The sequence below is a fragment of the Oryctolagus cuniculus genome, chromosome 13 (genome assembly GCF_964237555.1).
Source record: "Oryctolagus cuniculus chromosome 13, mOryCun1.1, whole genome shotgun sequence".
NCBI lineage: Eukaryota > Metazoa > Chordata > Mammalia > Lagomorpha > Leporidae > Oryctolagus > Oryctolagus cuniculus.
The window spans coordinates 42,028,491-42,100,579 of NC_091444.1; positions in this window are offsets into that span (position 1 = coordinate 42,028,491).

A 72,089-nucleotide genomic window follows, 5' to 3' on the forward strand; every position below is an offset into this window, starting at 1 on the left:
TGAGACAAGTGAAAATGAAAACATAACATTAAAATATGCAGTATGAAATTAAAATAGTATTAAGAGGGAATCTTATAGGAATAGTGCATACATCAAGATAACAGAAAGATTTAACATAAAACGTCTAATAATGCACCTCAAGCACTTAGAAAAGCAACAACAAACCAAACTCCAAAATAGAAGGAAGCAAAAAATATGGATGAGAAGAGAAATAAATAACAATGAAATTAAAAAAAACAACAAAGATGAACAGAATAAATTGCTTGCTTTTTTGAAAAGAAAAATAGAATAGGCAAAACTTTAGCCAGACTAACAAAGGAAAAGGAGAAGATTCAAATAAAACACTCCTATAACTGTTGAAATTGCCCTTTGTAACACTGGATAGCATTACAGATAAAGTTCCTCAACTGGTATTTGGTTTACTGAGGACTTAGAACTGAAGCATAAGCATAGGATATTTGTGCAGAAAAATAAAAAAAATTCTATAAAAATGACAGCATTGGAGCCCACATTGTGGCACAGGGGTTATGCCTCTTTCTGTGAGGCTGGCATCCCATATGGTTCCCAATTTGAGTCCTGGCACTTTGCTTCTCATCCAACTCCCTGCTAATGCACCTGGGAAAGCATCGGAAAACCGCCCAAGTGCTTGGGCCCCTGCCACCCATGTGGGAGGCCAGGATGCAGTTCCAGGTTCCTGACAAAGCCACAGAGAGGGAGAGGCAGAGACCTCTTCGACCTGCTGTTTCATTACCCAGGGCCACAAGGCATCTGTGTCAAGGAAAATCCAGGGACTCAAGCACTTTGGGCCACCATCTGCTGACTTCACATGCACATTATCAGGAAGCTAGATTGTAAGTGGAGCTGCTGGGACTTGACTTGGTGCTCTGATATGGGATGCCAGAGTGGCAAGTGGCAACTTAACCTGCTATTCTACAGTGCCAGCTCCCAAATTACTGTATGTTATCGATAAAGTACTGGAGTACTGACTGAAGAAGCCGACAGGCCACTGGAACAAAATGAAAAATCCCGAAGCACAAAGAACACACCTAAGAACTTAAGTCAGGACAAGGTATCTTCTTCATCTATTCCAAAAGTTGAATCGTTAGGGCAAGTGAACAGCTATTATCAAAAAGTTCTTAAAGTCAAGCATTCTCCAAACAAGTCGTGAATTGATTAAAGATTCAATTGTGAAAAATAACAGCAAAAAAAAAAAAAAAAAGTAGATATAAAGGTAAGGCTGGGCTATAGGGGAGGGGTAGGAGTCATGCAGAAGCGCATTTTCATTTCTTCTGGAAAACGTAGATTGATTTGTTACCTTGTAAGTTTGCTCTTGATGACGCAAATGGTCCATCTCCGCAATCAGGAGAAAACATTTGACGGAGAGGGATAAGGAGATGTAAAGAGAGTCTGTCAGGGAGTATTCTCCAGATGGTCCACTCTGCTCTAGCCCCGGCCGAGTACAAAGACCACTTTCCCACAGAGACGCATCTCCAACCCAGACATGAAGCAACACCGTCGCTCACTCTCTGGAAGTTCGCGTGTCGCGCACGCGCGCTGAGCACCCGTGGCTACCGGGCCTCAGTGCGCCTGCGCAGCGACTCGGCTTTCTGAGGCGCGCGTTTGCCCAGGTGTTGAGCGGCGTCGCCTGGCTAATGTGACCGAGCTTTGAGAAGTTGGGATTGCGGAGCTGCTGGGTTGTGCGCGGTGGCTGGCCACAGTACCCAGCCGGTACTGGGCTCCGGAGCCGCCGGCAGTTTCGGCCGTGAGGAGTTAAACGCCGGGGGCTCTGGCGCTCCTCGGTTGGGTGTGAGAACGGATTTGAGACTCGCACCCGAGACACAGACCTCGGGAAGATCCGCAAAGCTGCCTGTGCGGGGACACGGCCAGGAGGGCAGCGCCTCCTCTTTGTCGAGGAGAAACACGGACAGGTACCAGGGCCCGGGACCGGGGCGAGGGCGGGCGGAGCGGGCTGGGCCCAGGTGCGGGACGCCCTCGCGTCCCGGGCTCTCCTGGCACCGCAGGTGCTCCGCTGGCTTCCTCCGCAACGAAAACAAAAAGCTTCAGCTGGTTTCCGGTCTTCCCCTATCCCCCTGAGCTCTGTGCTGACCTTTGAAAGTGACTTACCTACGGACGACGTTAAATCTACAGCGCACACGTGTTCAAAACCGTATTGGGTCCATTATAGAACAGTGCCCAGTGAGAGATTTCTGGGGTTAAAGATTCTTTGAGTAAAGTCACGTATCGGTGTTCTGTGCCGAGGGGTCGTAGACGTGGGACGGTGGCTCTGTGATCCTGAGTAGGAAGACTAGTTGTGGACTTTTCTAAAAATTGTATTTAAGTTATGCAGGTTTCATGTATTTCATAGATACCGATTTAGGAACATAGTGATAATTCCCTCCTTACTCTCCCGCCCACAGTCCAACCTTTCTTCCTCCGCCTTCTCCCATTCCCACTCTTATTTTTTACAAAGATCTATTTTCAGTTTACTCAATGATGGTACAGTTAACCCTACTCCAAGTGTAGTTGTAAGTGTTCATGGGTTGTGCATGAGCCAGAAAGAGCCAGGCTTTAAACTTTTAAGTTACATATAGTGTCTTTGTTGTGATGGCATTGGTTTGTAAAGCAGTCTGTACAAACTTGCTCTTCTAGATAGGAAAATGTGCTATTAATTTTCACAAATGGATCTGTTACTGACAGTTGGAAGGACAAATTGATGAATGGAACTAGTAGAAAATCCAGAAACATCCCAATATATGTATAGAACTTGATATTGGTTGCATTTCATATTTGTAGGAAAAGATGAATGATTTATAAATGAAATGCCTGTTAATTGGAAGAAACTGACTAGATTTTTATGTCACAAAAATAAATTCCTGATGGAGTTAAAATTAAAAATTTTAAATATATAAAATTGAAAAAGTGACAGAAATGCCCATTATTACATTTTTGTGTCAACAAAAGTCTTTCTAAGAATTAAATTGAAAGCAAATATTCTGAATGTTGATTCAGCAAAGTAAAAATGATAACTCCCTGTATATCAGGAAAAAAGTTAACAAAGTAAGAAACTTAGAATATAGTTAGAACTTAAAAAACTTAGAATATATATTTTTCAGAAGAAAAGTGTATCTTTCATTAACAGAGAATTCTTTGAAATAAACAAGAAAAAACCTGAACTCTAATTTTAAGTTGGGCAAAGTACTTTTTAGCAGGTCTACAAGTGACCTAAGGACATAGAAAAAAAAAACATTTAGTATACCTGGTAAAAGAAGGAATTTGAGTTAAAAGAGGTAATACTGTTTTCATCCACAAAATTTGTGAGGATGAAGAGCAGTGGACGTATACTTTTGCTTGAAGTTTAAATTTCTTATGACTTTTCAAATAGACAATTTAGTGGTGAGTACTATACCACATTAAAAAAAAGTATATGACTCCTACCTTTTAGTGTTACTATACTAAGACATTTCTAGGAAATAGAGATAAAACCAATTTTTTTCAGTTGCTTAAAATACCAATGTGGTAAGAGGAACCTATATAATTAATAAATCATAGAGAATCCACAAGTTACCATAATATGTGGTCATTGAGGGTAGAATAGACACAGATGTATATTGACATGGAAAGATGTATATACTCACGGAATATGGCCTTGGTACAAAATGTACAAAATTTGTTATTTTGGCATTTGAATTATATGTGAAATTTTCTTTTTATTATCTGGAATTTCTACAACGAATATGTAAAAGTTTAATATTAGTGAAATAATCTTTGGGAAGAGGAGAAATGAATCTTAGATATAAATAATTTCTCACTTTCAGTTAATTTGTCTTTTGTGTGGATTGGTGTCTTCTCCCAAGTTTTAGCCTTTAAATTGAATATTTTTATCTGTGCTTGCAGGTTTTATTATCTAAGTCATTTATTATACACACATTATATAAAAATTTATTATATATTCAAACAAAAATTGATCCTTTTATTTTTGTCCTTATGAAGTTAAGACAAATGAAATATAGATGATAATAATGTTGCAAAAAGTATTGTTTTACTTTATAAAAGTTTTCTTTAAAAATATTGAATTCCTGGCCGGCACCGCGGCTCAATAGGCTAATCCTCCGCTTGCGGCACTGGTACACTGGGTTCTAGTCCCAGTCAGGGCGCCGGATTCTGTCCCGGTTGCCCCTTTTCCAGGCCAGCTCTCTGCTGTGGCTCGGGAGTGCAGTGGAGGATGGCCCAACTGCTTGGGCCTGCACCCCATGGGAGACCAGGAGAAGCACCTGGTTCCTGGCTTCAGATCAGTGCGATGTGCTGGCCGCAGCACGCTGGACGCGGCGGCCATTGTGGGGGTGAACCAATGGAAAAAGGAAGACCTTTCTCTCTCTCTCTCTCTCTCACTCTGCCGGTCAAAAATAATAAAAAAAAATTGAATTACCTAACTGTATTTATTCATTCTTTTATTCCATTTGTTTACCAAACACAACCTGAATATCTCCCCCCTCCTTTTTTTTTTAAAGATTTATTTATTTAATTGAAAGGTGGATCAGAAGTGGAGCAGCTGGGAATCCAACCAGTGCCCATCTGGGATGCCAGAGCTATGCCACAGTGGTGGCCCCATCCTTTTTTTCCTTTATTTTTTTTAAGATTTATTTATTTGAAAAGCAGAGTTACAGAGAGAAGAGTGATTGAGAGAGACAGGTATCTTCCATTTGCTGGTTCACCCCCAATCTGGGTCTTCTACAAGGATGACAGGGAGCCAAACACTCAGGCATGCTTTGCTGCTTTCCCAGGTGCATTAGTGGGCAGTTGGATCACAAGTGAAATAGGACTGGAACTGATGCTTATATGGGATGCAGGCATTGAAGGTGGAGGGTTAAATTCGCTGTGCCACAACACTGGCCCCAGCCGTTGAATCTTAAATACTATTGACCTGGCCATTCTAAGCAAGTTGAAAGATTTAAAATTGAAGTAATAGGACTTGATCTCAATGGAAGCTTTTCCTTCCCCCTTTTAAACAAAATTGTTAATGAATGTAGGAGGTAGTAAAAGATAACCTTTTTAATTGACCTGGTAATTGCAAAACAGCACAGGTAAGCAGATTTCCTTTGGAAGTAGGCTTTAGTTTAAAACTCAAAACAGAAGCATGTTACAATAAATAGAAATCTTGCTGCTGTTGAAATTATTTCAAACTAATATATGTAAAAAGGACTTATTTTCAATGGCATAGCTTAAAGAGGGGGAATTGAAAAGGAATGATCAGAAATATACAAACTAGTTTGGAAATTAGGTAGTGGAGGGAAAGATTGTTTTAAAAATTTTTTTGTTTTTGGTACTTGTGTGTTATGAGTAGAAATAAAACTGAATTACTTAGTAAATTCAGTTTATTTAGTAAAAAAACATGAGATTACTTAGGCAAAAAAAATTTTAGGGACAGAACTACCTGAACTATCACTACTGTTAGATAAGAGATTTAAATTAACTGTGTGTGTACTTTATAAGATAAAATCTAAATCTAAAATTTGACATTTTTACATTAGTAATAACCTCTCCCACCCCTACAACTCAATCTCTGATAAACTTTACATAAAACCCATCAACATTATAAATTGATTATGAATTCCCTGAAAGAGTAAGAATCAGCAGAGTTGAATGCATTAGTTATTAGAGGAAGCCATCTTAGTTGAAGGAACTAATCTGAAATAACAGGGATTCTGCCCACAATTTTTTTATTTTTTTTTATTTATTTTATTTTTTTCCCACGAGTTTCAATTCTACAATTTTTATTTTTGTATGTCATTTGAAAGTTTTTCAGTGAACAGTTAAAAGGTATCCATGCAGTGGATTGCATTGTGCAAGCAAGAATAAGAATAAAGTTTAGGAATAGGTAAGAGACCTAAAATAATGCCAAAGATACCTTAAGGAAAGAAGTTGTAGGATGATATGTATTATGGAATCCCAACTGACTAAAAGGAAAGTATGTAGATGGACAGAAATGTTTCTATATGTATAAGCAAACCTAGAAGGATATATATCAAATTTAACTATTGTTCCCTCTGGGAAGTAAGATTGAAGAAGGAGGAAGAACTTTATAGACTTTAATATTAATTTTAAAGAAGGATTTATCATGTATGTAATCAAACCAAAAACCCACTTACTTTATGTATTTTTTTTTAATTTATCTAGTTGATAGACAAAGCACTCCCATCTGCTGGTTCACTCCCCCAATGTCCATAAAAAACAGGAAGCTGGGAACTCAATCTAGGTCTCCCACAAGGAAAGCAGAAACTCAAGTACTTGAACCATCACCACTGCCTCCCAGGGTCTGTCAGCAGGAAGCTGGAGTCAGGAACCAGAGGCAGGTATCCAACCCAGTCACTCCATAAGAGACAGAGGAAGTATGGGTCACACCCTGCATGTTAGCCGCTAGGCTGCATGCCAGTCTTCCACTAAATTTTTTTTATTTAAAAAATGTATCAGGGGCCGGCATCCCATATGGGCGCCGGTTCGAGACCCGGCTGCTCTACTTCCAATCCAGCTTTCTGCTATGGCCTGGGAAAGCAGTGGAGAATGGCCCAGGTCCTTGGGCCCCTGCACCCACGTGGGAGACTTAGAAGAAGCTCCTGGTTCCTGGCTTTAGATCAGCACAGCTCTGGCCATTGTGGCCAATTGGGGAGTGAACCATTAGATGGAAGACCTCTCTCTCTCTCTCTCTCTCTGTCTCTGCGCCTCTCCTCTCTCTGTGTAACTCTTTCAAATAAATAAATAAATATTAAAAAAAATGTAAAAAAAATTTTTTTTGTTTTTCCAAGTTTATATGTTGAGACAGACAGGTGCTCTTCAATTTTAGGGATAATAATTCTTCATTTGATAAGCTAGGTAGTGAGTTGTAAACATGTGTTAAGATCCTTTTCAGTACTCTGAGGAAACCTGATTGGCAGTGAATAGGTGATCAAGTGGTGAACAAGAGGGAAGACCAAATAATTATCTTGCATGTTAGTCTATTCTGGTAGCCACTTGTGTAAGAGTCTAACCTGTGCTCCCAAATGGAGGATGTCTTGATAGGGAAGGTGGGAGAAATGCACTTACAAATAACAAAATCAACTTGGATCTTGAGTATTCTAGCCACTGATTTACCCCCTACCTGTGGAAAATTGAGTTTTCCTTGTGACTGTTTCCTCTGGTCAACCTCCAAAATTGATCCTGTGGGTGAGAGAAGAGCTGGAAGTGATGGTTGTCTACTGCTCTAGTTCTCAGCTGGAATTGTGCATTTCAATGTCCTGGGAAGCTTAAAGAATATTTACAAGTCTAGGCTGTCCCCTGGTCCCCTGAAGCTTTTGATTCAGTAAATCTGATAAAGTCTAGACATTCTCTAAAAATATTTGTTCAATATTCTGATACAACTTCTGGTTAAGAACCACTAAGTAGATGATATATAAATTCTGAGATCTTAAAAACTTAAGGCGAGCTGGAATTTAATAGATGATATTTTCTTCCACTTTGTTTCCTTTCCAACATTATTAATGAAAATTTCATCTCTCTGTGCTTGTGATATTAAAAGATTATTGCTGATAATTATCAACTTATAGAATATCACCCTTTTCCTTGTAATCATCAATCATTCACTGTCATTCAAGGGGTGTTTAGAAATTTGCTTATGATAAATTGATTTAATAAGAGGCTGATCTTTTAAATTGTTTTGTTATTATTCAGAGCCTTAGGTCAACAAATGTTTATTATAAGCAGGGTTTTCATGAGCAAATTATGAGTCTGGTTGAAGCTGTGTGATAAAGTATCTCAGTATGTCTGCTAAGTTCATAGGGCCCTGGGGCATTAGTAAGAGTACAGATGGGAATTATTTTAATAGTTTCAGCAGGTCCTATAAACTAACTATCCATTTTGATTAACAATCTGAGAGAATGAAATACAAATGGACTTTAAGTGTTGATAAAATTCTTGTGGGTGTTTGAGTCTTTTTTGTAAATTTTTTTTTATTTGATAGTTAGAGATTATAAGATTATAAGAGGCCGGCGCCATGGCTCACTAGGCTAATCCTCCGCCTTGCGGCGCTGGTACACCGGGTTCTAGTCCCGGTCAGGGCGCCAGATTCTGTCCCGGTTGCCCCTCTTCCAGGCCAGCTCTCTGCTGTGGCCAGGGAGTGCAGTGGAGGATGGCCCAAGTGCTTGGGCCCTGCACCCCATGGGAGACCAGGAGAAGTACCTGGACCTGCCATTGGATCAGCGCAGTGCGCCAGCCGCGGCGGCCATTGGAGGGTGAACCAACGGCAAAAGGAAGACCCCTTATGGGTTAATATATGTTTTTTTTTAAAATTTATTTAATGAGCATAAATTTCCAAAGTACAGCTTATGGACCACAATAGCCCCCCCCCCCCCCCCCGGTGTCTTCCCTCCCATCCACAACGCTCCCCTCTCCCACTCCTCCCCCTCCCCTTCCCCTTCACATTCACAATTAATTTTCAATTATCTTTATATACAGAAGATCAATTTAGTGTATGTTAAGTAAAGATTACCACATTTTGCTCCCACACAGAAACATAAAGTGTAAAATACTATTTGAGTACTAGTTATAGCATTAATTAAACACCTAAGAGTAATTGTGTATTAATTACAGAGCTCAACCAATAGTTTTAAGTAGAATATAAAATGCATCTTTTGCATTGTTGTGGCTTCCCCCCAGCCTCCCTCCCTCCCGTGGCCCTCCCCTCACCCACTTCCTCTCCCCCCTTCATCACGTTTCATTTTCGGTTACCTTCATATGCTGAAGATCAATTTAGTATATACTAAGCAGGGATTTCAACAGGTTGCGCTCACACAACCGAACCAGGTATAGGGTATTGTTCGACTAGTAGTGTTGTTTTTGAGTTTCATAGATAAACATATTAAGGACAGAGATCCTGCGAGGGGAGCATGAACCCAGTGACTCCCGTTGTTGATTTAACAATTGGCACTCTTATTTATGACGTCAGCAATCACCCGAGACTCTTGCTATGAGCTGTCTAGGCTATGGAAGCCCCTTGAGTTCACCAACTCTGAATTTGTTTAGTCAAGGCCATATCACAGTGGAGGTTCCTTCCTCCCTTCAGAGAAAGGCGCCTCTCTCCTTGATGGCCTGATCCTTCTGCTGGAGTGTTGTTCACCAGGATCCTTCATTTAGATTGTTTTTTGCCACCATGTCATGGCTTTCCATGCCTGCGAGACTCTCATGGACCTTTTAGTCAGATCCGAGTGTCCCAAGGGTTGATTCTGAGGCAGGAGTGCTGTTTTGGGCATTTGCCATTCTATGAGTCTGCTGTGTGACCTGCTTCCCCCGCGGGATCATTCTCAACCCTTTTGATTCTATCTTTCATTATTTGCTTACACTGGTCTTATTTGTGTAATCTCTTCGACACTTACCCTATCTTTTGGATCAGTTGTGTATTTATATTTGTCTCTTTACCAAGTGTGCTGGCATTGGTACCTGCCTCCTTGGTAAGATTGAGTTGAAATCCCCTGGCACATTTCCAGTTCCACCATTGGAGGTAGGTCTGACTGAGTATGTGCCGTCCTATATATCTCCTCCCTCTCTTATTCCCACTCCCATGTTCCACAGAGATCAATTTCCTATTAATTTTTAAACGCTTAATAATGGTTGTGCATTGATTGCAGAGTTCAACCAGTGGTCTTGTGTAGAGCATACCGAGCAACAACAACAACAACAAAAATACTAAAGGAACAAAATAGTAAGTTTTTCCTCAACAGTCTAGACAAGGGCTGCTCATGTCATTGTCTCTCATAGTGTCCATTTCACTTCAATGGGTATCATTTTAGGTGCTCGTTTAGTTGCCATCAATCAGGGAGAACATGTAATATTTATCCCTTTTGGACTGGCTTATTTCACTCAGCATGATGTTTTCCAGCTTCCTCCATTTTGTTGTGAATGCCCGGATTTCGTTGTTTTTTACTGCTGTATAGTGTTCCATAGAGTACATATCCCATAGTTTCTTTATCCAGTCATCCGTTGATGGACATTTAGGTTGATTCCATGTCTTAGCTATTGTGAATTGAGCTGCAACAAATATTGAGGTGCAAATGGCTTTTTTCACCCCTTTAATTCCTTTTGGGTATATTCCAAGGAGTGGGATGGCTGGGTCCTGTGGTAGTGCTATGTTCAGGTTTCTGAGGACTCTCCAGACTGTCTTCCATAGTGGCTTTACCAGCTTGCATTCCCACCAACAGTGGATTAGTGTCCCCTTTTCTCCACATCCTCGCCAGCATCTGTTGTTGGTTGATTTCTGTATGTAAGCCAATCTAACCGGAGTGAGGTGGTATCTCATTGTGGTTTTGATCTGCATTTCCCTGATGGCTAGGGATCCTGAGCATTTTTTCATGTGCCTGTTGGCCATTTGGATTTCCTCTTTTGAAAAATGTCTGTTAAGGTCCTTGGCCCATTTTTTTATTGGGTTGTTTGTTTTGATTCTGTGGTGTTTTTTGATCATTGTGTAGATTCTAGTTGTTAATCCTTTATCTGTTGTGTAGTTTGCGAATAACGTCTCCCATTCTGTTGGTTGCCTCTTCACTCTCCTGACTGTTTCCTTTGCTGTTAAGAAACTCTTCAATTTTAGGTAATCCCATTTGTTTATTTTATCTTTGATTACCCGTGCCTTTGGGGTCTTCTCCAGGAATTCTTCGCCTATTCCGATATCTTGAAGGGTTTCCCTATGCTCTCAATTAGTTTCATGGTGTCGTGGCGCATCTCTAGTTCTTTGATCCATGTTGAGTGGATTTTTGTATAAGGTGTAAGGTAGGGGTCTTGCTTCATACTGCGGCATGTGGACATCCAGTTTTCCCAGCACCATTTGTTGAAGAGGCTGTCCTTGTTCCAGGGGTTGGTTTTAGGTCCTTTGTCAAATATGAGTTGGTTATAGATGTTTGGATTGATCTCCGGTGTTTCTATTCTGTTCCATTGGTCTATCCATCTGTTTTTGTACCAGTACCAGGCTGTTTTGATTATAACTGCCCTGTAGTATGCTTTGAAGTCTGGAATTGTGATGCCTCCAGCCTTGTTTTTATTGTAAAGGATTGCTTTAGCTATTCTGGGTCTCCTGTTTCTCCATATGAATTTCAGCATCATTTTTTCTAGGTCTTTGAAGAATGACTTTGGTATTTTGATTGGTATTGCATTGAACTTGTAAATTGCTTTTAGGAGAATGGACATTTTGATGATATTGATTCTTCCAATCCATGAGCATGGCAGGTTTTTCCATTTTTTTGTGTCATCTTCTATTTCTTTCTTTAGTGTTTTGTAATTTTCATCATAGAGGTCTTTGACCTCCTTGGTTAAATTTATTCCAAGGTACTTTATTGTTTTTGTGGCTATTGTGAATGGGATTGATCTTAGTAGTTCTTCCTCGGCCCTGGCATTGTCTGTGTATACAAAGGCTGTTGATTTCTGAGCGTTGACTTTGTATCCTGCTACTTTACCAAACTCTTCTATGAGTTTCAGTAGCCTCTTATAGGAGTTTATTGGGTCCTCTATATATAGTATCATGTCATCTGCAAACAGGGATAGTTTGACTTCCTCCTTTCCCATTTGTATCCCTTTAATTTCTTTTTCTTGCCTGATGGCTCTGGCTAAGACTTCTAGGACTATATTGAATAGCAATGGTGAGAGTGGGCATCCCTGTCTGGTGCCAGTTTTCAATGGAAATGCCTCCAACTTTTCCCCATTCAATATGATGCTGGCCTTTGGTTTATCATAGATTGCCTTAATTGTGTTGAGGAATGTTCCTTCTAACCCCAATTTGCTTAGGGTTTTCATCATGAAGGGTTGTTGTATTTTGTCAAATGCTTTCTCTGCATCTATTGAGATAACCATATGATTTTTGTTTCTCAATTTGTTAATGTGCTGGATTATGTTGATTGACTTTCGAATATTGAACCATCCCTGCATACCAGGGATAAATCCCACTTGGTCCGGGTGAATGATCTTTCTGATGTGTAGTTGGATTCGGTTTGCCAGAATTTTATTGAGAATTTTTGCATCTATGTTCATCAGGGAGATAGGTCTGTAGTTTTCTTTCTCTGCTGTGTCTTTTCCGGGCTTAGGAATTAAGGTGATATTGGCTTCGTAGAAGGAATTTGGGAGGATTCCCTCTCTTTCAATCGTTTGGAATAATTTGAGAAGAACTGGGGTTAGTTGTTCTCTAAATGCCTGGTAAAATTCGGCAGTGATGCCATCTGGTCCTGGGCTCTTCTTTTTCGGTAGTGCGTTTATTACTGATTCAATTTCTTCCCTGGTTATGGGTCTGTTTAGATTTTCTATATCTTCACTGCTCAGTTTAGGAAGGTTGCATTTGTCCAGGAATCTATCCATTTCTTCCAGGTTCCCCAATTTGTTAGCATACATCTCTTTGTAGTAGTTTCTGATGATTCTTTTTATTTCTATTGTGTCAGTTGTTACATTTCCATTACTATCTTTAATTTTACAGATTTGGGTCTTCTCTCTCCTTTTTTTGGTTAGTTGGGCCAATGGTGTGTCAATTTTGTTTATTTTTTCAAAGAACCAGCTCCTGGTTTTGTTGATCTTTTGTATTGTTTTTTTGGTTTCAATTCTGTTTATTTTTTCTCTGATCTTTAGTATTTCTTTCCTCCTTTTGGATTTGGGCTTGATTTGCTGCTGTTTTTCTAGTTCCTTGAGGTGCATGGAGAGTTCATTTGTTTGGTTCCTTTCCAGCTTCTTGATGTAGGCACTAATTGCTATAAACTTTCCTCTTAGCACTGCTTTTGCTGTGTCCCACAGGTTTTGATAGGTTGTGTTATCATTTTCATTTGTTTCTAGAAATCTTTTGATTTCTCTTTTAATTTCTTCGATGACCCACTGTTCATTTAGGATCATGTTGTCCATTCTCCATATATTTGCATATGGTGTAGAGATTCTTGGGTTGTTGATTTCAAGTTTCACTGCACTATGGTCTGAGAAGCTGCATGGTATAGTTTCAATTTTTTTGAACTTGTTGAGGCTCCCTTTATGGCCTAGTATATGGTCAATCCTAGAGAATGTTCCATGTACTGGGGAGAAAACGTGAACTCTGTGTCTGTGGGGTGGAGGATTCTGAAGATATCTATTAGGTCTATTTGGTCTATGGCGTCAATTAGCTCAGTTGTTTCCTTGTTGAATTTCTGTCTGGTTGATCTGTCCATTGATGAGAGTGGGGTGTTGAAGTCCCCTGTTACTATTGTATTTGAGTCTATATCTCCCTTTAAATCCTTTAGTAATTCTTTCAGGTAGCCAGGCGCCCTGTAATTAGGTGCGTATACATTTATAATAGTAATGTCTTCCTGTGGATAGATCCTTTAATCATTATATAGTGCCCTTCTCTGTCTCTTTTAATAGTTTTTATGTTAAAGTCTATTTTGTCTGATATTAGGATGGCCACACCAGCTCTTTTTTGATTTCCATTAGCTTGGAGTATCTTTTTCCATCCTTTCACTTTCAGTCTGCGTGCATCTTTGCTGATGAGGTGTGTCTCCTGAAGGCAGCATATAGTTGGATCCTCTTGTTTTATCCAATCCGCTAGTCTGTGCCTCTTTGTCGTGGAATTAAGACCATTCACATTCAATGTGATTACTGTTAAGTACTGTCTTTTTCCCTTCATGTTTCCTGAAACAAGCTGTTTATGCATTTTGAACTTTGTTTGTGGGTTACTCTACATTCGCTTTTTTTTGCAGTGAAGTTCTTGTTTTTGTATTTCTGTGTGCAGCACGTCTTTGAGCAAGTGTTGTAGGGTTGGACGCGTGGATACAAATTCTTTCAGTTTCTGTTTGTCGTGGAAGATCTTTATTTCCCCTTCATTCACAAATGATAGCTTTGCAGGATATAGTATTCTCGGTTGGCATTGTTTGTCTTTTAAAACTTGAAATATATCATGCCATTGTCTCCTTGCCTGTAGTGTTTGCGATGAGAAGTCTGGGGTGAGTCTGATTGACTTACCCCTGAATGTGATTTGTTGCTTTTCTCTGGCACATTTTAGGATTTGTTCTTTGTGTGTCACTGAACTGAGTGTTGCCACAATGTGTCGTGGTGAATTTCTCTTCTGGTCTACTCTGTTCGGGGTCCTGGTTATCTGTTGTATTTGTGTGTTGTTATCCAGCTGCCTTTGTTTAAAGTTTTCTGATATTATTTCGTTGAAGACACCGTCTAATCCATTCTCTCTTTCCACCCCCTCAGGGACTCCTATTATCCGAACATTACACCGTTTGATTGAATCTTGTAGGTCTCCGACCGTGTTTTTTAATTTTTTAATTTCTTCTTCCTGCGATTGAACTGACTGTATTATTTCTGGAAGTTTGTCTTCGAATTCTGATATTCGGTCTTCTATTTCATCTGTTCGATTTCCGAGGGATTCCACGGTGTTTTTTATATGGTCAATTGAGTTTTTCAGTTCTAGTATCTCACTCTGGCTTCTCTTTAAGATCTCTAATCCTTGGGCTTGTTTTTCATTCAGCTCTTGACACTGTTTCTCATTATTTCTAAGTATTCTGATTGTTAATTTTCTGAATTCTTTTTCTGGCATGTTTTCAACTTCTTCTTCTTCTGCCTCTGTTATGGTTGGTTTAGCCTGCTCCATTGGCAAATTTATATTATCTTCTATGTTTTTTTTGTTTTTGGTTTTGTTTTTTGGCATTCCGTCTGGGTGATTTTTCGGGTTGATTTCCCTCTACTATAGGCTGCTGTGAGTCTCTACCAATATCCTGTGTAACCAGGCTGCTCTACACAGCCCGCAGGTAAACAGACAGGATGGCTGCTCTCTGCCCACTGCAGCTCTGGATCCTGTGCTTTTTCCCCACCAGGAGGCGCTATTCAGTAACTTGAGTAGTCGGGTCTCAGGGCTTCGGGCTGCCCTCCCTCCAGCACCCTCAGCTCCACCTTTGGGCTCCGCCTCCGAAGGTTAGTGTGGAGGCAAAGATAGTTCTCCTTTAAGCCCGAATGTAAACAAACAAAATGGCTGCTTCCCGCCCGCTGGAGCTCCGGGGAGGTGCCAAGAGATACTGGCTTACTCAGTCTCTCAATTAGTGTCCCTGAATCATGCACTCTCTCCGCTGGCGCCACTCACTCTGTTCCGTTTTCTATTTCCTCCCCCACTCAGTCGTGCATGTCTCAGTGTCCGTCCCAGGATGTGTTGGGGGAGGGGCGGCGGCAGCTGTGCCACGGTGCTAGGCGAGTGCCCCGTCTCACCTCGGCTTCCAGCGCTGGTGCGTACACGCTCCTGCTGGTGTCCTGAGTCTCAGGTGTCCGCGTCCTCCTCGCGTGTCCACCCTAACACCCCAGTTTGAGGAAGGGCTTACAAACTACAAATTTTCATCCCTCTTTGAACCTTCCCTTAGTGGAGCTTCGCTGTGCTCCCTCCCTCTCTATTCCACCATCTTCCTAAATGATCAATATATGTTAACATATATATTAAATGTCTTTTCAAATTATACATTACTCTTTATAATTCTTGTTATCAATTCTTAGCCAAGTAAAAAATTGGTAGAACATTCCTTTTTCTATTTTTCTGTGTAGTAACAGTGTCACAGCCTTCCAGTAGTGGTAGCTGACCAGGTTTATCTACTTGAATGACTTACAGTAACAAAATCTAATGCTGTGTTACAGCAGTATTTACAAAAATAATGTAGAGTAATACAATTCAGTATTATTAGTGATATATTCTGAACAAAAGTCAGTTATATTTCTTCATACATTTTATTGTTGTTAATACTTTTCCTTTATTCCTTGGCTTAAGCTCACACTGACTGAGTCATGTCTCATTTTGTGGTTTCTTTCTTCCTCTGCCTACATGTAAAAAAATCATTCACCCCATCTTACCTTTGCCCTTGCAGAAAACATTTCTTCTGTGCCTGTTCTTTGATTCCATTTCTGTCTCTGTTGTCAGCAACTTCAGTTACAACTTTCTATGTTTTGTAGCAGTGTGTGGCTTTCACTCATCAATCATAGCTCCACAAAGTTTGTGTTTTTTTCCCACTTCTTGGAAGGAGCTGAAGTATATCATTTTCCTTTACCTTTTTAACATATAGGAGAGAAACAACTTATAGTGTTTACAATTGCAATGCATCTAAATAAGCCTCTACTAAAAATTAAACTCTCACATTTTATTCACAGAGGTAATTCATATAAATCTAAACTTACTCAAACTCATTTCAAAATACAATAATTAATTTAAATTTCTTAATGTTAGTTTTTTCAATAATACTCCAAAACCTAGGGTTGAATTTTAACTCTAGGTTATTTTTAATTAAGTAAATAATCTAATAAATATTATAGTTCTTGCATAATAATAAATTAGGAATAAATGGGAGAATATTCACCCCATTAGAAGATGTAAGTTAAACTGGGGTTTGAATCTACATCCAAGTGACTCTTAAAACTTGTGCTCTTTGATTAGATCAAATGGTACTGTTATTTTATCCAGTTTGATCATTGTATTCTTAAAGGTTTATTCTTTGTTTTACTAGAATGTCGTGAAAACAAGTTTTAACAAAGCTGTTGACTGTTTCTGAACACTTTATGATAAGTAGTAAGCCCTTTGAAGATTGCTTATTCTTTTGTTATTCCTTGATTTGAAATTACAGATATTTTTAGGTACTTTTTACTCCCCCCCCCATTTTCTGTAGAAATAAAAAGTAGAATAGAAATAAAGGTAGAAGTAAAAGTAGAAGAAAAACATGACACTTTGAAATCAAAGAATAGGACCTTGTTGGACAACAGTAATTCTGATAGTAAAAAATGGAGATATGGTTAATATGTTTCCTAAAACATCCTTAAAAAGGCAGAGATTTTCTCAGCTGCTTTGCCATCATATGACCCTCTTTCTAAAATATTCCCTTCAAGTCTTTTTTTTAAAAAAAGATCTATTTATTTATTTATTATTTACTTACTTACTTACTTGAGAGACAGAGTTACAGAGAAGCAGAGGCTTTACTCACTCACCAGCTAAGTAATTTTGATATTCATGTGACAAAAATTCAAAATTACCTAATGGTTCATTATAAGGAAGGATGATCTCAATATTTAAAGTTTTCTAATGAACATACTCTTTTTCAGATTGTCAGTTTACCTGCCAACTGTATGCATAATGTCATCTGGAAATGATACTGAAACTCTACCTTTGAGGCCCTTCTGGGCAGATTGCCCTTTTGATCATGGCCTTTCTGTCCAGCCCTTATCTTGTTCCCTGGGAAGAAAAGGAAGTAGATTCCAAGCAAGAAGTTGGAGCTTCTCTGTGACAATTGATTTGCTATTAACTTTTTATTTTTATTTTTATTTTTTTGACAGGCAGAGTTAGACAGTGAAAGAGAGAGAGACAGAGATAAAGGTCTTCCTTCTGTTGGTTCACTCCCCAAATGACCGCCAAAGCTGGGAGCTGCGGCGATCCGAAGCTAGGAGCCAGGTGCTTCCTCCTGGTCTCCCATGTGGGTGCAGGGCCCAAGCACTTGGGCCATCTTCCACTGCCTTCCCGGGCCACAGCAGAGAGCTGGACTGGAAGAGGAGCAACTGGGACAGAATCTGGCGTCCCAACTGGGACTAGAACCCCAGGTGCCAGTGCCGCAGGTGGAGGATCAGCCTAGTGAGCCGCAGTGGCGGCCTGCTATTAACTTTTGATTGGAAAATTCCTTCTATTTCTCTTTTTTTAAATGAATTAATTTTAAAAGATTTATTTGAAAGAGAGGCAGAAGGGGACAGAAAGATCTTCTATCTGCTACTTTACTCCCCAAATGCCCAAAACAGCTGGGTCTAGGTCAGGCCACAGCCAGGAGCCAGGAACTCCATCTGGGTTTCCCATGTGTGCAGCAAGTACCCAAGCGCTTGACCTATCACCCGCTGCCTCCCAGGGTGCACATTAGCAGGAAGCTGGAATCAGAAGCCAGGTGCTCTATTATGTGGTGTCAGAAGTAGCCTCTCAACCACTGTGCCAAAGCCTGCCCCTCCTCCCTTTCTTTTATGCCAATCTTGGCCTCACCTTTTGTTTGTGTTTTGTAAGTTTTATTTATTTGAAAGAATGACTGAGGAGGGGAGAGACAGAGAGTAGAGAAAGCTTTTATTTGCTGGTTCACTTCCCAAATACCTGCGACAGTTGAGTTTGGGCCCAGCCGAGGTCAGGATGCAGGAACTCCATCTAGGTCTTTCTCATGGGTGGCAGGGACCCAAGTACTAAGCCCATCATCTGTTGCCTCCCAGGCACATTATAAGGAAGCAAGCTAGATTAGAAGCATAGCAAAGTCAGGAAATAGGAATGAGGAAAGGATCAAAAGAGGAAACTAAGAATGAGAAAGGACGTAGGGAGTAAATGGAGGAAAAAGAAACAGGTATATTTAGTAGATGATGGTAAAATAAGTCTTAATATGTTTAGATTGCCATGTATATAACTTGGTGTCATATAAAATGTTTCTTGTACATTGGATCCTGTCACATAGGCTAAAATCAGAAGTGGAAAAAAAAATAGGGTAAGTTATGGAGAGATCAACTGATAGCTTGATAAGAAGTCCATTAGCACATTTTTATGACTTTTTATACAGTTTCAACTTGCAGGATGTGATCAGGAAGAACTTGAGGCTGGATTCCTACAGTGTAAATTAAGGGAAAGGAATGTGGAATCAGAGACCAGAACTTCCCAAATTTTAATGAACTACCAGGGGACCTTGTTAAAAAGTACATCCTGATTCATTAGATGTGGGGTTCTGCATTTCTATCATGTTCTCAGGTGATACTGATGTTGCTGGGCCTCAAACCATGCTTTGAGTAGCAAAGGTATAGGTTTCCCTTTAGAAAATCTATAACATTAGATTATTGCTCTCCATATTTAACTGGAAACAAGATGGAGTGCTAGAATTGGGCTAAATTGCAGCCACTCATTTCCCCTCTTTGTAACTCTCCAGTATTTATTGATATATGTTGCACTGCTTCTCATTACTCAGACAAGATTAATGTGGATATTGAAGCCTTGGCTTATTTTATGATAGCTAATTTTTTAATAAAATAGCTGTTTCATAAAAATCCCTCCGAGGATAAACATGATATTCCAAACCAAATTACTTTTGGAAACAAAAGACATTATAATACTCATTCCTTGAATACTAAAATTGTTATTTTCAGTAAATATTACACTGATTTTGATATATAAGATTGTTGATAATTCTGTGGCAATTCATTTTTTCTCTTTGATAACTATATTTTAATATTGAAAGCTTATTATAAATTATTGCTTAGATGTGTTTTATATATATTCTCATTTCTGTGGATCAAGAAAATTTAATATTGCTAAAGTACAGTGTACAAAGTATATGCATATCAATACCATGAATCTGGAAAAGGCGACTAATTTTATTAACTATTTTTCTAAAAGTGTATATCCCACTGATTAAGAAAACTTTCTCTGCTGGGAATTGAATTTATATCTGCAACTTAACTGTCATCACAACTGTGTCCTTCCTAAATTAAAGGACATGATAAATACATGGCATAATGCTAATACATGGAATAACGGCATAAATGATTCTGATTTGTTGCAATAAAGCTGTGCTGTTGCATTATATGATCAGTGTTTACATTTATTGTCTCAGGGTCATGTTTTGTTCCTCTAATTCAAGGTGACTTCTCTCTCCAATCTGCAGCATGTTCACACTGGTATATATGCACTTTCTGATGTTACTTACAGTGAACTGAAACATGATCACACTTTTGAAATCTTACCTGTATGTTTCATTAAATAGATATGCCTAGTTTTTATTTAATATATTTCTGTCATATTGTTGCCGAAAGAAGAAGAACAACAACAATAAATCAAGTAAACCCCCAAATCTGAAGTAATCATTCCCAAAGCCAAGCATGAAGATTAAGCTCAGTGCTAACTCTCCATCAGTGTATAATTGGTTTTCTCATATTTTCAAATAACTGGTTATAAGTCCTGTTTGCTTTTTGGTATCCTGTGAAAAATGCCCTTGTTTGGCTGTAATAACTATTACTTTTTCATTTTTAGCTGTTTCACTTTGAATTATTAACTATAACATGAAATACATGTCAATAGTCATCTTGTTTCAAATACCATTCTGCTTCCCGTTTAAATGAAAGATTCTGTTCAGAATAAATCATTAGGAATGAAGGATGTACAAGCATACATATTAGGTAATTTTGCAATACAAATTTACCTCTGAGAATAAGTAGTTTAAAATATTTGAAGTGCCCCCTTCGTATTCTTAGTTATTTGTTTCCATATTTGGTTTCACAGAAATAATGCGGATGTCATGGTTGAGATCAATATTTGGAAACAAGGTATTTACAAGCATAAGAAAAAGAGACTTGGGGCTGGCTCTGTGGCATAGCAGGTAAAGCCAGCACCTGTAGTGCCGGCATCCCACTGCTCCACTTCCGATCCAGCTCTCTGCTATGGCCTGGGACAGCAGTAGAAGATAGCCCAAGTCCTTGGGCCCCTGAACCCATGTGGGAGACCCTGAGGAAGCTCCTGGCTTCGGATTGGATCAGGCCATTTAGGGAATGAACCAGCACCTGGAAGACTTTCTTCCCCTCCCCTCCCCTCCCCTCCCCTCCCTTTCCCTTTCCCTTTCCCTTTCCTTTTCCTTTCCTTTTCCTTTTCCCTTTCCCTTTCCCTTTCCCTTTCCCTTTCCCTTTCCCTTTCCCTTTCCCTTCCCTTCCCTTCCCTTTCCCTTCCCTTCCCCTTCTCTCTCTTCCCTTCCCCTCCCCTGCCCTCCCCCTCCTTCCTCTCCTTCCCTTCCCCTCTCTTCCCCTCCCCCTCCTCCTCCTTCATCTCCCCTCTCCCTTCCTCCCTCCCTCTTTCTGCCTTTCAAATAAATACAATATATTTTATTTTAAATAAAGAAGACTTTATAAGCTTTAAACCAGATGTTTTTACTTTTGTTTTGATATCCTGAAGTTCCTAGTTTGATTAATTAGAAGATTTCTCCAATTTTTTTTAAATTTATTTATTTATTTATTTGAAAGGCAGAGTTACAGAGAGGCAGAGAAAGAGACAGAGGTCTTCCATACGCTGGTTCACTCCCCAAATGGCTGTAATGGCGGAGCTGAGCCGATTTGAAGCCAGTAGCCTGGAGCTTCTTCTGGGTCTCCCCCTTGCTGGTGCAGGGGCCCAAGGACTTGGGCTATCTTCCACTGCTTTCCCAGGTCATAGCAGAGAACTGGATTGGAAGTGGAGCAGCTGAGACTTGAACTGGTGCTCATATGGGATGCTGGCACTGCAGGTGGCAGCTTAACCTGCTATGCAACAGCATTGGCCCTATTTCTGCAAATGTTTTAAAGTGCTGTGGAAGGGCAGGTGTTTGGCATAATGGTTAAGATGATACTTTAGATGCCCACATCCCATATTAGAGTGCCTGGTTTCAAGTCCTGGCTCTCCTCCCATTTCTGGGCTTCTGTTAATGCACACCCTGGGAGACAACAGATGATGGCTTAAGTGGTTGTGTCCCTGCCACCCATGTGGGAGACCTGGTTTTACTTCTAGATTCCTGGCTTCTGCCTGCTCCCTGCCCATTATTAAAGGCATTGGGGACTGAAGCAGCAGATGGAAGATATTTCTCCATTTCCTTCCTTTCCTCCCCCCACTGCCCCATTTCTCTGCCTTTGAAATAAAAAAATTGGAAAAAAATATAGATAAAATGCTAGGAATTCTGATTTTTATCTAGAGTAAAGCTTTGCTTGATAACATGTTAAATGTGTTTTAATGCTATTTCATCTTAATGTTGTTAAACTTATGATCTTAAGCCATTTCAATGTTCTGATTAGCCAACTGTGTGTGTGTGTGTGTTTCTGATTATTTAAAAGGTTGTAAATTACCATTCCTTAGTGACTATTTGGTAGACCCAGTCTTTTAAAAACACGGTCTCTGAAACATTTTGGCTTTTAGGCCTTTTATACTATCAAAAATTATTGCAGATTTCAATGAGTTTTCATTTAAGTGATTTCTGTTATTACTGTATTAGAAATTAAAACTGAAAAAATGTAAATACAAGCATATACATTCAGTATTCATTAGAACAATGATCTGTTAACTAGTAGAACTAATGTTGTCTAGTTCTCCAGGAACCCATATCTGTGCATTCATTCATTTAATAAAATGTTTACTATTGTAGACACTGATAATTTTAAATCCTAAATATTTCTGGAAGCATTCCCCCAGTTAAGATCTCCATCATCTTTATTTTTCACTCTTGGGTTTTATTTTGGCACCTGCTATTTACTCATATGCCTTTCAAGTTCATCCTCCCCACAGCATTTGGAGTGATCTGTCTTTAATGTCAGGTATGACCATGAACCACTCTTTAAAACAGCAGTGTCCAAGTATCTTAAAATTATGAATAAAGCTTTCCAAGCCTATCATCTGCCTGACTCTCCATCTTGAGCCCTGTCCTTGGTGTGCTGTTTTTTCTGGCATTACTAAACTACTTGGTGATGCTCTATTCACTAATCCTTTTATTTTAGAAAAAAAACATCAAAAACATCCTATTTAATGCTTCTCTCCCATTCTTGCCACTGCCTTGCGTGCTCTCACCTTTTCCTCTATTCTACACCATTATATTTGTTAAGCATCAGTCTTTAAATCTTAGCTCAGGAATTATCTGTAGAAAAGCCACCTTGGCCTTTGTAAATCTAAATTCTTTAAACCCCTGTGCCTAGTACTTAGTAAGAACTCAGTACATAATTATTGAGTAAAATAAATAAAGACTAATCATATGAAGATGATTTGAAAGAAAGTTCCCTATGATTTAGGAGAAAAGGTATACATGTCAATAAATCATTTATAGTTCAGATGATAAAGATATAGCAGAAAAATCAGTGAAGCGTTAAGGTAGCCCCCTGGGGGAGACATACCTCTTTCTCTGGACGAAAGATACACTAGTCAAAGAAGACTTCACATAGAAAACTGAATCTTTTTTTTGACAGGCAGAGTTAGACAGTGAGAGAGAGGGAGAGACGGAAAGGTCTTCCTTCCATTGGTTCACCCCCCAAAATGGCCGCCACAGCTGGCGCCTATCCAAAGCCAGGAGCCAGGTGCTTCCTCCTGGTCTCCCATGTGGGTACAGGGCCCAAGCGCTCCGCTGCCTTCCCGGGCCATAGCATAGAGCTGGACTGGAAGAGGAGCAACCGGGACAGAACCGGTGCCCCAGCTGGGATGCCGGTGCTGCAGGCGGAGGATTAGCCAAGTGAGCTGCGGCACCAGCCTAGAAAACTGAATCTTAAAAGAGGAAAAAAATCCGTCAAAATAGCACAGGAGAGCATTTTTTTTAAAAAAGATTTATTTATTTATTTGAAAGAGTTACACAGAGAGGCCGGCACCGCGGCTCACTAGGCTAATCCTCCGCCTAGCGGCGCCGGCACCCCGGGTTCTAGTCCCGGTCGGGGCGCCGGATTCTGTCCCGGTTGCCCCTCTTCCAGGCCAGCTCTCTGCTGTGGCCATGGAGTGCAGTGGAGGATGGCTCAGGTGCTTGGGCCCTGCACCCCATGGGAGACCAGGAAAAGCACCTGGCTTCTGGCTCCTGCCATCGGATCAGCGCGGTGCGCCGGCTGCAGCGCGCCGGCTGCAGCGCGTCGGCCGCGGCGGCCATTGGAGGGTGAACCAACGGCAAAAGGAAGACCTTTCTCTCTGTCTCTCTCTCTCACTGTCCACTCTGCCTGTCAAAAAAAAAAAAAAAAAAAAAAAAGAGTTACACAGAGAGAAGAGAGGCAGAGAGAAGAGAGAGAGAGAGAGAGAGAGAGGGAGGGAGGGAGGGAGGGAGGGAGGGAGGGTCATCCATCCGCTGGTTCAATCCCCAATTGGCCACAACGAGCCAGGAGCTTTTTCTAGGTCTCCCACACAGGTGCAGGGGCCCAAGGACTTGGGCCATCTTCTACTGCTTTCCCAGGCCATAGCAGAGAGCTGGATGGGAAGTGGAGCAGCCGGGTCTCGAACTGGCACCCATATGGGATGCCAGCGCTTCAGACCAGGTCGTTAACCCACTGCACCATATCGCCGGCCCCAGGAGAACATTTAAAATACAAGTACCAGGTTATACAATGATAAAGGTATAAAAAGTAATTTTGGAAGCCATTAATAATAGCTTGCTTAGCATTTGATTAAAAGATACTGTTACTAGATAGAGAATACTGTACAGTATGGCTTTATATGTTTCTACTGCATTTTAAAGTTTGGTTCTGACAGTTTTATTCATTTATCTATGGGGATAAATTTGTGAATCAGTATTTGAGATGTTTGTTTGACTTGTACTTGGTGATATCTAGTGTCTCACCCAAGTAGTTTGTTGAAGTTTTGAATAATTAGAAGTATTTCTTTAAGAAGTAAATGTTTATCTGAAGATTAATTTCTTTGTTAAAATAAAACAATGAATATTGGTTTCTATCTATTTTTATAATAGTTTAACTAAAATTGTAGGCATTTAATCAGAACTAGACTTATGCAAATGAGGAAAACATGAGCCAGCATACTGCTGATTGGAAATTAGACACTGGACATAAGCCTCAGCTTAGTTGTTCAGGAAGTCTTTTGAATGTGAATTTGTGGCTTACCTGCTCCAAAGAGAAGAAGCTTATAAAAAGACACACTGATTCTGCTGTTGCAATTTCAGTGCTGATTACTCTAAAAGCATAGAGCCACATTAGAAAATGTGAGTATTTCTCGATCACCAAGTGACTTAGGAGTGGCAGCTAAGGAAGAGCAAGAAAGGCTTGATGGAAGAGAAAATAACCATCCACAGATATATTAAAATTTAGATTAAAATTTCTGGGTTTATATTGTTTTATTTGCTTAGAGTCCAAATGAAATTACTTTTTGACTGACCTTTTAGAATCAATATATCATAATTTGATATTTAATCAAAATATTATATCTTGTTATGAAATGTAAAATATTCTTAGAATCTGTAGTAAGTTATATCTAAACTATCTTTGGAATTGAGGCAAAAAATGACCTACATATTTTTTCCTCTATAATTTTTATAGCCTCTTATGTGATTAAGAGGGTAACATTAAGTATTGAATTGAATGACTAAGTAATTAAATTTATATGTAATATAGCAGCAGTGGTCACTGAGTTGGATTCATCTTTAAGTAGTCATTATTCCCAGAGGTTCAAAATTAGTAGCTTCATATTTCTGGTCACTAATTGCAAGATTAAAGATTTATTTTACCTTGTGGTTTCTAATTGGCATCTGTGTGTACATTCAGGCAGAGAATGGGGTCATTAAATCAAACCAACTGCCTATTAAGAGAATCACATTTTCCAGAATGAGACCTTTGTTGTTAGGGTACAAATAAACTTTCTAACTTATTTTAAGTAGAAAATCATTGAATATCCTAGAAATATTTTATCTATTGCCTTTAGCATATAATAGAACTCTAGACATAAGGAGATATCCAAATAGATGCATAAAACTGTCAGTATATAATTTAAATTAAAATTTCAGAATTTGTTATAGTTTGATATTAATTAATTTTAGCTGCTAATAATTTAAAGTTTGCCTCTTCTCCAACTAGTAATTGGAAAAAGTACTTAAATTCCACTGTATGGGGATCATTACTTTTTTTTTTTTTTTTAAGATTTATTTATTTGAAAGTCAGAGTTACACAGAGAGAGGAGAGGCAGAGAGAGAGGTCTCTCTTGGGAGGGGAGGGGAAGGAAGAAAATCTTCCATGTGCTGGTTCATTCCCTAAATGGCCACAACGGCCGGAGCTGGGCTGATCCAATCTGAAGCCAGGAGCCAGGAGCTTCCTCTGGGTCTCCCACATGGGTGCAGGGGCCCAAGGACTTGGGCCATCTTCTACTGCTTTCCCATGCCATAGCAGAGAGCTGGACTGGAAGAGGAGCAGCTGGGTCTCGAACTGGAGCCCATATGGGATGCCGGTGCCTCAGTCCAGGGTGTTAACCTGCCGTGCCACAGCACTGGCCCAAGGGATCATTACTTAAGATATGGTGAGATAAAATCTATTTAAGTGAAGAAGTTTTTCTAATATTAAATATTATCTGCTAATTAATTTTTTTGGTAAACTTAGCATGTAATAAATTAAGTTTAGTCCAAGCAGTGACAAAGTTATATTTTCAGGTTCTTGTTTTTCTCCTATTTTAGGCTAAGAATTGTATTTCACTTACTACTTATAATCCAGTGATTGAACATCAGATAAATATGTATTCAGAATTTTAACAATTAAGTCTTACTCTTTTTCTAATTTTTGTTTTACATACTTGTTTATTTAAATTTAAATTTTTTTTTAAAATATGTACCCCAACCAAAAATACATCAGAGATTCAGACCACTCAAGTTAATTTTCTACTTTTGCTTCCGGAAAAAAGTCTCAAGAACCAGAGTGAATAAGGACTCTAATAGAGAGGATATACTATCTGCTTTGATAAAGAATACACTTGATTGTGAGGATAATGATGCATGATGCATTTGCAGTATCCATCTTTGGTGGTGGTTCAGGCATTTTGGTGAACAAAAAGAACTTTATCTTGAAATTGTCTTTCCATCTCATTAATACTCTGAGTCCTCAGAATATGCCAGCCAATGATCTAAGTTTTATTTAAGTGAAAATAAATTAGACAATAAAGCCAATAGCAGACAAGACACTAAACTTGTTTTTAACACAATTTAGAATTCTTATGACACAGAGATAAAAAGTAAGTAACCCAGAAGTAGTTACAGTTGACAAGAAAGAAGACCAGGAATGTGATATGCAAATGACAAGAATAAGAATGAAAATTTTCTAAACTGGAAGTTAGGTACAGGACATATGCCTTTGCCTAGTGATATATAAAAGCTTTTGGATATGTGGCTTTCTCTCTCCAAAGAATGAACCATATGACTCAAAAATAAAGACATACTGTCAGTGGTGCTGCAGACATTTATAAGAAAACAAAACCAGTACAGGATGCGTTCATGGTAATTGCAGCATTAACTACTAAAAAGGCATGGAACCTCAGTTGGAAAATATGTGTTCTTTATCACACAGTGTTAGAACATTAAAGTATATCTAAATGATGAATGACAGCAAGATATGCAAAGGTTTAAGAATGAGGTAGTCATGTTACACGTAGAATTCTGGTTTTCTAGAAGGAAGAAGTTCGGTTTCAAAAATAGAAGTTCACTTATTGCTACTCTGATCTTCATTATTATCAATTATCTGACCCATTTTGTTTTTCTAGCTATGAAAAGCTCATGTATAAAATAGAGTTAAGAGTTATCTAAATATGAGATGTGTCTAGTAGTGGATTATTTCTGGTTTCTAAATAATTGGAATTCAGGAAAACGTTCACATTATTTTTCTTCCTTAATCAACTTGAGTTTTTCAGTCTTCAAGTAACATATGGAGTAGGAATCTAACTCAACCATTTATCACATGAACTTCTGAACTAGGATATGCATAATGCAAATTGGAAAAAATTGTTAATAAACCCCAGGGTGTTGTTTTTTGCCTATTGGCAAAAAGATAAATTGAATTTATTTATCTAGCCTTGAGAGTTGTAACAAATATTAACAGCCAAACTAATTGGCTTGATATTCATTAACATGAAAGTTTATATGTTACTGTCAAACCTTTGGACCTTATAATTGCAATGTGAGCAGTTCAAATATATATATATATATCAATATATTTTTAAATCACCAGTCTCAAATGTTTCTTTTGAATCATTTATACTTTTATACTGTGATAAGTATGATTGTACCATAAAGCTTCAACAGAAATTCAGTATTTGACTCCAAAAGAAAGCTGGTTTCTGAAGTACATTGAATTTTAAAGATATTCAAATATCCAAAGATAATCTGTTTCAAGAAGTAAAAGTAGATGAAGTTTCCTATCTTCCATGAAAGCATTAAAGTGCTCTGCCAAAGTCTCGCTTCTAATTCCTCTGATTAATTTGATGAATTAATTTGATAATTTATGTGACTCAGCATATGGAATTGTCATATCAGTGCCATAAATCACTAGGGAGGCCATTTTGGGAATTTTAAATAATCATTTGACTTTTGGTTTTATTCCTTTGTCAGTACTAAAGTAGACACTTACTTAGATGTGTCCTCCAGCTATAAAATTTTTTGGTCACTGAACATGAAATACAGGAAGAGTCTCGTTTTGGAGAATCCCACATGAGCAGTTCATCAGTTTCCCTCTACTCCTTGAGATGTGGCAAACTTTGGTTGATTTCAGCAAACATTTTCATTTTTTTGATATCCTAAGATGCAAATGAAAAAAAAAAAACCTGTTAAGAGGCAGTGGCTTTTTACAGAAAAGAGAAAGTTTCCTTTCTGTTAGGGAAGCCCCATGAGGTTACCTCCTTAAATACAACTGTTTAATATCAAACTCAGGTGGTAATGGTGAAAAAGACATATTTTGTGTTCTTGTCTTTTTATTTCTACTTGTCAAATGGGGTGAAAATGTTAGATAGTGAGGACTAGATGAGAATAAAAGTGCAAAATTAAGAAGAAACTTCTCTGAAATGTTGAAAAATTATTAAAGAATTTCGAATTCAGATAAGAAGCAAAGGTACAAAGATTTCAATACTTGTAATGATAAAATTAAAGTAAGTATATTACTAAAATCATGACAAACCTAGGAATCTAGTATTAAAACTAATGAAAGTGAAAAATCTCTTTTTTACTGAATAAAATGGTAACAACTGTCCTTAATATGAAACTTTCATTAAAGTGTGAAGAATAAATGAAGAAGCACAAGAATGAAATGAAAGTATCCAAAAACCTATATAGTAGCAATGCTGCTCCTACTGATGACAATGACAATGATGGATTAATTCAACAAAGAGAGAATGGAAAAGCTGATAACCAGCAATGTCCTATCAAGGAGACTGAAGAATATGATGGCTAAGCCTACAGCAATATTTACAGTAGATTGTTTTGTCCTATAAAGCTAATTCTAATTTGGGCTAATATTTATGATTAACGGATTTAATACTTTTACTAGGGATCTTCAGCCATATGTAATCAGAAACATACAAATTAATGAAAAGGTACCATTTTTTCCAAGTATGCTGATAAATATTTTATTAAAAATAATCAGATTGGCATATATGAGGAAAAGCATATGTTATATCCTGTTGGTAAGTGAAATTAGTTAATCCTTTTTAAGGGTAATTTAATAGCATATATTAAAATTTGGAAATTGTCATCCTTTTGACCTTATAACTGTTTCATCTGTGGGACTAGATACTATAGGAAAATGTGAGCTATTCACATGTACACACATGTATGTTAAGAACATTTGTGATATATGATACTCATATAGAATAAAAAATAGGACAATATAATCTTCATAATATGTATATTAGGAGCATAAAATGCATGTTAGATATTTGTATGACTATTACATATATACACATGAATGTTAATGACATTTTTATAGCATTATCATATTGTACAGTTGAATGTAGTATAAATACCCATCAGTAGGGATACAGTTGGATTGTCATACCCACAAAATAATATAGTATGCAACTATTTAAAAAATGAGGTTAGATATATAATATATGATTATTTCATAACTAAATGATGTTTAAAGCACTTAGTTCGGCCGGCGCCATGTCTCAATAGACTAATCCTCCGCCTGCGGCGCCGGCAACCTGGGTTCTAGTCCCGGTCGGGATGCTGGATTCTATCCCGGTTGCTCCTCTTCCAGTCCAGCTCTCTACTGTGGCCCAGGAGGGCAGTGGAGGATGGCCCAGGTCCTTGGGCTCTGTACCTGCATGGGAGACCAGGAGAGACACCTGGCTCCTGGCTTCGGATTGGCATGGTACGCCGGCTGCAGTGCGGCAGCTGCAGCACGCCGGCTGGAGCGGCCATTGCGGGGTGAATCAACGGTAAAGGAAGACCTCTCTCTCAGTTTCCACTCTGCCTGTCAAAAAAAAACCAAAAAACAAAACAAAAAAAAAACACTAGTTCCTCTGGGTACATTTTTAGATTTAATTTAATGGAAATCAACTGGAGATGAACTCTTTTTGTGTCTAAAATATATTTTAATATTTCACTTTCATTTAAGAGTATTCTTGTTATCATATAATCTTGTATTGGTAATTCCTTTCAGCACTTGGGCAATATCATTTCACTGTCTTTGATTTAATTTGATGACACATTTTAAGAAAATTTTGGGGGCTAGTGCTGTGGTGTATTGGATAAAGCTGCTGCCTGCAGTGCTGGCATCCCATATGGGCACTGGTTTGAGTCCTGGCTGTTCCTCTTCCAATCCAACTCCCTATGAATATGCCTGGGGAAGCCGTGAAGGATGACTCAAGTGCTTGGGCTCTTGCACCCACGTGGGAGACCTGGAAAGTCTCCAGGTTTTAGTCTGTCAGCTCTAGCTGTTGGGGCCATTTGAAGAGTGAACCAGTGGATGGAAGATCTCTGTCTGTCTGTCTGTCTAACTCTTTCAAGTAAATAAATAAATCATTAAAAATTTGTTAGGCTGCTTGTAATATCTGCTGAGTTGCACAATAAGTAGAAAATGGCTACTTATTAGTTTTGTTTTTGTTCTCAAAGCATGAGTGCTCATTTATCAATCCCTCAAAACAATCTACATATTTCTGAGGGATTGTACATAGTGTTCCATATTCCATATAATCATATTAAAATACATCAAAGGAGCAAACCAGGGAGTTTCTAAACCAAGGGATGACAGACTTTTTCTGTAAAGACCCACAAAGAAATATTTTAGGCTTTGTAGACTATAAAGTCTCTGTTATTGTAGTCTGAAATCTGTCACAGATAATAAGTAAATGGATATAATTACATTGTAATAAAACTGTTTACAAAAATAGATGAGAGACTGGATTTGCTTCCCTGGCATTGCTTGTGCTAAAGCCATGTTGCTGCTAAAACAAGGGATCTTCATTATAGAGGTATGTTGCTTGCATGCCATTATCCTGATTAAAGATTATTTGTTTTGGTAGGCCCCACACCATAATTTTTTAAAAATTTTTTTTGACAGGCAGAGTGGACAGTGAGAGAGAGAGACAGAGAGAAAGGCCTTCCTTTGCTGTTGGTTCACCCTCCAATGGCTGCCGCGGCCGGCGCACTGCAACCGGCGCACCGCGCTGATCCGAAGGCAGGAGCCAGGTACTTATCCTGGTCTCCCATGGGGTGCAGGGCCCAAGGACTTGGGCCATCCTCCACTGCATTCCCTGGCCACAGCAGAGAGCTGGCCTGGAAGAGGGGCAACCGGGACAGAATCCGGCGCCCCGACCGGGACTAGAACCCGGTGTGCCGGCGCCACAAGGCGGAGGATTAGCCTAGTGAGCCACGGCGCCGGCCACCACACCATAATTTTCAGGAGTGGCTTCATATACAGTTTACAAAAATCCAGTTTAAAAAATAAGTATTTTCTTTTATTTATTTATTTGACAGAGTTAGACAGTGAGAGAGAGACAGAAAGGTCTTCCTTCTGTTGGTTCACCTGCCAAATGGCCGCTATGGCTGGAGCTACGCTGATCCAAAGCCAAGAGCCTGGTGCTTCCTCCTGGTCTCCCATGTGGATGCAAGGCCCAAGCACTTGAGCCATCCTCCACTGCACTTCTGGGCCACAGCAGAGAGCTGGACTGGAAGAGGAGCAACTGGGACAGAATCCAATGCTCTGACCAGGACTAGAACCCAGGGTGCCGGTGCCGCAGGCGGAGGATTAGCCAAGTGAGCCATGGCGCTGGCCTAAGGAATCAGTATTTCAGTAGTGGCTGATTACTTATGTGGCTACTATAAAATATCCTAGAGTAGATGATTTTTATCAAGTAAAAAATATTTCCATTGAAACTTTAAGTCTTCTGGTCTTTATAAGAAAACAAAAAAGGCTAATCAGTTATTTGTGATAATTAGATATATAATAAATAACTAGGAAATTTTTGAGGGATTCATTACATTCTGAATTTTATGAATTTGTTTAATACCATAGTGTGACGTTTTTTAGTGCCGTTTATGTGTTATTTGAAAAAAAAAAAAAAACAAAAAAAACAAAAAACTTGGAGCTGGCATTGTGGTGCACTAAGTTAAGCTGTTGCTTGAGATTCCAGCATCTCATTTCAGAATGCTTGTTTGAGCCTCTGCTATTTTGCTTCTGATCCAGCTTTCTGGGGAAGGCAATGTATGATGGCCAAAATGCATGAGCCCTTGCCCACCTATGTCGGAGACCTGGGTGGAGTTCCTGACACCCGGCTTCAACCTAGCCCAGGCCTGGCTGTTGTGGCCATTTGGAGAGTGAACCAGCATTGGAAGATCTTTGTCTCTCTTGCTCTAGTTTTCAAATAAATAAGTCAAGGAGAAAATGCATAAATCGAGGAGAAAAAAAAGCAAATACTATTATTTTAAGAAACAAACTTAAAGTTTTACACACAAAAGGACTGACAAATTCTAAAGAAGCTAAAGAAGAAAATTGGATCATCTACATCATGCCCCTTGGTGATGGTGTCTTAGAGAATCGTCTATTACTTGTTGAGTCATATTTCCTTTCCGTTCACACTTGAACTCACTCCAGTCATTTTTTACTCCCACATCTCCTCCAATAATGGTTTTCTCCAGTAACCAGTAACAAGAAGTCATAAATTTATTGTATCAATTTGACTTAAATTGTCAGCAATGTTTGATTGCCAGTATTGCAGGTGGTGGCTTAACCTTCTGGGTGATGATGCCAGCTCAAGGATGTGGGTCCATTCTAATAATTTTACTTGGCAATTTATGCATTTGAATTTTTTGACTGTTTCTAATCTATATTCTCTGTATTGATTTTTTCCATTTAGAGAGAAAAGTATGATATTGTGATTATTGATTATTCTCTAAACTCTTATTGGTATTTATAATATTTTGAATTGTAAAATTCATCAAAGTAATTGCTAACTTACTTTGTGTTTTAGATTTTTTTGTAAAGTTCTCAAATTATTTCATTGATTTTATTTTAAAGATTTATTTATTTGAAAGGCATAGAGAGTCTCAGAAAGAGAGAGAGAGCAAGAGAAGAAAGAGAAAAATTCCAACTGTTGATTTACTTCTTAAATGCCCAAATCAGCAAGGGCTGGGCCAGGTTGAAGCCAGAATCCTGGAACTCTCATGTGGGTGGCAGGGATCTGAGCAGTTGGACCATCATCTGCTGCCTTCCTAGGTACATTAATAGGGAGCAGGATTGGAAGCTGAGCAGCTGGGGCTCTCAGTGGTGGCTTAACCTACTGCTCTACAATTCTTGTCCCTCGTTTGTATTTTGTGAAGAAAAATGAAATAAAAGTGGATGCAGTAGACTTAGAAAATTGTTACCCAATGATGATGAATCTTCAATATCTGAAATAAAAAGACAAAATTGGAATTTATTGTTTTCTGTTTTAAGAGAGAGCTATACTGATCGGGCACAGTCTCTTTTATCATGGAAGCCTGTTGGACTTAGATAGGATTTTTGGAGAGTGGAATTTAAGGCTTGGCAGACTTTTAGAGGCATCAAGGGGTTGACATCCTCTGTCATAGCAGCATGGTTCTGTGAGTCAGACTGTTCAACAACCATTTCTCTATTGGCATTGTTTGGCACTTAGGGCCGTGTATAGAGTGAGTTTGTCTCTGACAAGCTGTGATTCAGAAGCCAGAGGCTGGATGGTGAGTGAGGTCGCTGGTCACTGATTGAATAGATTTAAAACTGATTTTGGATGATTACTTGTTTCCACAGCTGCAAGCCAGTCCTTTCCTAAATTTGAGGCAATTTGATTAGATATTTTTTGTTTAATAGTTGCCTTCTAGGGTATGCAATTAGCTTAGCAGATATGGTGCTGGTTAAGACGTCATGGTCTATCAACTAGAGTGCTTGGATTTGAAACCTAGGCTCATGACCTGACAGTGCAGGACCAGGAAGGCAGTGGGGATTTCCCAGGTAGTTAGGCTACTGTCACCCATGTGAGAGATCTGGATTGAGTTCTGGGCCCTTGGCTTAGGGCTAGGGTTGAGGATCATCTGCCCCATGGGCCATAGAAGGCCTGCCAGATCATCTGGTCTAGCCCAACCAAGGCAACAACAGGCAGGACTCAAGATTCAATTTATTTATAGCAGATTGATTTTTAAGTTGATAATTTTGTGTGGCCCATGAACCCGAATGTTCCTTGGAAGAAAAAAAAAGACAAACCCATCACAGTCTATTCTACTGCAGGCATTTTGGAGTGAACCAGAAGGTAGGATCTGTTTCTGCCTCTTAAAGAAGTTTCCTTCTCTCAGTCATGTTCAGAATGGAAACTATTTCATATTTTAGAATTGTAGACTTTATTTTTGAGGTTAGGGTCAAGAAGAGTTGTTTAATAATAGCTCTCAGGAAGATTTTCCTTTGTTAGATGCTTAGTCTTAACTAGAGGAGTTATGTAGGTAACTTTTTTTTTCTTTTTAAAGATTTAGTTATTTTATTTGAAATGCAGAATTACAAAGAGGGAGGGAGAGAGAGGTCTTCTATCTGCTGGTTCACTCTCCAGATGGCCGCAATGATTGGAGCTACCCCGGTCTGAGGGCAAGAGCCGGGAGCTTCTTTTGGGTCTCCCATAGGGATGCAGGGACCCAAGGACTTGGGTCATCTGCTGCTTTCCCAGGCCACAGTGGAGAATTGGATCAGAAGTGGAGCAGCTGGCACTGCAGGCTGAGGCTTAAACCTGCTGCATCACAGTGCTGGTCCCTGGAATATTTTCTTTTCAAACAAAATCGTACCTAACAGAATATTGCTATTTTCAAAATGTATTTAGTGACACATGGATTTTTTTTGAAGTAAGGACTTTTTCTCCCCAAGATATTTTGAGAATTTTTTCTATCATTGTATATGTGCTTCATTTTGTTTTTGAATTTCATTTAAATTTAACATAATTATATTTAAAAACAAAACCAAAAATATGGCACAAATTTAATTATTGTTCTCATGTCTAAGAGACATTGCTTATAGACAGTGAGCTCTAGTATTTTAGAGTAGCATTAATTTTAGTGTGGCATTTAGTATTCATATTTATCTTTCATCTCTTGTTCCTGCTTTCATGTGTTTTACACTTTTCCTTTCAAGTTCTTAGGAAACATACTTACCATGTGCCTAAATTTTTTTAAACCAAAGATTTATTTATGTACTTGAAAGGCAGAAATACAGAGAGAGGGAGAGACAGAGAGAGCAAGAGAGATTTTCTATCCACTGGTTCACTGCCCAGATGGCTGCAAAGGCCGGAGCCTGCACTGGTCTGAAGTCAGGACCCAGGAGCTCCTTCTGGATCTCCCATGTGGGTGGCAGAGGTCCAAGGACTTTGGCCTTCCTCCACGGCTTTCCCAGGCACATTAGCTGTGAGCTGTATTGGAAGTGGAACAGCTGGGACTCGAACTGGTGCCCATATGGGATGCTGGCATCGCAGGCAGTTGCTTTACCCATTACGCCAGAATGCTAGCCCCCATGTACCTGTCTTTTGTGCTCACATTCTGCTCTCTTAAGTTAGATGGTATTCTACTTTTTTTTTTTTTTAACCTGGTGAACTCTTCTGTTTTCTTTTTAAGTAAAGCCTTCATTGTGCTGAGATAAAATTTCAATATCAGTATCAACTACTTTTTCCTTTTTTTCCCCCAAAGAAACCTTTTATTTAATTAGTACAAATTTCATAAGTACAACTTCAAGAATATAGTGATTCTTCCCACTTTTTTGTTTGTTTTGACAGGCAGAGTTAGTGAGAGAGAGAGAGAGAGAGAGAGAGAGAGAGAGAAAGGTCTTCCTTTTTCTGTTGGTTCACCCCTCAAAATGGCTGCTAAGCCAGGAGCCAGTGCTTCCTCCTGGTCTCCTATGCGGGTGCAAGGCCCAAGCCATCCTCCACTGCCTTCCCGGGTCACAGCAGAGAGCTGGACTGGAAGAGAAACAACTGGGACAGAATCCGGCACCCCAACCGGGATTAGAACCCAGGGTGCTGGCACAGCAGGCAGAGGATTAGCAAAGTGAGCCGCAGCACCGGCCCCCACTTTTTTTTTTTTTTTTTAAAGATTTTATTTATTTGAAAGAGTTACAGAGAGAGGTAGAGACAGAGGGGTCTTCCATTAGCTGGTTCACTCCCCAGATGGCCACAATGGCTGGAGCTGCACTGATCCAAAGCCAGGAGCTAGGGGCTTCTTCCAGGTCTCACACGTGGGTGTAGGGGCCTAAGGACGTGGGCCATCTTGTACTGCTTTCCCAGGCCATAGCAGAGAGCTGGATTGGAAGAGGAACGGCTGGGACTAGAACCTGGGATGCCAGGGCTTTAACCTGCTGTGCCACAGTGCCGTCCCCATGATTCTTCCCACTATACCTGCCTTCTCACCCACACTCCCACTCCACCTCTTCCTCCCTCTCCCATTCTTAGTCACATTCTCCATTAAGGAAAAAAAAAGAAACTTTCTTGACAGTCAAGACAAGCACTGTTCAAGTCATTGCTTCTCAAAGCTTCAATTTCACTTCTACAGATTTCCCTTTAAGTGCTCTATTATTATCACAGACCAGGAGAACATATGGTATTTGTTCTTTGGGACTGGCTTATTTCACTAAGTGTGATGTTTTCCAGATTCATCCATTTTGTTGCAGATGCCTGGATTTCATTTTTTTTTTAACAATTGTGTAGTATTCCATAGAGTACATATCCCATAATTTCTTTATCCAGTCTACCGTTAATACGCATTTAGGTTGATTCCATGCCTTAGCTATTGTGAATTGAGCTGCAATAAACATGGAGGTGCAGATAGCTCATTTATTTGCTGATTTCATTTCCCTTGTGTAATTCCCAGGAGTAGGATGACTGGGTCATTAGGTAGGTCTATAATCAAATTTCTGAGGTATCTCCAAACTGATTTCCATAGTGGTTTTACCAGTTTATATTTCCACCAACAACTGGATTAAGGTAGCTTTTTCCACACATCTTTGCCAGCACTTGTTTTTTGTTGATTTCTGTATAAAAGCCAATCTAACTGGGGTGAGGTGAAACCTCATTGTGGTTTTGATTTACATTTCCCTGATGGCTAATGATCCTGAGCATTTTTTCATGTGTCTGTTGGCCATTTGGATTTCTGCTGTTCAAAAATATATGTTTAGGTCCTTTGTCCATTTCTTAACTAAGTTGTTTGTTTTGTTGTGGAGTTTCTTGATCTCTTTGTAGATTCCAGTTATTACTCCTTTATCAGTTGCATAGTTTGCAAATAATTTCTTCCATTCTGTCGGTTGCCTCTTCACTTTCCTGAGTGTTTCTTTTGCCATACAGAAATTTCTCAATGTGAAGTAATCCCATTTGTTAATGTTGGCTTTTACTGCCTGTGCCTCTGGGGTCTTTTCCAAGAACTCTTTGCCTGTGCCAATGTCTTGCAGGGTTTCCCCAATGTTCTGTATTAATTTGATGGTGTCAGGTCGTAGATTTAATCCATGTTGAGTAGATTTTTTGTGTAAGGTGTAAGTTAGGAGTCTTATATCATATTTCTGCATGTAGAAATCCAGTTTTCCCAGCACCATATGTTGAAGATTCTGTCCTTGTTCCAGGGATTGGTTTTATCTCCATGGTCAATTATAAGTTGGTTGTAGATGTTTGGATTGATTTCTGGAGTTTCTATTCTGTTCCATTGGTCTATCCATCTATTTTCGTACCAGTAACTGACTGTTTTGATTATAGCTGCCTTGTAGTATGTCTTGAAATCTGGTATTGTGGTGCCTCTGCCTTTGTTTTTGTTGTATAAGATTGCTGTAGTTATTATTCGAGGTCTCCTGTGCCTCCATAAGAATTTCAGCATCATTTTTTTCTAGATCTGAGAAGATTGTCTTTGGTATTTTGATTGGTATCACATTGAATCTGTAAATTGCTTTTGGAAGAATGGAGATTTTGATGATATTGATTCTTCCAATCCATGCACATGGAAGATTTTTCCATTTTTTGCATCTTCTATTTCTTTAATTTTTTTTTAATTCTCATAGAGATTGTTAACATCCTTGGTTAAATTTATTCCAAGTTATTTGATTTTTTTTGTAACTGTTGTGAATGAGATTAATTTTAGAAGTGGTTTCTCAGTCATGGCATTGTCTGTGTATACAAAGGCTGTTGATTTGTGTGTGTTGATTTTATATTCTGCTACTCTACCAAACTCTTCTATGAGTTCCCAATAGTATTGGTGTATTCTTTTGGATCCCCTATGTATAGAATCATGCCATCTGCAAATATGGATAATTTGTCTTCCTCTTTAATAAACCCTTTGATTTCTTTCTTTCTTTTTTTTTTTTTTTTTTTTTTTTGCATAATGGCTCTGACTAAAACTTCCAGGGCTATATTGAATGGCAATGGCATGGAACCTTGTTTGGTTCCAGATCTCAGTGGGAATGCTTCTAAATTTTCTCCATTCAATAGGACACTAGCTTGGGTTTGTCATAAATTGCCTTGATTATGTTGAAAAATATATCTTCTATACCCAATTTGCTTAGAGTTTTTGTTGTGAAAGGGTACTATATTTTATCAAGTGCTTTCTCTGCATCTATTCAGGTAATCATATGGTTTTTGTTCTTCATTTTGTTATTGTGATGTATCACATTGATTGATTTATGGATGTTGACCCTCATTGCATACTAGGGATAAATCTCACTTGGTCCAGGTGAATGATCTTTTGGATGTGTTGTTGAATTCCATTGGCCAGAATTTTGTTGAGGATTTTTGTTTATGTTTATCAGGGAAATTGGTCTGTAGTTCTCTTTCTCTGTTGCGTGTTTTCCAAGTTTAATGATTAAGGTGATGCTGGTTTCATAGAATTTGGGGGATTCCTTTCCTTTCAGTTATTTTGAATAACTTGAGAAGTGGAGTTCGTCTTTAAATGTCTGGTGAAATTCAGCAGTGAAGCTATCTGGTCTTGGGCTTTCCTTTTTTGGGAGGGACTTTATTAATGATTTAATTTTCATCTAGTTAATGGGTCTGTTTAGGTTTTTCTATGTCTTCATGGCTCAATTTAGGTAGGTTGTATGTGTCTGGGGAATCTATCCATCTCTCAAAGGTTTCCCAGATTGTTGGCATACAACTCTTTGTAGTAATTTCCAATGGTTCTTTGTATTTCCATGGTGTCTGTTATAACATTTCCTTTTCCATCTCTAATTTTATTTATTAGGGTCTTTTCTCTTTTTTTGTTTAGTTGGGCCAATGGTTGTCAATTTTGTTTATTTTTTCTAAAAACCAAGTCTTTGTTTTGCTGCTCTTTTGTATTTTTTTGATTCAGTTTTGTTGAATTCTTTTCTAATTTTAATTATTTTTTTCTCCTACTAGTTTTGGGTTTGATTTGCTGTTGTTTTTCTAGATCCTTGAGATGCATTGATAGCTCATTTATTTGGTGTCTTTCCAATTTCTTGATGTAGGCACAATTGCTATAAATTTTCCTATTAACACTGCTTTTGCTGTATCCCATAAGTTTTGATATGTTGTATTGTCATCTTCATTTGCTTCCAGAAATTTTTTGATTTCTCTTTTTATTTCTTCTATGACCCACTGCTCATTGAGAAGCATGTTCTTTCTCCATGTGTTTGCATATGTTCTAGATATTTCTTAGTTGCTGATTTCTAGCTTCATTGCATTGTGGTCTGAGAAGATGAATGCTATGATTTGGATTTTTTGAATTTGCTGAGACTTGCCTTATGGCCTCACATGTGGTCAATCCTAGAGAAGGTTCCATGTAATGGTGAGAAGAATGTGTGTTCTGCAACTGCAGGATGAAAAGTTCTGTAGATATCTGTTAGCTCCCTTTGGTCTGTAGTGTTGATTAACTCTGCTGTTTCCTTGTTGATTTTCTGTCTGGTTATGTGTCCATTGCTGAAAGTGGGGTATTGAAATTCCCTATTACTATTGTGTTTGAGTCTATATCTATGGGTTGACAGTTTTTTTCTTCTTAAGCCTTGAACTATATGTCACCATTTTCTCCTAACCTGTAGGGTTTCTGATGTGATGTCCACTGTGAGTCTAATTGGAGATCCTCTGAAAGTAATCTGGCATTTCTCTTATTCACATTTTAGAATCTTTTCTTTATGTTTTACTATGGAGAGTTTGATTACAATGTGTTGTTGTGAGGATCTTTTCTGGTCATGTGTATTAGGAGTTCTGTGTGCTCTATGTACTTGGATGTCTCTTTCTCTAATTGGGGAAATTTTTTGTTATTATTTCTCTAAAAAGACCTTAAAATCCTTTCTCTCTTTCCACGCCTTCAGGAACTCCTAGAACCTGTATGTTGAGTCATTTGATAGTATCCTGTAGATTCCTAACAGTGTATTTTAGTTTTCTAGTTTTTTCTTCTTGTGTTTGTTCTGACTCTATAATTTCCTGTGCTTTGCCTTCTAAGTCTGATATCCTTTCTTCTGCTTTACTGATTCTGTTCAGGCTTTTCACTGTTTTCTTTGTGTGTTTTTTTTTTACCTGTTGAATTCTTCATTTCCATGATTTCATTTTGATTTCTCTTTGAATCTTAATTTCATGGTAGAAATTATCTTTCATGTCATGTATGGATTTCATTAGTTTGTGCATTTGATTCTGATTACTTCCATGTAATCCTTGATCAGTTTTTTGAATTCCATTTCTGGCATTTCTTCAATCCCATCATTTTAATAATCTAGTATTGTCATGTTGTGTTCTTTTAGGGTTGTCATGTTGTATTCTTTATTCTTGTTTATTGTATTGGTGTGTTTGTTATTCAGAATTTTCCTTTTTTTTTCTTCATTTATTCAAGAGACTGAGGGAGAGCTCCTATTTGCTTTATGATCCTTTAATGTTCAGGACTGGGATAGACCAAATCTTGGAGCTATAAAATCAATTCAGGGGTCTCCCAAGCAGGTAGTAGGGACCCAACCACCTCAGCTATCACCTGTTACTTCCCAGTGTTTTCACTGTCTTGTATCTGTAATTGAGAGATGGACCTATAAGTCAACCTTGTCAGTCTTATTTAGGATACACATGTATATTTTTAAAAATTTATTCATTTATTTATTCGAAAGCAGAGTTACAGGGAGGGAGAGACAGAGAGAAAGATAGAGGAAAAGACAGATATCTTCTGTCTACACTTCATTCTCTAGATGTTTGCAACAACCATGACTGAGCCAAACTTAAGTGAGGAGCCAGGAGCTTCATTTGGGTCTTCCACATGCGTCTCAGGGGTCCAAATACTTGAGCCATCTTCTGCTACTTTATCAGGCCATTGGAAAGGTGCTGGATCAGAAATGGAATAGCCAGGACACAAACTGGCACCCATATGGGATGTTAGCATTGTAGGCTGCTGCTTTATCTGCAAGCTACAATGCCCATTGGTCATGGGGTACACATGTCTTAATCAGCATCTTTTTTTTTTTTTTTAATTTGACAGGTAGAGTTAGACAGTGAGAGAGAGAGAGAGAGACAGAGAGAAAGGTCTTCCTTCCGTTGGTTCACCCCTGAAATGGCCACCACGGTCGGCGCTGCGCCGATCTGAGGCCAGGAACCATGTGCTTCCTCCTGGTCTCCCATGCAGGTGCAGGGCCCAAGCACTTGGGCCATTCTCCATTGCCTTCCCGGGCCACAGCAGAGAGATGGACTGGAAGAGGAGCAACCGGGACTAGAACCCAGCACCAATATGGATTGCCGGCGCCACAGGTGGAGGATTAACCAAGTGAGCCAAGGTGTAGCCTTTAATCACCATCTTACCCTGTAGATAAAACACCTGCCCCAGTTTCAACTCTTCTCTATTATATCATGTTTGTATATTATGCTATTTTTTAAATAATATATACAAGGAAATCTTCAAAATAAGGAAATATACAAGGCCACAGCAGAGAGCTGGCCTGGAAGAGGGGCAACCGTGACAGAATCCGGTGCCCCGACCAGGACTAGAACCTGGGGTGCCGGCACTGCAGGCGGAGGATTAGCCTATTAAGCTGTGGCCACATTAAAATAAACTCTTTAAAGATTTTATTTTTATTTATTTTATTTATTTATTTATTTTGTTTCAAAGGCAGAGGGACAGAGAATGAGGCTTCTCATTTGCTAATTCACTTCCCAAATTCCCTGGAGCTGGGAACTGAGTTCCTAACTCTCACATGGGGGCAGGGACTCAAGTATTTGTGCCATCACATGCTGTGCCCTAGAATGTGTATTAGCAGGAGGCTAGTATTGGAGGTGAGATCAGAACTCAGACAGAGGCACTCTAACACTTAATCCATATCCTAAGTGGCAGTGTAATCGCCATGCCAAATGCCTGTTGTCGAAAGAAGCTTTCAGTGCTATTTTCCATAAACTTTGGAAGGCCTCTTTTATATTTCCTATGTGTAATTAGTATTTTGTAACTTATTTTTGAGTTAATAAGTGTATTGGAGGAGAGTTGAAATTTTATAAAAATTTTGTTTTTTTCCTCTTTTTAAAAAAGATTTATTTATTTGAAAGGCAGAGTTTTAGAGAAGCAGAAAGAGAGAGAGAGAGAGAGAGAGAGAGAGAGAGAGAAAGGTCTTCCATCTGCTGGTTCACTCCCCAAATGGCCACAATGGCCAGAGCTGGGCTGATCCCAAGCCATGAACCTGGAGCCAGGAGCTTCTTCTCGGTCTCCCATGTGTGTGCAGGGGCCCAAGGACTTGGTCCATCTTCCATTGCTTTCCAAGGACATAGCAGAGAGCTTGATTGGAAGTGTAGCAGCCAGGACTTGAACTGATGCCCATATAAGATCCTGGCATTGTAGGTTTGTAGCTTTACCTGCTACACCACCATGCCAGCCCTGCTTTTTTATTCTATATCACTAGAATTATTAGAAAACATAGTTGTCTCTCTCTCTCACTGTCCACTCTGCCTGTCAAAAAAAAAAAAAAAAAAAGAAAAAAAAAACTAGATGGAAAAAACAAACATAGTAGTCTCCCTTGCATATGAAGAAAGTAAAGAAGAATGCAAAAGGACCTCCAGGAAGTCTGGGATTGCATCACTATTTAAGAAGGCTGATATATTAGCTAATGGTCTACTACATGTGAATGATAATAATAGTTTAAGAAATAGATCAGATTATAGAAGGAAAATTGTAAAATCTTTATTTCCCAGTAAGCAATGTTAGCTGTGGAAATAGATCAGTGTAGTCAGCAGGGAGAAGCCAGGGAATATTTAAGTATATTATTACTGCTCTAAGGTTGACAGAGATAAGGAAAAGTGACTTTGACAAGAAACAATTTCAATAAATAGCTGCTATGTAAGGCTGACTGTAAGGAATAAGTCTGGACAACTAAAAGAAGTTTTAGTAAGAAGTTCAGTAGAGAAATGGGTGCTAACTGAAGAAGAATGTGGGATTCAAGGGCATTTGCTTCCTTGTATTTTGAAATAGAAGCCTTTAGAGTATGTTTGTGTGCTGCTGGAAATGATGTAGTAGAGAAGGATGTTTAATTAACTTTTATTTGCATATCTAAATATGACTAAGCCTGCTACATTATCTTTTTTTTTTTTTTTAACATTCCTTTATCTATTTGAAAGGCAGAGTCACAGAGAGAAAGGAGAGGCAGAGATAGAGATCTTCCATCCACTGGTTTACTCTCCAAATGGCCGCAATAGTCAGTGCTGGGCCAGGCCAAAGCCAGGAACCAGTAGCTTCTTTCAGATATTTCACATGGGTGACAGGGGCCCAAGCTGCTTTACCAGGCGCATCAGCTGGGAGCTGTACTGGTAAACGAACAGCCAGGACTCAAACCAGCACCTATATGGAATGCTGGCACTGCAGGCCAGGGCTTTAACTTACTGAGCCACAGTGCCGGCCCCAAAATGTTATCTTTTAAAGATTTATTGTAAATAATTGTCTTTAATGTGTAGTTTTATGGAAAAGTGGATGATTCTAAATTGGTTCAGAAATGGAGATTTTTTGTTTGTTTTTGTTTTTTCTTTTAGCAGCAGCAGAGACAGAAAGAGACAGAAATATAAAGAATTCTGCTCACATATGGTCCATTTCCAAACTACCTGCAATGACAGGAGAACACTGTCCAGGTGGGCGGCAGTGACCCATCTACTTAGGCCCACCACTGCCTTGTAGGTCTGCATTAGTAGGAAGGTGAAGTCAGGAGCCAAAGCTGGGAATCACACCTAAGCCAGCACTCTCAATGGGATGTGGGTGTCTTAATCGCAAGGTTATATAAATCCTTCCCCCTAAATGGAATATCTAATGTAATTGAATGTGTGAATTGTGACCCAAAATTTAAACTATCACATATAAATTTTTAAAGTTCATACAGTAATAAAGAAACGCTTAGGCCATACTGAATACAATTGAGTCATTCCTTGATGATTATGTATATATTCAGTGTCTGTCATATCATCGTGAGTACCTGTGATTTTATAAAGTACTATAACATAGATGTCTAGACTCTGGGAAAGGTGGATGGATTTTGTTATGTATAATAGAAAAGTAAACTATTGACAATTTGTCACAGGTGCTTAATTTTGGATTATAAAGTTCTAAAGTATGAAAGCCATGTGTCCCTGTACCAACAGTGTCGTGGGTGTGTATCATATGCTCAGTATCACTTTTTGAATGAATAATCAGTTGAACACATGAATGAATGTTGATAAATCTCTTAAGAAAAAACATTTAGTTTACTGAAAGCAGGTTTCAAAAATTGAGTATAAAATATTTTAATATAAAAATACTTTTAAGATTCATAAATTATTTGTAATTAGACAGAAATGGAATGATAATATGAATTCTGTTATCAGATCACTTCAGAGCACTTAAAAATAACCATTACTTTCACCACCTATTCTGAAACAGGTCTGAGCCATAATTCCTGGGTTTGAATTCTAGATCTGCTACTGAGAAGCTATGTCCGTTTTGGCAAGTTTGGCCATTCTGTACCTAGTTATTTCCTTTATAAGATGCCTGATAATTCCCCCTGCTTACAGTATTGTTGTGATGACTAAAATGAGTTTAACACATGGGTGATGCTTAGAGTTACCCTCAGTAATTGCATAATATGTCCTGAAAAATCTATCTAATATCATTATCTAAAAACAACTAAATTACTTAAGTGATACTTTTTAAAAAATTTTATTTATTTCAAAGACAGAGTTATAGAGAGGCAGAGAGAGAGAAGAGAGAGTGAGTGAGTGAGTCAGTCTTTCATCTGCTGGTTCACTGGCTGCAATGGCTTGAGCTGCACTGATCCAAAGCCAGGAGTACGGAGTTTCTTCCGGGTCTCCCATGTGGATGCAGGGGCCCAAGCACTTGGGCCATCTTCCGCTGCTTTCCTAGGCCATAGCAGAGAGCTGGATTGGAAGTGGAACAGCCAGGACTCATATGGGATGCTGGTGCTGTAGGTGGTGGCTTTACCTGCTACACCACAATGCTGGCCCCTTAAGCGATACTTTCCAAATAGGTTTTAGTATCCATAAAGGAATGATTCATATTAAAAATGATAATAACAAACAACCTTGTATATGTCCTTTGTGAAATAATATTTTGCTTTCCCCTTTTGCTTTGACAATCAGAAAGCTTCATTTAAATTTAATTCTTGGTTATGATATTATTACTAATATATTATCTTTGTCTCTTTTCTGTTTATGGTTTAATTTGCCTTGTAGAAAATTACTGTATTTTAAATTACTTGTTCACTTGAGGAATAGGAGGAATAAATTACAAATGCAAGTTTTTTATAAAAAGGTAATAGCTTTGATATTCTTTGTATTTTACATATTTAATATTTGCCTGAAAGGAATTATTATTTTAGGCCTAAAAAACAGCTAATGGGAGGAACAAGGTATTGTACAAAATAGTCAAGAATGTAACTATGGGGCAGATTTTTGGTGCAGCAGTTTAAGTTGGCACTTGGATCCTGCATCCCGTATCAAAGTACCCTTTCAGGTTCTGGGTACTCCATTTCTCATGCAGCTCCCTGCTATGTGTCTGGGAAGTAGCAGATGATGGCTGAAGTACTTGAGTTCCTGCCACACTTACAGAAGACCTTGATGGTGTTCCTAGCTCTTGGCTTTTTCCTGGCCCAGCCCTGGCTGTTGCTGCCATTTGGGGAGTGAACCAGCAGATTAGAGATCTCTGTTTCTGTCTCCCCTGTCACTCTGCCTTTCAGATAAATAAGCTTTCAAAAATATATTCCTTTGTTAAGACATACATTATAAAAGTCAAAGTGACATGCTTCAAAAATACAAATTGAAATATAAAAGGTAAAGTGAAAAAATAGAAAATCTTGTTATGTATAACAAGACATTTACTTTGAAAAAATGACTAACAAATAACTAGTCATTAGAAGAGTATCCTTTTGACAAAATTAGTTTTTTTAAGAAGTACTTGTTGTTTTGCTCATATAAAAAATGGATAATTGGGGCCAGTGCTGTGCGTAGCAGGTAAAGCCACTGCCTCCAGTGCTGGCATCCCATATGGGCATGGGTTCAAGTCCCAGCTGCTCTACTTCCAATCCAGCTCTCTGCTATGGCCTGGGAAAGCAGTAGAAGATGGTCCAAGTGCTTAGGCCCTTGCATCTACATGGGAGACCTGGAAGAACCTCCTGGCTCCTGGCTCCTGGCTCTGGATTGGTGCAACTCCAGCCAGTGTGGCCATCTGGAGAATGAACCAGTGGATGGAAGACCTCTGTCTCTCTCTGCCACTCTTTCTCTTTGTGTGTAACTATGACTTTCAAATAAATAATAAATCTTTAAAAAAATGGATAATTACCACTTCTGTATATTTAAGTATACATCATAAATATTATGGGAACATTGCTAATTGAATAACTGGAAATGGACTATAAAGGTTGCATTGTATAAATACAAAGACTTTTATGTATAATGTAGTAATATCTGCATACTTTGCTTAGCACTGGATATGGAAAACTGATGTTTTATAGTGCTGTCCATCTCACAAGTATGATTTATATTAAAATTGAATGAGCACTCTTGTATACGCTATACTCTTAGCCAAAAAGTTACGATAATTTTTACTGTACTTTTCTCAGTGTAAAGTGTATTCTGTCTTTTTTTGTTGATTCTACATCTCCTGTACCTTTATCCAAGGTTAGGTTACCACTGTCTCTACCTGTAGTAACTTCAGAAGTTTTTTCCCTGTTTCTCCCTATCTTGGACAGACCAGCAATTGTAATTATTATTTTCAGAAATTCAGATCTGATATTACTGCCTTGTTTAAAACCCAGTGATCCCTTGTCATTGCTATCAAATTAAAGATTTAAATCCTATAGCTTCATCTTGCATCATTTTATATCCTTCTATTTCCCACCTACTGTCTTACATGTTTGTTCCTACAACAGAGCTTTTTGTTTTCAAATAGCTTTAGCAAGGTATAATTGCTTTGTGATAGGCTGTACATATATAGTACATAATGGATAGTTTCACAGGTTTTGAGATATGTGTATAAACATGTGAAACCATAACCATTTTCATGATAGTAGCTCTGACCCACAATAGTATGTCCCTTAATATTTCCTTATTGAGAAATTGCCAAACTGTTTTCCAAAGTATTTGTACCATTTGCCATTCCCAGCAGCAGTCTGTGAGTTTCATTTGTTCTGTATCTGCACAAACACTTGTCTGTTTTTTAAATTTTAGCTACTTTACTAGGTGTGTGCTGGGTACACCATTGTGATTTTAATATTCACTACCATAATGTCTAATAACGTTGAACATCTTTCCATGTGCTTATTTGCCATTTGTGTATGTTCATTGGTGAACTGTCTTTTCAAATCCTTTACCATTTTAAAGTAAGGATTTTTTCTTATTTATTTTTCTTTAAGAGTTCTTTATATATTATGGATTCCATTCCTTTATTAGCTATATTTTTATAAGGCTTTTTTCCCCAAGTACTTTGATTTTTTGTCCTCTCAGTAGTATCTTTTGAAGAACATAATTTTTAAATTTTGATTGCTCCAATATATCCTTTTAACTATAGAATTTACTTTTTATATCATATGTAAGAAATTTTTTGCATAGCACAAAGTCACAAAGATTTTGTTCTGTGCTTGGTTGTATAAGTTTTATAGTTTTCAGCCCTCCATTTAGATCTATGATTGATTTTCAGTTAATTATGTGTGGTGTGAAGTGTGGATCTAAGTTCATATTTTTAATGTGGATATCTAGTTGTTCCAAAACTGTTTGTTGAAAAGGCTGTCCTTTCTCCACAGCTTTGCCATTGTGCCTTGTCAAAAATAAGTTGACTTTTTGTGTAGGGAGCTATTTCTGGACCTCTATTGTGTGTTCTATTGATCTGTTTGGCTTTCTTTGTACCAGTATCACACTGTTTGATTACTAGAGATTTATAATAATTCTTGAAATTAGACCTCTGGTTCTATTCTTTTTTTTTCCAAGGTTATTTCAGGTAATGTAGATCCTTTGTATTTATGAATTTTAGAATCAGGATGTCAATTAAAACAAAAACCATGCTGACTTGTTGGGAATTGGACTGAGATTGTGTAGTCTAGAGAGAATTGATATTTAAATAGTAAAGAGTTTTTTGATGTTTGAACAAAGTGTATATATTCTTTATATAGGTAATATGTATTTTCTCAGTAATGTTTTCTAGATTTTAGAATACAGATCTTTGAGTATTTTATGCGATTTACAAAATTTTATATTCTTGATGAATTTCTAATATTTCTAAAACTTTAATTTGCATATTGCTAGTATATAGAAATATAATTGTTTTTTGAATATTTTTTATCCTCTAGTCTTGCTAAACTCATATAGTAACTCTAGTACCTTTTTTGATGCATTCCATCAGATTTTATATAGACCAAAAGTTGCCAAACCTTTCCTTTTTTAAACTACTAAAGATAATAAATATTTTATATTTGTGGCAGTACAGTCTCTGTTGCAACTAATCTGCCATTCTAATATGTGAGGAGCCGTAAATCATATGTGAATTAAAGAGCATTTATTGTGTTCCAATAAAAATTTGTTTTCAAAGACAATAAACTTCTACAGTTGGAATTTAGGGTTGGAGCTTGCCCAGCTTTATTATATGATCATGGTAGTGAATAATGATAGTTTTACTTCTTCGTTTGAACTTTGATGCCTTTTATTTATTTTCTTTTCGGTACTGGCTAGAATCTTCAGTGTCCAATTTTGAATAAATGTAATAAAACTGAATTGTCTGTCTTTTGAAATGGAATATCTTAAAGTGAAGGTATTCAGCTTTTCACTACTACATATGTCAAGCTGTAGGCTTATTATAGATGCTCCTTATCATGCTGAAGAAGTTCTCTTGTTGAGATTTAGAAAGACATATATTTTCATTTGAATGACAGAGAAAGAAACAGAGTTTCAGACAGAGATCTTCCATTGACTGGTTTATTCTAAATGCCCACAAGAGCCAGGGCTGGGCCAGGCTGAAGCCAGCATGCTGAAACTGTCTGGGTCTCTCACAAAAGTTGGAGGAACCCAGCTACTTCAGCTAGCATCAGCTCTCTTCCCAGGGTGTGCATTAGTGGGAACCTGGGTCAGAAGCAGAGCTGGGACTCAAGCTAGGCACTCCCAATATGGGCGCAGGTATCCTAAGAGGAGTCTTAACTGCTGCATGAAATGCCACACTCCTGCTGAGATTTTTAGACAGTAATGAATGTTAAATTTTGTCCAGTTTTTCTATCCACTGAAACAATCATATGATTCTTCTCTTTTAGTTTGTTAATGCAATAAATAGTATTGATTTTTAAAATTAAGATGTTTATTTATTTGAGAGGCAGAGTCACAGAGAGAGGGGGGAAAGACAGAAACGTCCTCCATGCTCTGGTCCACTCCCCAGATGGCCACAATGGCTGGAGCTGGGCTGAGCCAAAGCCAGGAGCCAAGAGTTTCTCCCAGGTTTCCCACGCAGGTGCAGGTGCCCAAGCACTTGGGCCATCCTCCTCTGCCTTCCCAGGCCATAGCAGAGAGCTGGTTTGGAAGAGGAGCAACTGAAACACGAACTGGGGCCCGTATAGGATGCTGGCACTGCAGGCGGAGGCTTAGCCTACTATATCACAGTGCCAGCCCCATATTTGATTCTTGATTGTTAAGCCCACCTTCCATTCCTGGGTTAAACTCCATTTTGTCATGATACATTATCTTTTTAATTTATTGTTGGGTTTGAGTTGCTAAAGTTTTCTTTAAAAGACTTTATCAGTTTTAGGTTTCCAGCAAAATTGAGAGGAAGGTGCAGAAATTTCCCATATTTTCTCTGCCCACCCTCCACCCCACAGTTGAATCACCTACCTCATTACCAATGTCCTTCATGAGTATGATACAGTTGTTACTATTGATGAACTTGCATGGACACATTCTCATCGGCAGTCCATAGTTTACTTCAGGGTTCACTTGTTGTATGTTCTGTGTTATGTGCCCATCATTGCCATCATTATAACCATAAAGAGAGTGTTTCACTGCCCTATAAATCCTCTGTGCTTTTTATATATATATATATATACATACATACACACACATATGTATATATACATATATATGTATACATATATATACATATACATATATATATATTATTTAGAGAAAGGTCTTCCTTCTGTTGGTTTGCCCCCCAAAAGGCCGCTATGCTGGAGCTACACTGATTTGAAGCCAAGAGCCAGGTGCTTCCTCCTGGTCTCCCATGCAGGTACAGGGGCCCAAGCACCTGGGCCATTCTCCACTGCCTTCCTGGCCACAGTAGAGAGCTGGACTGGAAGAGGAGCAACCAAGCCTGGAACCTGGCGCCCATATGGGATGTGGGTGCCGCAGGCGGAGGATCAATCAAGTGAGCCACGGCGCCGGCCCCAATCCTCTGTGCTTTACGTATTCATCATTTCCTCCCCTCTGCAACTCCTGTCAATCACTGCCTTTTCACTGTCTCCAAAGTTTTTCCCTTTCCAGAATGTCATGTAGTTAGATTCTTATGATACGTAGCTTTTCAGATTGGTTTATTTCAGGTGGTAGTAGACAATGAAGCTTCCTTCATGTCTTTTTCATGGCTTGATAACTCATTTCTTTCTGGTCCTAAGTACAGTTCTGTTACGTGGATATACCACCATTTATTCATTCACCTATTGAAGGATATCTTGGTTGTTTCAAAAATTGGATGAATTTTTGTGTTCATGATCATAAAGCAGTTTTATTTCTTGTAATAGTTTTGTCTGATTTTGATTCAAGGAAATGCTGGCATTATGGAATGAATTGTGATGCATTTTTCTCCCTTATTGTTGTGGAAAATTTTGTGTAGAATTCTATTTATCGCTAAAATTTTTAGTATAATTCACCACTGTAGCTATCTGGGCCTGGCATTTTCTTTGTGGAAAGGATGTTAACTATGACTTTATTGTATTTTATATAGGCCAGTTCAGATTATTTATTCTTTATTGAGCTTTGATGATTACTGTCTTTCAGTTTTTCCATTTTATCTGTCATATTTATTCACATCATTTCATAATATTACCTTTTTATATTAATATCTGCAATATCTATAGCAGATGTACATTATTTTTGATACTGAATATTTCTATCTTCTTTTTTGTTTTCCCTGACCATTCAGGCTAGAAAGGTTTATCACTTCTACTGATCTGCTTAAATTATTTCATTGATTTAATGAAATCAGTTTTTTCTGTTTTTCGTGGATTTTTTTATCTTTGATGTTGTAGCCCTTCATTTTACTATAACAAAATTTCATGGACTGGGTAGCTTTTAAATAAATAGAAATTTGTTAATCTCAGTTCTGGTAGCTAAGAAGTTCAAGATCAAGGCTTGGCAGATTTGGTATCTGGTGAGGGCTGTCTTCCTGTTTCAGAGGTAGCCTTCTTTTCCTGATGTTGTCACATGGTAAAAATGTTAAATCAACTCTGAGCTCTCTTTTATAGGGCCACTGATCCTGTTGGTGATGGGTCTTTCCTCAGGACAAAATCACCTTGAGGTCTTACCTTGTAATAATAGCATCACCTCTGTGGTTAGATTTTAGTGTAGGAATTTAGAGGACAAAAATGTTCCAAACATAGCAGATGTTTACATTTCCTTTCTTCGATTTGATTTGTGTTTACTTTGCTCTTCTTTTTTCTTGTTTATTAAAGTGGAAGTTAAGATAATTGACTTTAAGATTCTTCTAGTATGAATGGGCTTCAGAACATTCATGGAAATGCATTACATTTTAGTTGAATTTTTTTCACAAACTTTTTGAAGTGCTCTTGTATGGGCTTTCACTACTAAAAATTTGCATTTAGTACTGCCATAACTGCATTCCACAAATTCTATGTGTTATATTTTCTTTTTCATTCACTTCAAAATACTTTCTCTTGTCTTATTACTTCTTGGACTTGGGGTTATTTAAAATATGTGTTACTTAGTTTCCAAATATTTGATAATTTTTTGTAAGAGTTTTATTAATTTCTAATTTAATTGCTTTGTGGTCAGGGGAAATACGTTGTATGAAAATCCTTCTGACTTAATCTTTTCATTAAAATGTATTATCTGGTCTAGCTAGAATATATTCTTTAAGTATTCCGAGGGTACTTAAAAAAATGGTGTTGCTCAAGTCTATATTGCCGATTTTCTACCCCCTTGCTCTATTACTTATTGAGTAAGAAAGGGACATTGAAATCTCAGGTGACACAGGAAATTTGATTTTGCAGTTCTATCCCATTTTTTTTTCTTGCCTTATATATTTTAAAGTTCTTATTAGATCATAAGTATTTAGGATTATTATATCTTGTTGGTTAGTTGAACTGCTTATTATAAAGTGGCTTTGTTTATTGCTGATATACCTTCTAAATGTTTATTTTTAAATATTTATTTATTTATTTGAAATTCAGAGTTGTGAGAGAGAAGGAAGGAGGGAAGGAGGAAGCAGGTGAGAGAGAGAGAGAGAGAGAGAGAGAGAGAGAGAGAGAGAAAGAAAGAAAGAGAGAAAGATGGTTCACTTCCCAAGTACCTGCAATGTCCAGGGCTGAGACAAGCCGAAGTCTGGAGCCAGGAGCCAGGAGCTTCAGCTGGGTCTCCTGCATGAGGTCTTGGGTTATCTCTGCTGCTTTTTCCAGGCCATTAGCAGGGAGCTGGATAAGAAGTAGAGCAGCCAGGACTCGAACTGGTACCTATGCTGATGCTGGCACTGTAGGTGGTGGCTTTTAAAATTTATTTTTATTTTTTTAATTAAAAAAATTTTTTTTGACAGGCAGAAGAGAGAAAGGTTTTCTTTTTTCCATTGGATCACCCTCCAAGTGGCTGCTACGGCTAGTGCGCTGTGCCGATCCAAAGCCAGGAGCCAGGTGCTTCCTCCTGGTCTCCCATGCCAGTACAGGGCCCAAGGACCTGGGCCATCCTCCACTGCACTCCCAGGCCACAGCAGAGAGCTGGACTGGAAGAGGAGCAACCGGGACAGAATCCGGTGCCCCAACCGGGACTAGAACCCTGGGTGCAGGCGTAGCAGGCGGAGGATTAGCCTAGTGAGCTGCGGTGCCAGCCTGTAGGTGGTGGCTTTACCTGCTGCACCACAAGAGATCTTCCGATCTGCTGGTTCACTCCCCAGATGGCTGCAATGGCCAGGGCCAGGGCTGGGCCAGACCAAAACCAGGAGCCTGGAACTCCCATGTGGATCTCCCGCACAGGTGCAGGGGTCCAAACATTTGGAAAAATCCATCTTCTGATGCTTTCCCATGTACTTCGCAAGGAGCTGAATTGGAAGTGTAGAAGCTGGGACTTGAACCGGTGCTCAATTTTGCTATGAAATCTGCTTTGCTGTGGCAACTCTTGCTCATGTTTTCTTTTATTATCGTGACATATCTTTTCCCATGTTTTAAGCCAATTTTTGTCTTTACATTTAATCTATTTAGATCTGTGATCCATTTTGAGTTGATTTTTGTATAGGACATAAGGTTTCCAACTTTTGCAAGTAGAAATCCAGTGTTCACAATACCATTTATTGAAGAGGCTGTCCCTTTTCCAGGGAATTCTTTTGATATATTTGTCAAAGATAAATTGGTTGTAGATACATGGATTTATTTCTGGAGTTTGTATTCTGTTCCATTGGTTCAAGTGGCTGTTTTATGCTAGTATCATGCTGTTTCAGTTGTAACAACCCAGTAGTTTATCTTGAAATCTGGTGTTGTGATGCTCATGTCTTTGTTTTTATTGTTCAGCATTGCTTTGGCTGTTTAGGTTCTTTTAATTTTTTCTAGTTTTGTGAAGAATGCAATTGGTGATTTGATGGGGATTGAATTGAATAGGTAAGTCGCTTTGGGGAGTATGGACGTTTTGATACTATTAATTCATCCAATCCTTGATCAAGGGAGATATTTCATTAGTATTTTGTAATTTTCATTGTAGACATCTTTCACATCCTTGGTTAAAATTTATCCCAAGATATTTAATTTTTCTTGTAGCTATTGTGAATGTGGTAAGTTCTTTCTCAGCAAGACCATTGATGGTACTACTGATTTTTGTGTGTTGATTATGTATCCTGAAACTTTGCTGAATTCTCTTTTGGTGAAGGCTTTGTTTCTTCTATGTAAATGGCATAGGACACAGAGCCTAGAAATAATCCCACACATCAGTGGCCAGTTGACTTTCGACAAAGATGCCAAGAACACACAAATGAGGAAAGGACAACCTCTTTAATAAATAGTGCTGAGGAAATTAGTTATTCCATTGTTTTTGTGTGTATACATACACATATATATGTATCATGTTTTTCTTATCTAGTTATCATTTCATGGCCATCAGTGTAGCCCAGTTTCACAGCAGAAGTATGAAAATGTGCTCTCATCTCAGCCCTTATACAAGAATCAATTAAAAATGAACAAAAGACTTAAACAGAAGACCCCAAACTATAATACTACCAGAAGAAACCATTGGGGTGAATCTCCATGACATTGGTCTGCTCAGATTTCTTTTTAAAGATTTGTTTATTTATTTGAAAGAGTGATAGAGAAAAGAGAGGGAGGGAGGAAGAGGAGAGAGAGAAGGAGAGATAGACAGAAAGAGCTATCTTCCATCTCCTGGTTCATTCTCTAAATGATCACAATGGCCAGGACCCAAGAACTCCATCCCAGTTGCCCACGAGGGTGGAAGGAACCCAAGTACTTGAACTATAATCTGGCTTCCCAGGCACAGTATCAAGATGCTAGATCAGAAGCAGAAGAGCTGGGATTTGAATCAGTACTCTGATATGGGATGCAGGCATTTCAAGTGGCAGCTTAACCTGCTGCACCACAACACTGGTCCCTGCTCAGAGATTTCTTATATATTATCTCAAAAGCACAGGTAACAAAAGCAAAAATAAACAAATAAACCAAAAACATTCTACAGAACAAAAGAAACAGTAGAGAGAAGTGACAACCTGTGGTTGGGAGAAAATATTTTAAAATCATAAAAATCAGATAAGGAGTTAATATGGAAAATATGGAAAAATACAAGGAATTCCAACCTAATCAGTATAAAGAATACAGATATCTCTATTAAAAATTGGATTGGGACTAATGTGGTGGTGTAGCAGGTAAGCCTCACCTGTGATGCCAGGATACTATATGGGCGCCGGTTTCAATTCTGGCAGCTCTACTTCTGATCCTGCTCCCTGCTAATGCAACAAGGAAAGCAGCAGGAGATGGTACAATTCCTTGGGTCCCTACACTCATGTGGAAGACTCAGATGGAGTTCCAGGCTCCTGGCTTCAGTCTGGCCCAGTCCTACCTATTTCAGCCATTTGGGGAGTGAACCAGCAGTTGGAAGATCTGTCTATCTCTCCCTCTCTTTAACTCTGCCTTTTAAATAAATCTTTTTCTTTTTAAATGGATTTACATAGATATATCTCAAAAGGAGATATGCAGGTGGTCAACAGGCATATAAATAAATGCTCTACATTTCTAATTATCAGGATAATGCAAATTAAAACCACAATATGGTATCATCTCACCCCCATTAGATTGAGTGTTATCAAAAAGAATGGTAACAAGGACAGACAGGGATGTGGAGAAACACAAACCCTTATACAGTTTTGATGGGAAAGTAAAATAGTACAGCCACTTTGGAAACAATATGGAGGTTCAAAATACTTAGAATAGAATTACTAGTGTTTTTTTTTTTTTTTTTGACAGGCAGAGTTAGTGAGAGAGAGAGAGAAAGGTCTCCCTTCCGTTGGGCCAGGTGCAGGGCCCAAGCACTGCCTTCCTGGGCCACAGCAGACAGTTGGACTGGAAGAGGAGCAACTGGACAGAATCCAGTGCCCCAACCGGGTCTAGAACCCGGGGTGCTGGCGCTGCAGGCGGAGGATTAGCCAAATGAGCCACAGTGCTGGCCACTAGTTTTTCATACTAAGCATTTTTCATTAACTTTTTGCAGATCCATTGTATGCATGGATTTCTACTTTTTTGCACCAAAATAAACTTATATTTTAATTCTGTTTCTAAAAGCTTTTGAAGTACCCTCAAAAATATCTATATTCAATTGACCTAAGTCATAGGAATTCATTTCAGTTCTTGGTGTAGTGAAATTGCACAATTTTTGTATATAAACAGATTTATACCTAAATTCTAGCTTTGCCTCTTCTATCTCCATGCCCCTGGCCAAACGAGTGAACTGTATATTTTCTTCATTATTTAAAGTTTATGGAAAATTCATATCTTACAGAGTTACATGAATTTAATAATAAATATTAAGGGTCTAATCCAGTTCCTGCTACATAGCAAGTGTTCAATAAATGTTGCCCTCTTTTTTTTACCTTCCCTCAATTTTCCACCCGTTCTTTTTCTCTAGGTGCTTCCACCTTGGAGAGAGCATGGACTGGAGGGTAAGCATTTACTGGAAGCACTGTTATCAAAGACGGAAGACAACAGCTAATCATTTGGGGAAGACCAGTGTATGCTCAAGAGATGGGAAGCTTTTTTGCTTGGAAATTACAGGTTCAAAATTGCTAAGACAAAATGCTGTAAGTTCTTAGGCTGGTTAGGAAAACATGTAGGTATGAGAGTAGCATGCTAGAAACTAGTCAAGGAAATTAGGATAAATGCTGTCTGAACTGGGAGGTTGTAAAAGCAAGTGAATCTAGTCTGACAGATAGAATTATCTCATAGGATAAACAGTGTTTCTATTTTTCTAGGTCCAGAAGACCATTGCAGACTGACATATTTTTCAGTTTTTGCCATGTTATAAGTATTCTCTCACCTGGAAAGATGTGAAATTGTTAAATTGTCGCTCTTATCCCTGAAACCCGGCACTACGTGATTCTAGTGATTGTGATGAATATAATATAAACACTTCACAGTAAGAAGAAAGGGAAGCACACGATAACTTGCACAGTTATTTTCTGCACATTGTGTGTGGCACATTGCGCATGCCTACCCAGTTATATCACCAAGAACTCAAGTGCTTTGCATCTCTCTTCTCTGCCATTGTCAGCACGTATCTCATTCTCAGGTGAGTTCTCATTGTCACAAGCTTGCTGCAGCATTTTCAGAAACACATTGAGACAGGACACAAACCAGCCAGAGAAGAATGATTTATCTCATGTACCTCTTAAAAGTAGATTGAGACTTATCCATGCCTGACTCTCAATGAGATAGTTAAAAAGTATGCAGGTACTTCTAAAAAGTTCACAGAGGAAATAAGAAAGGAATTTATTGAGGACAAAAAATATTAAAATCTGTGTATACAACTGATCTTCAAAAACCTTATGAAAAATGAATATTATAAAATCTGCATGAATTACCAAAAAATCTTTAAATTCTCTTTTGCATGATCATTTTGAAGTCCCCTCATATTTAATAGTAGAGTTTGCATTTTCTCTTTGGAAACTTTTTCAGATTAGACAAGACAGTTTATTTTTTTTTAAATATTTATTTATTTTATTTGAAAGTCAGAGTTACACAGAGAAGGAGAGGCAGAGAGACTGAGGTCTTCCATCTGCTGGTTCACTCCCCAGTTGGCCGCAACATCCACAGCTGGGCAGATCTGAAGCTAGAAGCCAGGAGCTTCCTTCATGTCTCCCACATAAGTGCAGGGGCCCGAGGACTTGGGCCATCTTCTACTACTTTCCCAGGCCATAGTAGAGAGCTGGATTGGAAGTAGAGCAGCCAGGACTAGAACCGGTGTCCATATGGGATGCCAGCACTGCAGGCGGTGGCTTTACCTGCTACACCATAGCGCCGGCGCAAGGTCAAACAGTTTTGGTGAGGAAAGTGACAACTTTGGTGAGCTTCTTTTAAGCAAAATGGTATTTTTGTTTAATGTCTTTAAATGAATCTCATATCTTTTTATGTCTTTTCTATCCATAATTATTATAGCTACGGAAAGAAAACACTTTGCAGCCCAAAATAAGATATTTTTAGAAATAATACCAAATGGTTTATAATGAATTGTCCAGTCTTTATCTAACCATCCATTTAACTGATTCGTAGAGGATTTTTCTTCTTTTTACCAGTAGAGGGTGCTACAACCCTGAGTATAAAAGCTTTTCTTAAGGCAGATATAACATCACAACTTTTATCTTGTTGAAATATTACACCTTTAAATTTACAAACTGAGTACTAGAAATGTGAAGTGATGTATATTTTATAATTTGTAACTTTGGAACTATACAAGGAAACTTCAAAAAGTTCATGGAAAATGGAATTTAATGGTAAGTTTATTTTGGTGCAAAATTTTTTGAAATTCATGTATAGATTTTTTCATAACATGAATTTCCATCAATGTTTGCATACCCTTCTATGCTTGGATTCTAAGATTTATTTTTGTGCCAAAGTCAACTCTCAATTCTATCTTCCATAGTCTTTTTATGGATTACCAGTACATTGTTTATGATATTCCAGTTACTCAGTATTTCTTTGTATATCTCCTAATATGAACTTCTTTGCCTGCCTAAGCAAACTTCATTACAAGGTATGTGTTTCCCTTACCTTGCTTTCACCTTTACTCATGTGTCCCTGTTTTCTGGATCACCAGTGTTTGTCATCTGTCTGTATATGATTTGCTTGAGACCCAGTTCAGAACCAACTCTCAGTTTGTATAGCATGGTGCAGTTCCTGTTGGTACTTAAGCAAATGTTTATTTTATGTTTATTAGAGGAAATAACAGCTTTTATTTTTCTACTATTAAATCATAAACTTGATAAATACAGGATGTTCAATTAAATTTGAATATCAAATAAGCAACACTTTTGTATAATTATGTCTCAGAAATATTTGTGATATGCTCACCATAAAATTTATCTGAAATTCGTATTTAATGATATGATTTGTATTTTTATTTGCTAAACCTGTCAACCCTAAACATAAACATGTAGAGCAGAATCATTGTCGTGTTCATCATATTCTTAACTGCAGAGCATGTGTCAACTCATAGAGAATGCTCAATGGAAAAAAGAGTGAAAATGGACTAAATGACTTAGTTTTTATAGAATGAATGTTTTCACTTGGAAAATAACCGCTTTTATATGATCTGCATTAGTTTTGCATTAATGTGTTGGCAATGAATTTTTATTCATTCTAAAAAGGAAATAGTTGTATGAAACCACTGAGTTAAGTAGAAATTTACAGACTTAAAATAAAAATTGGAGGGAACATTGAAAGATATTTATGTGCCTTAATAAATCTCTTAGGGTTGTTAAGAAATGTTATGTGGTTAAGAAAATTCTCTTGCAAAATAATTATGGATTTCTTAAAAATTATGATTTTAAAAGATGCATTATGTATAGAATCAAAAACAGAGTTATAAAAAGATGGTACTAGTGCTATTCATCATTTAGAGTAATGGGATTATTCTCATATGTTGCTTTGAAAAGGAGGGAAAACTATTGTATAGTTATTACCCTATTTGAATAAATACATATTTCGTATTTATTCAAAAATTCCTGTTAGTCTGGCTACCCTCAGCTAAACCTAAGACATCTGTTTACAAATTTCTTATGCTTTTGATTCATTGACCTAGAAAAAGAAAAGAATACCCCCTATCAACATGAAAATACTATTTTATGTCTGAATCCTTTCCCTGACTCTTGGAAGATAAATGTTGGACAATCTTATGATCAAATTCCATTATATACGGCATGATGTTACATTAGTGTTTAGAGAGATGAAATTATACTGATACAGCCAATATGTTCATGGTTGTCTATATACTCTTATGTATTCCAGAAGCTATTTAGAAAGTTCTTGCACTTTACCTAGTAAGAGCCCTTTTATAAATTCCCACAAATATGTATAGAATCTCATAGAAAAGCATAGGTTCAGTCAATCCCACTACATTTTGAAGACAGAAGGTAAGTTCATAATTCTTGGAGGCCAAGAAAAGTGACTCTGAGCTTCTCTTAGTGGTTTGCTTCTGATCAGTCAGGCACTAAAGGGCACAGGTTTGCTTTTTCACATGGGACCATTTCTCTCTGGCCCCTGCTACTGCATCTCTTTGTGGTCTCCCTCTTCTTGTCTTTATCCCCAGTCTTCTTGTGCAGATGCTGTCGTGGGGCCCCATTGTGGGGGAGGAGCATCCGAGGGCTGATCTGTTTTGTCCTTGTGGCCTGGGAAGACAGACTTCTTTCCTCCACCCCTTTCCCAAGTAGTCATTGAGACAGACCAGAGGTTTCATGATTAGGAACTTCATGTCCATCTACCCTGATCCCTGCAGGGGCTCCAAAGGAAGAAAAATCCGTACAAAATTTGGACCTGTGGGTAGATTTTTTCCCTAGCAGTCAGTGCTGTTAACAATACATTCAGCCTGGTGTTTCTGATTACTCTTCTCTCCTCGTTCCTTGGTCTGAGGGAGGTCATACTGAAGGTTTTTCTTCAAACAGTATCACATATGACTTGGACACATTCAAATTTTAAATTCATTTGCAAAAGGAACTTTGTTTAAATGATTTATTTTTCAGTTTAAGCAAAACTTTAGACTATACATCCTAATTCAAACAATTTTCCTCCATGACTTACTGTTTTAAATAAATAAATCTTCAAAATGATTTTTGCGGTTTTGTAGACCTTTCAGTATTCTAGCCATTTTCAGTCTTCTTCTGATTTATTTAATTCTTCCTACTTTATTATAGTTGAATAATATATTTGCACATTATTCCTGATGTTCATTAAAAATTTAAAATATCAGGTATGTGGTTCTTACCTGTTAACAATGAATCCAGATGTTTTCTACTGAAAGGGTGCCAGGTTTTCTTACTATCATAGATCTAACTTTGGAGAATAAATTTGGAACAATTCTGTAGGGACGATTGGTCACAGATGGCTGAGTGATAATAAATCTCCAGATTGAGATAGAGTCCTTCTGGATTGCAGCACTTGAATTGATTTTAATAATTTGAAATATTCTATCCTTTATCAACCAAGTAAACATAGGTATTCCTTATTTAAGTTATTCTGATTTTGCAAAAGACATGTAATTATATTATAACTCCTTAATTTTATCCTTGGTCTTAAACCCCATACTGTGACATCTGTGTCAAAACTTTACTCTTTTCCCCCAAACCATAAGAGTTTAGTTTCTTAATAACCTGAAAATAAAACAAACAAACAAAAAGAGACCCTTTTGCAGGAAATGTTCCCATGTGTCCCAAGCTGAGCTATACTGCTCTTTCTCCTATTCATGATCATATTTAGCACATAGCATAATCATTACTGGTTTATATAACTGAGCTCCTTGGAGGCAGGAACTATTTCTTATTAATCATTGCATCTCCACTGCTTAGCAGAGTTCCTGGTATTCATAGATGCTCACTAAAGAATGAAGAAAAGTCATTTATTGGGAGTTTTATATTCAGTCACCTCTTCTGCCTAGAAAATGATATAGGAAGGAATGAATACTTCAGTTATTTTAGAAAAATGTTTTTGACTAATTTACAAGCCAAAGGAACTTTACACATTGTTATTCATATAAGAATTTTAACCCAGTTTCACAATACGATTTATTACATTAGAGATGTTAGAACATTGTTTTGTTTTGTTTTGTTAATTTTACAAATCAGGGCCCCAGTAGAACCTGATGCCATATTCACATTAGGGTAACTTGTGGCAGGTAAGGGTGTTTTAGGAAGGTACTATGTAAAAAGAGTGGGCAACATTAGCATCCCATATGGGCGCTGATTCAAATCCTGGCTGCTCCATTTCTGATCCAGCTCCCTGCTAATGTGCCTGGAAAAGCAGCAGAAGTGACCCAATTGCTTGAGTCTCTGTAATGCATGTGGGAGACCCAGAAGAAGCTCCAGGATTTGGTCTGTCCCAGCCTTGGCTGTTGCAGACATTTGGGGAGTTAACCAGTGGATGGAAAAACTCTGCCTTTCAAACAAATAAATAAATCTTTAAAAATGTGCTAATAAGTATATCACCTAATTCTGAAAGCATTGAGCAGTATGGGTTTATACAAAAACATTTGTTGAACTTCTAATCACTACTAGGCACCATGCTAAAATGTTGGGGAAAACGTGGCAAGCAAGAGACGTGGTTGGAGCCGTCATGAAGCTCTCAGTCTGGCAGGCCATTAGTGCTCCTCTGATGAGTAAAGCTCTTGGTGATATGGTTGTTTCTGAATGCTGGAGGATGCCCAGTCTTCTGTGTTATGAATGAGTCCAGCTCCAAGACCGTCTTGTAAGTGTCTTGTATCTCCAGATTGTCAAGGATGACATATCTAATTCCTCAAGTCCTGGAGATCACTTCAAGATTGAAAGCTCTGGATTAAAATTCCTGATTCTATTCATAGAAAGGCACAGATACTCTGATGCCTCATAGACACATCACCTAGAGAGGAGTGTGTCCAAATGAAGGTTCCACTTCCCAACCCTTTCTTTTCCATTCTCATCTGTGGCTATCTGTGGTCCATCACCATAACCGTATCAGACCAAGGCCTTGTCAAGGTGTTCTATTCAGTGCCCTGGAACTGGAATTGAAGACACAGGCTGCCCGGATACTTGCCTCATTTCTCATAGGATCATTCCTAAATCAATTTTTTAAAAGATTTATTTTTTATTTGAAATGCAGAGTTACAGAGAGACAGAGACAGAGAGAGAGAGAATGAATCTTCCATCCGCTGATTCATTCCTCAAATGGCTGTAACAGCTGGAGCTGGGCCAATCTGAAGCCAGGAGCCAGGAGCTTCTTCACGGTCTCCCGCATGGGTGCAGGGACCCAAGGACTTGGGCCATCTTTTACTGCTTTCCCAGGCCATAGCAGAGAGCTTGATCGGAAGAGGAGCAGACAGGACTTGTATTGGCATCCATATGGGATGCCGGTGCTGCAGACTGTAGATGGCAGCTTTACCCACCATGCCACAGCACTGGCCCCTCCTAAATCAATTTAATATAGTTGATATTTGTGAATGGAAGTAGAATTAGTATGTCTGATTTGTTGATTCTTATTTTAAAGTCTTTGTAAACATTAGTACATGGAGTTCTTTGGATCTGATTATATTGTGTCACATTCCTGTTCATATTCCTTCATGTTTTCATGCCTCCTTTGGTGCATTAGCTATTTAGTTTTTGTCAGGTATCGCAATTGCAGATTTATTTGTAGAGATAATTTCAGGCCTAGGATGATCTCTTCCTCTGGTGAGGACTATAGCTTTTTCCAGGTCCCTGGGACCTCTGGCAACCTGGAATCATCTTAGACCTCTTTTAGACACCATGAAGCTCTGAAGCCGACAGCAGCTGGGAGGGCCTCTCAGTTTCCAGCTCACCTTTAGTTGACTGGCGGATGCACAACTTTAGGATCCCAACTTACGGCAAGACCTTCTTTCCAAACCAGATTGTGGCTGTGGGAGGGGAGGCTCTCATTGTCTTTCTCTTTCTGTCCTCTTAGGCTGCTAGATTGTCACTCAGTCTCTCTGCCTCTCAGACAGTAACTCTCTGAATTTAGTGTTAGTTCAGTACTGAGGTAGCCTCAAAATCAAGGAGTGGATGAGGAGGAAAGGAGGAATGAATGAACAACAACAAAAAGGAGCAATTTAAAAACTTTAAATCATTCAGTAGTGTAAGTTATTTGAAGAATGAGAATGTCTGGGACCTGAATCAGGGAAACATGGTATAAAGGATTAGAGCCATGAATGAAAGTCCGTGTTGAACCCAAAGATCAATCAGGAGAGAATGAAACATTAAATAATTGTAATAAAGTTTATTGTTTTTTGTGTTTTTTAGGCCTTTCATTTCTATCAGCAATGTCTTTAGCTTTCTGTTAGAGATTTGGCATATTTTTGTTGGATTAATTCCCAGGTATTTGGTTTTTTTAATGGTCTTGTAAATGGCATTCTATTTTTATGTTTCATTTTTCACTTGTTGGTTTTATATAGAGATGCAATTGATTTCATATATTGATCTGGCATCCTGAAACTTTGCTAATTCTCTTGTGCATAATCACGTAGTCTGCTAATAGGAACAGTTTTAGTCATTCCCTGCTTTGTAATATTTATGAATTTAACATCTTTCCTTTTTTTATTTACTTGAAAGTCAAGAGTTACAGAGAAAGAGGGATAGACACACACACACACAGATTTTCCATCCATTGTTGCACTTCCAAGATGACCACAGTGGCCTGGCTGGGCCAAAGCCAGGAGCCAGCACCTTATTTCAGGTCTCGCACTTGAGTAGCAGGGGCCCAATACTTGGGCCATACTTTGCTGCTTTCTGAGGTGCATTAGCAGGGAGCTGGATTGAAAGTGGAGCAGCTGGGACTCCCCAGACACCCATGTGGGATGCTGGCATCCTATACTGTGGCTATACCTGCTGTGCCACAGTGCTGAACTCTCATATTAATATACTGAATTACATTGGTTGCTGTTGAGTGCTAATTCACCTTTGCATGTCACTGGGGGAAAGAACATTCCATGACTTATTGCTGGCTTTTATTTACTAATGTCTTGCTGATTTTTGTATGTGTGATTGTGAGAGATACTTGTGTATAATTATATGCTTCGGAATATCTTAATTTTGTAGTTTAGAATTATGCCAACTTTGTGAAATGGATTGGAAATATTTTTGTCTCCTCTATTTCCTGAATTTGTGAGAGATTTTAAATTTTTTTCCTTTAATATATAAATTAATTCAGTATTGGAACAATCTTAGATAAATTATGTTTTGTGTTGGAAAGTTTATGATCACATAAACATTCCTTTATAGATGTGGACTATTTGAATTCTGTGTAACTTTTTTTTTTTGACAGGCAGAGTGGATAGTGAGAGAGAGAGACAGAGAGAAAGGTCTTCTTTTTGCCGTTGGTTCACCACGGCTGGTGCGCTGCAGCTGGCGCACTGCACTGATCCGAAGCCAGGAGCCAGGTGCTTCTCCTGGTCTCCCATGGGGTACAGGGCCCAAGGACTTGGGCCATTCTCCACCGCCTTCCCGGGCCACAGCAGAGAGCTGGCCTGGAAGAGGGGCAACCGGAAAAGAATCTGGCGCCCCGACCGGGACTAGAACCCGGTGTGCTGGCGCCGCTAGGTGGAGGATTAGCCTATTGAGCTGCGGCGCTGGCCTGTGTAACTTTATTTAAACTTTTAATTAATATGTAATATTGATATTTTTATAGAGTACAGTATAACACCTCAACATGTGTGTATCTGTGTATATATATTTTTTTCCATAGTGATCCATCCATGCAGTTAGCCTTTTAATTTCTTTTTTTTTTTTTTTTTTTTTACTTTTTAAATCATTTATTTATTTGAAAGATTTACACAGAGAGAGAAGGAGAGGCAGAGAGAGAGCAAGAGAGAAAGAGAGAGGTCTTCCATCCTCTTGTTTACTCCCCAATTGGTCTCAACTGTTGGAGCTGAGCCGATCCAAAAGAGGGAGCCAGGAGTTTCTGGGTCTCGCACGCAGGTGCAGGGGCCCAAGGACCTGAGCCATTTACTATTGCTTTCCCAGTCCATAGCGGAGAGCTGGATTGGAAGTGGTGAAGCTGGGACTCGAACCAGCACCCATATCGGATGCTGGCACTGCAGGTGGCAGCTTTACCTGCTATGCCAAGCGCCAGCCCTGCCTTTTAATTTCTTTATCTTTTTCTTGTGTTTTAGAACCTGCCACTGCCTCTCCTCCAGTTCTTTATACAATGTAAGACATTATTCTGAACAATAGTTACTAGCTGTAGAGCAGAACTGGTTACTTCTGTTTGTGCTTTGGTACCTATTATCCGGACTCTGGCTGTCTTGCTCCCTCTCCCCTTCTTGTCTACAGCAATCACTACTCCAGGTTTGGATTGACTACTTTTTAACTTCCACAAATGAGGGAGAACCTACAATGTTTGTCTTTCTGTTTTGGCTTATTTCACTTAGCATAATGATCTCCAGTTGCATTTCATTTTACAAATTAAAAGATTTCATACCTTTATGACTGTAATATTCTATCATGTATAATTGTGACATTTTCTTTATTCACTCATCCCTTGATGAACATCTAGATTGATTCCCTTTCTTGACTATTGTGAATAGTGCTGCAGTGAACATAGGAATCCAGGTATCTCTTTCACATGCTACTCTCAATTCTTTTACGTGTATACACAGAAGTAGGATGCCTGGGTCAAATGATAGACCGATTTTTAATTTTTTGAGCAACCTCCGTGGTGTTCTGTCTAATGACTTTACTAATTTGTTTTCCCACCATATTCTTGGTGGTATTTATTATGTTTTGTCTTTTTGATAATATTCATTCTAAGAGAAGTGAAATGATACCTCCTTATGTATTTTTTTAATTTATTCATTCATTCATTTGTTTGTTTGAAAGGCAGTGTTGCATAGAGAGAGACAGACAGATTTTTCATCCTCTACCCACTGACTGCAACAACTAGTGCAGAGCTGGGTTCAAACCAGGAGGCAGGAGCCAATAGCTTCATCTGCGTAACCCACATGGGTGAAGGGACCCAAGGACTTGGGCCATTCTTCACTGCTTTCCCAGGCACCTTAGCAGGGAGCTGGATCAGAAATGGAGCAGCTGGGACTCAAAGAGGTACTCCTATGGTATGCCAGATTTAACTCATTGTGCCACAATGCCAGCCCATCATTCTGGTTTTGATCTTCATTTCCCTGATACCTAGTGTTGTGGAGTGTTTTATCATGTATTTGTTGGTTATTTGTATTTCTTCTTTTGAAGTACGTCTGTCTAGATCTTTTATCCATTTCTTGACTAGATTTTTTTCTCTTTCTAGTTGAGTTTTTTGAATTTCTTGTATCTTCTGGATATTAATTATTTGTCACATTAATAATTTGAAAATATTTTCTCCCATCTGTTTGCTATCTCTTCACTTCATTGAGTGTTTACTTTGCTGAGCAGAATCTTCTTACTTGGATATAATCTCATTTGTCTGTTTTTGCTTTTGTTATCTGTGCTTTGCGATCTTATCCAAGAAGTTTTTCCTATACCTATGTCTTGAAGTGTTTCTCTTGTATTTTTTTCTAGTAGTTTCAGGTCTAACATTTAGTACTTTGATCCATTTTAAATTGATTTTTGGGGTGTGTGTGTGTGTGTGTGTGTATTAGGGTTGGCGGTTGTTTCAATCTTCTGCATATGAATGCCTAATTTTCCCACCAGTATTTATTGAAGGGGCTGACCTTTCTTCAGCATATGTTTTGGCATCTTTGTTAATGATTTTTTGGCTTTGTGTCATTTATAGGTTATATTTTGTAAGGGATTTTCTATTTCATATCAATTTTCAGCTTAATAGGCAAAATATTTATTATGTTCCCATATTCCTTTTACTTGTAAATTCCTTTGATTTCATTTAGTTTATTTATTTGAAAGGCAGAGTGACTGAGAGAGAGATGGAAAGAGAGAGAGAGATCTTCCATTCACTGGTACACTCCTCAGATGTCTGCAACAGCCTGGACTGGGACAAGCCGAAACCAGAAGCCATCCAGTTCTCCCATGTGGGTGGTAGGGGCCCAAGTACTTTGTCCACCTTTGTAAACTTCCCAGGTGTATTAGCAGGTAGCTGGCTTGGAAGTGGAGAGGCCAGGACTTGAACTGGAACTCATATATTGTATGCCTGCTTTGTAGGCAGCTTGTTAATCTGCTTGACCACATGTCACCACCTCCCCTCTTCCCTTCCCTTACTCCTCCCCCCATAAATTTTTTCAAGTGCTTATATGATCTGTGGTAAAATTTTCCTTTTTTATCCTTGAAATAGGTATTTATGCTTTTCCTTTTTTCCCCTTAAATAGCCTTGCTGGAGTTCTATCAATTGTACAATTCTTCTCGAAACCTTACTTTCACTGTTCTTCAATATTAGTCCATTTTTTGTTTTATTGATCTTTATTCTTACATTCATGACTTCTTTCTTAGGTTTAATTTGTTCTTTTTCCCACACTTACTGTATATGGGGTTTCTCCCCAGCGTGGACCTTCTGAGGGACATGGGAGTCTGAGTCTGGCCACAGTGCTTCCCGTGATGGCATTTGCAGAATGTCTCACCCGTGTGCAGTCTCTGGTGTATGAGAATTTGATAGTTACTTGATAATTTGATTGTTGTTTGATTTTGACTTGTCCTACAGAGCCTATAATATTTACTGATCCCCACTCTTATATTTAAAGTTTCTATTTCTTTTACTTTTCAAATCATGCTAAATGTTATCTTCAGGATTTTCTACATACAAGAAGGTATTATTTGTAAATAGATAATTTTGTATTTTTATTCTAGTTTGGATTTTTTTTTTATTTCTTTTTCTTGCTTAACTGCTCTGGCTTAAACTTCCAATACCGTTTTGAATATAGATGAGGAAAGTGAATATCCTTTCCTTGACCCATGTCTTAGAAGAAAAGATTTCAAGGTTTCACAAGTAAGTGTGATGTTCACTGTGTGTGGGCTTTTCTTATATGGCTTTATGTTGTGCTGGCCTCCTTCAATTGCCATTTATTGATTGGTCTGTTTTTTTTTTTTTAATCAGAAAATAGTGTTAAATATTGTCAGATTAGTAAATCATGGACAAAATACCTTTTCTCCCTCATTAACACAAAAAATGCTGTTATTTTCCCTCTTCAATCTGTTAATGTAGGGTAGGACATTGATTGATTTTCATATGTTCAATGATCTTTATATTCCAAAAATAAATCTCATTTGGTTTTTGTGTATAATATAGTGCTGAATTGTTTGCTAGTATTGTTAAAGATTTTTAAATCAATGATCACAAGTTATATTGGCCTGTACTTTGCTTTATTTAAGGGTCAGGCTCGTCTGTGGCCATTGCACCCTAAACGCGCCTGATCTCGTCTGATCTTGGAAGGTCAGGCTTCAGTATCATGGTAATGCTGGTCTTATAGAATGAATTAGAAATTATCCTCTACTCCAAAATTTTTCTGAAAATGTTTCAGGAGGATTGGTGTTAGTTCTTTAAATATTTGGAACAGTTCACCATTGCAGCCATCAGACCCATTTCTTCATTTTGTCAGGCAATTTTTACTAATTCGGTCTTCATGTTAATTATAGGTATATTCATGTTTTCTATTTCTTTCTGATTCTGTCTTGGTAGATTTTGTGTTTTTAGGAATTTGTCCATTTCATCTAGGTCATCTGATTAGTTAGTATACAGTTGTTCATACTATTCTAATACTTTCATTTCTTAGAATTGGTGGTAATATTCTCTTTTTTGTCTAAGACGTAGTACTTTGAGGCCTCTCTTGTTTTTCTAAGTCTATGTATCTAAGGGTTTTTTTAATGTTTATCTTTTTAAAGAAACAAGTTTCAGTCTCGTTTCAGTCTCATTGGTTTTCTCAAATTTTTTTTTTTTTTTTTTTGACAGGCAGAGTGGACAGTGAGAGAGAGACAGAGAGAAAGGTCTTCCTTTGCCGTTGGTTCACCCTCCAATGGCCGCCGCGGCCAGCGCACCGCGCTGATCCGAAGGCAGGAGCCAGGTGCTTCTCCTGGTCTCCCATAGGGTGCAGGGCCCAAGGACTTGGGCCATCCTCCACTGCACTCCCTGGCCACAGCAGAGAGCTGGCCTGGAAGAGGGGCAACCGGGACAGAATCCGGCGCCCCGACCGGGACTAGAACCGGCTGGTGCCGCAAGGCGGAGGATTAGCCTAGTGAGCCGCGGAGCCGGCCCTCAATTTTTTCCTTATTGTCTGTCATATTTATCTCTTTTCTAATCTATGTTATTTTCTTCCTCTTGGTGGTTTTCACTAGTTGCCCTTCCTCCCCTTTTTTTCATTCCTCAAGTTGAAATATTACGTGATTTCTCACATTTAAAAAAGAGAGAGAAAGGCAGATAGAAGTAGAGTTTCCAAATGCCCACCACAGCCAGGGCTGGGGCTGACCAAAGCTGGGAGCATGAAACTCAGTCCAGTTCACCGCTGCCTTACAGTGTGCATTAGAAGGAAGCTGGAGTCAGCAATCCGAGAAAGGAATTGAACCCAGGCATTGCAATAAGAGTTAACACCCACTCCTACTTTGAAAATTTGATACTGTTATCTATTATTTAGCATTTTCAATCTGCAGATGATTACAAATTTAATTGAGCAACAGCTAATTTAACAATATTCTATATCTGCTGAGGAAAACACCAACACTGAAACCTTGGCCTCTTGAGCTAATTTAGCTTAGCTTAAGGATATATTTTTTACTTTCATGGAGCTTTTGTTGAGGCACACCTTGTGAACAGGGACATTTCCATCATGTTGCATACACTTTGAGGACGAAGATTACACTGTTTTTATTCCTTGTTATGCTCAGAGTGTGTGCACAGTAGTAAAAACTCGCTAGATAAATAGGTGTGGTTACTGTGACGTGGTGGAAAAGATAGATTTTCTCATTATTAACTAGGTCTGACTTTGAAAATGCTTCATACCTTTCTTTTTCCTTGTTTTTGAATGACAACTATACCTACAATGGAGGCAGAATTATAATTCTATAACATGGTAACCTGGTGAAAACATGGCCATGTAGCTACTGCTTTCCTGTTGCGTGGTCAATACCACTGACATTACTCCTAGTTTATATATATATATATATATATATATATATATATATATATATATACACACACACACATACACACACACATATATATATATTCTCTCTCTCTCTCTCTATGTGTATATATATATAGAATGATCCATTTGACATACTATCATCAGATATATCACCTTAGTTGATGATTTGGGGTGGCCTTTATTGCTTAAAGCACATTTTTCAATGTTAAGTCATAAAATGATGAACATATGGTCTTATTATTAGGTTTCTCTGGAATCTAGTCTCTATATTTGACAAAAATCTGTTACTAGTATTTTTTTGAATAAGAGTCTCTATAGTCTATAAATTTAAATCTGATCTTAATATAATGTAAGCCTCCTATAGATAGAAAAAATGTTCCTGTTCACACTGGTATATAACTTTGGATTATGATGTTCAGTTTCATGGTTTTTTTTAATGTTTATTTTTTAATGTTTAATTTTCAGAGCACTGCAAGCTTAATTTTGAGACTGAAGGTTTAATTTCAAAAGGATATGTTTAGAAGTCTCTTGTACTGGATTTCTGAAAACATTGCATTTCATCCTATTATGGAAAGTATAAACAGGTTATAGCTCAGAAACAGGTGCTAGAAGACTCAGCTCTTCGAACTTCATAGGGCTGTCTTCCAGCTGTGCACAGCCAATTGTTTACATGTGATTTTGAATAGCTCTGAATTAGAAGGCTACATCTTTCTTTTTTCTCCTCTGTTTGTTAATTGGCAGTACACAGCATAAGCTCCATTCATGTGTAAAATAAAATGCATTTCATTTCCAATGACATCAGCATTTTCTCATAGGAAACTGAATATCTAAGGAAAGGAAATCTTCAAAATTTTTTGAATGCGTTGTTAATTGTGATTTAGTACAAGTGCACTTTTAAAAAAATAAGTGTTTACTGAGTGTCTACTTTGTGCCATGCATTTCAAGGGATAAGAATATAATTGTGAATATGATGGGCAAGATTGAAATTATTATAGGGATTACATTCTGGAAGAGGGGTATGGCCAACTAGCCAACCAGCCAAGCAACCAACCTATAAACCAACCAGATTTTTCCAGTTAATGATGACTGTCATGGAGAAAACAGTACAATGTGTACTAGAGAGTGGATCAGGGATTGGTGCATGGTAGGGTATAGTGTGGTAGAGTGAGGATACTTTCTTTTTTTTGGTAATTTTTTAATTTTAAGCCTCTAAAAATTACTTATGTGACCATTCTACCAATAAAAAGTGAGTATG